The sequence below is a fragment of the Dunckerocampus dactyliophorus genome, chromosome 1 (genome assembly GCF_027744805.1).
Source record: "Dunckerocampus dactyliophorus isolate RoL2022-P2 chromosome 1, RoL_Ddac_1.1, whole genome shotgun sequence".
NCBI classification, from domain to species: Eukaryota; Metazoa; Chordata; class Actinopteri; order Syngnathiformes; family Syngnathidae; genus Dunckerocampus; species Dunckerocampus dactyliophorus.
The window spans coordinates 31,779,285-31,847,294 of NC_072819.1; the positions used below are offsets into that span (position 1 = coordinate 31,779,285).

Here is a 68,010-nt window from a genome sequence, read left to right on the forward strand (position 1 = left end):
GTTGGGCTTTATTGTTGAAATAGGTGCCTCCCATTATGTGCAATGTTAGCTGGTTCATGCTAATGAAAAATGTGTTCATGTTTCACATAAGGATTGTGGATGATGGACAAAATTCCAAAAAAAGTGCAGTTTTCCTTTAGGTGTTCTGAGACGGAAGTACAGGGTATGTCATGGACTGCCAACTGCTGCTGGCTTGGGATTTTGAGGCACATTAACTGGCCAGAGGTCCATTTCAAGGTGTGTGACATCAGACATGGCACATCAGTTTGTGGGGACATTTTGTGACAGTGCATTTGATCACCATCATGAGCGAGCGTTCCATTAGCAATGATGACGACATGAATAGACGTCCACCACCATCATTTAGTCAATTGTGGGTCAGTGGTCACACTCTCTCTTACAACTTGAACCACACAAAGATGTGAAATGACTTGTGTAACTAAAAGGCATGAAATGATGCTCATGACTAAGTGGCCTAAAATGAGGCATGGAATGCAAAAAAAAAAAAAAAAAAAGTGTAATCCCACGCAAATTGAGAACTATTAATCTGCCACTTAGTGTTAAGATTTTTGACTTTGAGTTTTTGACTGAAATGTTTTTGATTAAAATGTCAGTTATGGTTAGGTCAAATCAAGGCATTGTCCAAATGTTTAACCTAGTATGACATTTCTGGGTTGGTTACCATTTTTGAATAACAAGTTTCAAAATTCAGCCCAGTTTCCCTGCGCTCAGCTCAAGTAGCTTCAGTAATATCTATGTTGGAACATTTACTCACACGTACATAAAAGTGATCATACGATGTGCAGTGTAGCTGCGGTCCTGTTTCCTGTAAACTGTGAGTTTGGTTCCTCTTTCCCCATTTCTACAGCAGTTTAGTTGACAGGAAAGCTTCCATTGAAAGCATGACTTGGACTAATTGATCTCCAGCAGTCACTGCTGTGCATCAGAATTAGTTAGCAGGGGTTGATAGCATGATCGGCCATGCGCACTCAGGTGGTAGGTATAGTACTTGAGGGTGTATACATCAGCTCATCTAACACATAATGGAATGATCCAGCCAGGTCAAAGCAGCGCTGAAGACCCTGAGGAAAAATAATGCACATAACTGATTCTCACAAACAAAAAAAGTTATATTTGATGACATTTTTAAAGCATAATATAGCAGACTATAAGAGAAACTGGCTGAAACTGTTCAGAAATCCCGTGAATGCAGCTCATGCGAATATGGAGAGAATGAGGACATGTTGTTCCAAGGATGAACGGAGATACGTGTTTGCGAGCTGGAGATACGTGCACAATGTTGGAATTGCATTGCTGTTGATGTGTTCAAGTCAAAATAAAGTTATAAAAGTGCATCAAACTCTGTGTGACTCTGTGAGGACGCTACACTTGCCTCTGTCAGCCGTCATAATAGAGGAAGTGTGGCTTTCCATGTCGTGCATGCTTTAATTACGTAAAAGATTTTAGTGTAATTAATTCAATAATTTAGTTACCACTATCAATGCTTTATTTTTGACAGTATATTATATATGCTGGAGATGGGCATCGCTGGTCTCTGCAATATACAATATGCAGCGGTGTGAAAAAGTGTTTGCCCCCTTCCTGATTTTCATTTTTTTATTATTTATTTTTTATTTAAATGCCTAATGCTTCAGCTCAAACAAATGTAAATATGTGTGTGAATATGTGTGTGTATATATATGTATATATATATAGATAGATAGATAAATAGATAAATAGATTACTTGAAGATGATCAGTCAAGCATTGACGCAGTATACTGTATGTAGGAATGGTGTCAAGTAAACAGGTTTGTTACTGTGATTTTTGGATACTCGTCATGTTTAAACAATTGTTTTTTTTCCCCCCAATATACAAAATATACAATTTCATCATCATATCACATACTGACTTCACTTTAAATTCTGATTTCATGACCAGTATTTTTCTTTTCTCTCTGACAGGCGAGGTACAACGTGACTAAATGAACAGGCAATCCCATGGGTGACAGAATTAGTAATGGTTTCTGTCATAAGAATTGCAAATGCATTTTACTTGCATCATAAACAACAAATTGACCAATTATGTCATTGTTGACAGGGCATTGTTGCTGTTGCAATCATCTACTTTAAAATGAGCTTGTCTCTATTTCAATGTCTGAGCTGAATGGTGCAGGGTCAGGTGCAGAATTTAAATGCGTCAGATACTCGCATATTCATTTCCTTTCTCATTCACTCTCATTTCTATAACGTATCTGGAGCATCTGCCTTTGTTAAAGTTACATACAGTATATCCATCCATTCATTTTCTTCCGCTTATCCGGGTCCCGGTCAAGGCAGCAGCAGTCTCAGTAGGGTCCTCTCAATGTGAAGAAGCAGTGGCTTTTCTCTGATCTCTTCCCCGATGGCCGAGCTTCTCACTCTTTCTTAGGGTGAGTCCAGCCATCCTACGGAGGAAACTCAGTTTGGCCGCTTGTATCCGCGATCTCGTTCTTTTGGTCACGACCCAAAGAATATAATATTGGTGAGAGTGGGAACATGGCTCGACCGGTAAATTTAGAGCCTTTTGCGTCAGCTCTCTCTTCACCACGTCGGTCCGCATTACTGCAGACCCTGCGCCGATCCGCCTGTCGATCTCACACTTCAACCTTCCTTCACTCGTGAACAAGATCCCGAGATACTTGAACTCCTTCACCTGGTGCAAGACCTCACTCCCAACCCAAAAGGTGCAATACACCCTTTCCCAACTGCGAACCATGGCCAAGATTTGGAAGTACTGAGTCTTATCCCAGAAGCACACTCAGCTGCAAACATCCCAAGTACACATAGCCTGATGAGGTCATCTGGAACACATCATCTGCGAACAGCAAACACAAGAGCCTAAGGTCCCCAAACTGGACCCCCTCGACACCTAGATATTCTGTCCATAAAAGTTATGTACAGAATTTGGTGACAGAGGGCAGCCTTGGCAGAGGCCAACAGTCACCGGGAATAGGCTGAAGTTACTGCTGGCAATGCAAACCAAGCTTCTACTCCACTTGTACAGAGGCTGAATGGCATGTAGTAGCATGCCAACAACCCCGTACTCCCAGAGCACTCCCCACAGGGCACCGCGAGGGACACAGTCAAATGCTTTTTCCAAGTCCACAAAGCATATGACCAGTTGGGATAACTCCTGTGCATCCTCCAGTACCTTGCAAGGATCTAGAGCTGGTCCATTGTTCTGCGACCAGGACGAAAACCACATTGCACCTGCTAAAGCTGAGGTACCTTTCTCTCCAGCACTCTGGAATAGACTTTCCCAGGGAGGCTGAGTTGTGTGATCCCCCTATAGTTACAACACACCCTCCAGTCACCCTTTTTGAATAGGAGGACCACCACCCGGGGCTACCAAAGGTACTGTTCCTGACTTCTACGCAATGTTGAAGAGACGTGTCAACCAAGACAGTCCCTCAACATCCAGTGTCTTGACGAATTCAGGGCAAAACTCATCCACCCCCGGAGCTTTGCCATTGATGAAGTCACGAGCGGCCAAGGCCGCTATATCGGATCCCAGAGGCAGAGTCGAGTCAATCCGTGTAACAAAAGTTTATTAACAAAAAGTGTCCCACTATGAGAAAAATACAAAAACACAAAAAGGTAAAGTACAACAGAAATCCCCCGGCCGAGCCATAGGAAAAATACAACTTACACAAAAAGCTGCTAGACACGGTAATAGAAGAAAAATGGATAACGGTAACGAAAGGCGCTGCTGAAAACCAAGCAGGAGAAAAATGCTAAGGAAAAAGGGCTCTGCTGAAAACCATGCAGGCACGCAAGCTAGACAGGAAATAGGGGCACAGCTGAAAAGAGGCAGGCACAGCTAAAGCGAAAGTAACAAACCGAAACACTATTGCTGCTGGAAAAGCCAAGCAGGGAAAAAGTACTTACAAAAGGCACAGATGGACCAATTAGCAGAACAAGAGATAATAAAAAAGCAGGGTACGCAGGAGACAGGTGAGACGCAGCAAACAATCTGGCAACGACTACACAGAACAGTTAAGCATGTTCTCAGACTCTGCTTCCTGTACGCAAGGAATGTCAGTGGGACTGAGAAGGGCCTCAAAGTATTCTTTACAACTCTCGACTATGTCCTCTGTTGAGGTCAGCAGGCCTCCGTCCCCACTGCAAACAGTGTGGACCGGGCACTGCTTCCCCTTTCTGAGGCGTCAAATGTTTTGCCAGAACCTCTTTGAGACAAACGGAAAATTGTGCTCCATGGCCTCATCGAAGTCCCATAAGCCATCCATGCTCGATAAGACTCCTTCAGCTTGACGGCAGCCCTTCGGTATCCACCATCGGTTTGTGGTTTGCCACCACAACTGGCACCGACTACCATGCGGCCACAGCTTCAATCGACTGCCTCAGCAATGGCGGCACAGCATACAGATTCAACATCCTCGTCCTCCCTTGGGATGCAGGCGAAGGTATAATGAGAAAATTAGATAAATAATGAACCATTGACGTACATCAGTACTTTATCATTTCAAGCAGGTAAATTTCCAAACAAAATAGAAATAGCTAAAGTCGTACCAATCTTCAAAACTGGAAACAAACATCAATTTACTGACTACCAACTGGTGTCTTTATTGCCATAATTTTCCAAAGTCTTTAAAAAATTATTCAATAACAGGTTAGACAAATTTATAAATAACAATGAATAAGTGGAGCTGCAAGCTCCGCCTTCACTCCTCCCTCCCAACTGCAAAAAAACACATCAGGTATTGACAGCAGAGCAGCTTCTTTGTAGTTCTAAACATATTTGCTTTGCTTTTCATGGTGATTGATTTTTTTGCAAATGTTTCATGGACATCATTATCGTGATGGACCATTATGTCATTAAGCCCCGCCCCCTACCAGAACTCACCACAGTCACACCTATAATGTCAATCTAATCTCAACAGTAAACATGACAACAGTAAATATGACAAATTGGACTAATTTTAAACAAATTGGCATTTAGAGAGTTAAAATAATATAAATATTTTCATTTTTGGCATTTTTTATTAGAACCCAAGTTGACTGAGAGATATAAGCAAAAAAGGAGAAGAAATATTAACCTGTTATGTTTTTATAGCAGTTTTTGGAAGTAGACTTTTTTTGTCCTCCAGGGACCCGAAAGGGTGGGAAATTAAAGGGACCCCAGAGAGGTATATTTATTATGAATGCTACATAATTTATCAATACATTACAACCCTTAACTCCTATTGTGACACATTGTCATACTCCCGTATCATTTTCTAATGTTATTTCAATTTAGTTTTTATTTTGAAATTTGGCAAATGGTACATGTTGAATACAGGACGTGCACAACAAATGTATTAGCGTGGAACGTTAAGTTGGTAGGATTAAATAAGCTTTGCTTCTTCCTACTCCTTTTTGGACATGTGGAATTGAGAATTGTAATATGTGATGTATTTCAATGTAACCTACTGTATATGCATGTTCAAAATAAAATTAAGTCATTACCATTACCAAGCTGTGCCAGAGGTGACAGTTGAAAACTAAACGAACGAGAGACTCTACTACACATTCCCAACACACCCTCACTACCTGTTTGGGTTTACCAGGTCTGTCCAGTGTTGCACCTCCCTAGCTCGGAAAGAGGTGTGAATTGAAACCCTGTGGTATAGAATAAAGAAGACAATCCACAATGAGTTGATGTCGCTTCACTGGCAGGATTTAGTCTTCCTCTACTACCTACTTTATACCACCATCGCTACTAGCATCCTCTAGTGGACTTGCGGTATTCCAACCAAACACCACAGACTTGTGAGAATGGTGGATGGAACTCCCTGGCAGTAGCTCATAGTCCCTTATCAGCAGGATGACTTTGCTGTGGCTTCTGTTGATGAGTATGTTGAGTTCGCATGGGTAGCATGGGTATGCGTAGTCTTGCTCCTCTGAGTCGGAGATCTCTTCACTCTGATCTTGCTCTTTTGGCTTTGTTTGTTGTTTACTTGGCTGTCTCTTACGACTTTGAGCAGGGATATTCTCTTTAAGGGACAGTTTGTTAACCGGCAGCAGCAAGTTTGTATGGAACATCCAAAGTGTTTTGGAGCCTTTCCTTTCTCTTGTAGACAGGTCCGTCATCAACTCTGTCCACAACACAATGTACTACCTGCTCACAGTACGCTCTCAGCTTGCCAGGTCCGGCTCACTCGGATATGTTCCTGACTAAGTCCCTGTCTCCTGGCTGGAGAACTACACCCATGACAGCTTTGTCGTATTGTCTTTTGCCTTTAGCAGATGAGTTCTCACTTTTCCTTTCAGCAATGTCATGTGCAGCTCGCATTCTGTCCACCCAGTTTTATGCAGTAGTCTTGTGTCAGTAGTCTCTGAGTCTGAGCCCTTCGGTGAAAACAGTAAATCAACAGGTAATCGAGGAGGACGACCCCATAAGAGGAAAAACGGAGAAAAAACATCTTGTGCAGTTACAGGCGTGCACTACATGATTGAAATGGTTTTTCCATTGCCTCTTTTTTCTTCCTCTAAAGTGCGCAGCATCTGCATTTGAGTCTCTCTACCAGATTACACTGTGGGTTTTATGGCGTCGTCCGGGAGTGCCCAATACCAGCCAGCAGCTCGACCTTGCTGAATAAACTGTTCTCAAATTCCTTACAGTGGTCATGATGAATCTTATCAGGGTAACCAAAGTGATGGATAAAGTCGTGAAAAATCTTGTCAGCTGCAGTTTTCCCTGATTTATTTCGCGTTGGGTAAGCTTGAGCAATCTTGTAAAATGATCTCCAAGCACAAGTATGTACTCATAGCCTTGGCTTTGCTCTAAGTGGAGACAGTCTATGGACAAAAGTTCAAAAGGCCTGCTTGTGGAAATGTGGCCATTGGAGCTCTTTGGAGCAGATTGGGCCATTTCTGTTTGATACAGGAGCATTTCTTATTAACATAGTCTTCAATCTTCTGCTGCACATTTGACCAATAAAACCTTTCTCTAGTGAGATGGGTTACTTTTTCTGCTCCAATGCGCCAGATCATTGTCCAGTGTCTTCAGGATCAAAGGTTTCAACTTCTCTGGGACGAGAAACTGTTTGTGTCTATCAGTCCTCCTGTATAGAATTCAATTTTCCACCTCTAACTTTGTCCATTCATACAAGTCTTTTTGTCTCTGCTGTCATGTTTCGTTTCTCTTTGTCATTTGGAGTCTAGTTTCTCATTCTCAAAACAACTCCCTGAATGACCTTGTCCTCTTCTGTGCTGTTTGTATGTCTGCTGTGAGCTTAATGCTGTGCACGTTCTGCGGTGACACGTCATCTTTACAGGTCTCATCCAAATGTAGAGCTGTAACCCAAAGTACATTGTTTTCTTAAAACGGTTTGCTGCCTTGCCAAACAGCCAATACAACTTCAGCTGATGCTGTCTGTGTGGTCCCTCATACAGTCCTGTAGTCTTAAGGGGTAATGTGATAACATGTCTGCGTCTGTATTGAGTCTGCCTGGTCTGTACTTAATGTTAAAATGAAAATCGGCCAATTCTCCCACCCATCTATGACCAACCCCGTTCAGCCTGGCAGTGCTGAGAATGTGACCATGTAACATACAATTAATTATGTTCAATGTTTCAAGTTAATTAAGATAAAAGAGTGTATGTTTTTTAAGTGTGCAGGAGTGAGGGGTACATGGCTTCAGGTCAAATGTTTGAAGGGGTACGCAACTGTAAAAAGTTTGGGAACCACTGTTCTAGACCCATACCCAATAACATGTAGCTTGTTGTTCTGTCACTGACATAACACTACAACTAACCCTTCATTTGATGCATCAATGTGGAGAATGAATGGTAGGTCAAAGGTCTCTGTGGCTCCAGCCTGCACAGTCTGTCTGGCCAATCACAGAGCGTGAAGAGTGAATACATAATGAGGATTTTCTTTCATCACAATTACGGATAATGACGAGACGTACTCGTTTCATGATCTTATTCTGCAAAAATGCATTATCCATAATGGATACTCGTTGTTAACGAGAATCCGGCTCATCCCTACTGCATACACTAGCCTATGTCCCCCTCCCTTGCTCATCCAATCAGCAGTCAGAACGCAGTCTAGATGCATTCACGGACATATGGTGAGTCGGATATTTCACATTAATTTCGAAAATGCACATTTTCCCTATTTCGATGTTTAACAAAAAATCACCACACTCGGCGAAGAGATGCGCAACAAGGAGCCGCAGGTTGCCGACCCCTGACATATACAATCATCTCAGCCGTATGCTTCTGTAGTTTTCACGTTTCAGAGAGCAAGATGATCTCTTCTATAATGTTAAATCCCAACAGCAGTCCATTAACACAGTTCTGACTAACAAGAACAGCTACCTGTATAGCAACTTGACCATGTGTGGGGGTCTTAATCTCAACTAGTATTTCAGCTCACCCATCAAAAGGTACATCTGTCCTATTAGCTGCTGTTACTCTGAGTGTATCATCTGGTAGAAGGTCTTCCAGGGACAGGATCTCAATATCAGGGAGATGTCTTTGGAGCCATGATTTGGTTACTATGGTTACTTGGGCCCCACTGACCAACAGCGTATCAGTTTCTAAGCCATTCAGGTAGCAGGTACGCATACATCTTTTTCCAATCAGCTGTGGTATTCGGTTATCATATCTTTTTCTTTGCTTTATAGGTAATTAGTGTGCAGTTGTAGTCATGTCTTTGGAGCTTACTGCTTTGGTGTGGGACGCTGGCTTGGATGTGGTCACTGGTGGTCCCTCCCCAGTGACTCCTTCCCGTTTCCCGTTGGCAACCAACAGCTCAGTGTCCCTCCTTGGAGTTTACATATTAAACACCTATATTAAATAATTACACTTTTATACCAGCATCCGTCCTCGCTATCTAATCCAACTCATCACCTGATGGTGGTCAGTTGACAGCTCAGCCACTCTCTTCACCCGTGTGTCGAAAACATGCGAACGTAGGACTGGGGTGTCCTGGTGCCAGGGGCACTTATGGACATCCTTATGTTCGAACATGGTGTTTGTCATGGACAAACTGTGTTTAAGGCAGAAGTCCAATAAAATTACACTGCACGGGTTCAGATCAGCGAGACTGTTCCTCCCAAGCTTGGGCTCCTTCCCCACCAGAGAAGTGACATTCCATGTCCCAAAAACCAGATGTGGCTGCCGAAGACCAAGTCACCCAGGTGTCCACCCTTGAAAGCCACCCAACACACAATGCACTGGACTCTTATGTTTGCCCCCTGAGGTGGTGGGTCTATTGGGGGGAGATCCCTTCTTCGGGCTCGGCCTGGCCGGCTCTCGCCTGGTGGGTCCCTCCTGGATCCTAGGTATCCCATGCCCGGCTGGGGTACGGTCTCACTATCAAATATTGTAATAAATAAAGTGCACAATACTGGCGACCAGTCCAGGGTGTCCCCCGCCTCTCGCCCAAAGTCAGCCGGGATAGGCTCGAGCATACCTATTGAGGAAAAGCAGCATAGAAAATGGATGGATGGATGGAGTGCACAAAATAATTTTTCCATGACAGTTTATGTGTATGCACAGAAAAACTAAAGAAACTGTGAGGCACTTGTTAATGACACTGAAGCCCATGTAAAAATGTCAAAAATGTATTTGTTTTTCAAAACCTTTGACTTTAAAAATCATTTATTTACTCATACGATGTGCAAATCAAGCATTTATTTAAAAAAAATAACTAAATAAATTAGATATTTTTTATGTAAACACTGCAACTGAGATATCAGTAAACAGTGCCCTACTGCTATGAAATATACCAAAATGTGATTTTTGTCTTGCACGCTTTTCTCCATAAATGGAAACAGAATCAATGATACTTTATTTTAATATGCAAATTAGTTAGAAAATAAGTTCAACACACGCACGCCTTTGTCAGCCTTTCTTTTTTGGTTCACTTTCCACTGGAGCAAAAAAAAAAAAATGCTACTTCCCAGTACAGTACTGTAGTCTGGAAGGCAGCATGAGATCAGAAGATGCGGCCTCCTATTGGCAGGTGTGGTGTGATGTCATCAAAACAGGAAGCAGCCATTAGGATTGGAGTAAAAACAAATACCACTGGGATTTGTTCATTTTAAATCGCTCGGCGCTTCGTCTTAGTTTCTCTAACACGAGTACTGTAGAGGCAAATAAGGAGACTGAGATAAGGGAACACATTCAAATGTGTTTTTATGATTGTTGGACGCTAGATGTCACCCTAACATAGCCAAGAAAACCAAGGCCATTACTATTGCGCACATAATAGCCGCCACAGTATTTTGAATTCTGCAAGTTGGCTCCAGTTATCTTCATTCCTTTCAATCATCTAATGTTATTATTGTCATTTTGTTACAGTAAAGACAGCACACGAAACCACAATACTAACAAGTGTGAGTAACAATGTGAATGCACTGAACAATGAAGGACAAAATGAAAATTGCCAGTACTACGTACTACGTTTTCTTCAAAAGACATATTTGTTTGTGAGGAAAAATTGATGGATGGACGGAAAAATCCACAATTTGTTTTCACCAGACTGAAATGATTCAGCCTTTTTCTCCACCAAATGCAAGATAGTTGGCAATGGTTCAGTCAATTTCCCCAGAGCTGCATGTACTCTGACCAAAGGTTCTTTGAGTTTCCTGGAGAAAATTCCATGACAGGGCCGACTGCGTCTCCCCAGATTAGACTATCCTGTAATGACTGCTGTGACAACAAACTATAGCTTTAAGTGAGTGTAAAGTGATTCAAGAATTGACACTGATATTCACACTTTTTGGGAAAATTAGTCTTTCCTTAAGCTAACACTGTGGTATGAAAAAGTGCTTGCCTGCTTCCTGATTTCTTATTGTTTTGCATGTTTGTCATACTTAAATGTTTCGGATCATCAAACAAATTTCAATATTAGTCAATGGCAGCACAACTGAACACAATATGGAGTTTTTAAATGAAACTTTTTATTATTAAGGGAAAAAAAATCCGAACCTACATGGCCTTGTGTGAAAAAGTGAAAAAGTAAACCTAATAACGGGTTGGGCCCCTCTTTGCAGCAACAACTGCAATCAAGCATTTGTGATAACTTGCTATGAGTCTCTTACAGCACTATGTAGGAATTCTGGCCCATGCGTCTTTGCAGAATTGTTGTGCCACATTGGAGGGTTTTCCAGCATGCAACCAGCATGTCAAAATAATTCAGGTCAGGACTTTGGCTAGGCCACTCTGAAGTCTTCATTTTGTTTTTCCTCAGCCATTCAGAGGTGGACTTGCTTGTGAGTTTTGGATCATTGACCTGCTGCAGAATCCAAGGTCATTTCAGCTTGAGGTCACGAACAGATGGCTGGACATTCTCCTTCAGGATTTTTTGGCAGACAGCAGAATTCATGGTTCCATTTATCACAGCAATCTTCCAGGTCTTGAAGCAGCAAAACAGCCCAGACCATCACACTACAGCCACCATATTTTACTGTTGGTATTATATACTTTTACTGAAATGCAGAGTTACTTTTACGCCAGATGTACCAAATACTTCAACTTTTGTCTTGTCAGATCACAGAGTATTTTCCCAAAGGTCTTGGGGATCACCAAGATGTTTTATGGCAAAATTGAGACGAGCCTTAATGTTGTTTTTATTCAGCAGTGCTTTTTGTTATTGTTTTTTCCTGTTTCTTTCTTGTTTTTGGTTTTTTTTTCCATTTTGGCATTGCTTTTCCTGCTTTGTCTTTGTTGTTCCCATTTGCTTTTTGTCATTGCATTTACTTGACGGCTCAAAATGGCAGTAAAGACAAAGGCAAAAGAATGACCGTGGGCGGGTCATTCTGCAAGGGTGACTAGTCCATATCGGATCACACAATACCTGCTTAAAGTGCTTATGACCTCCCGCCCGAAGGTGGGATAGACTCCAGCTTATCCGTGACCCTAATGAGGACAAGAGGTATAGAAAATGGATGGTTGGAGGATGTTATCAGGTGTTGTATCATATATGATGTGTTTCATGTGTAGGCTTACTAAGTACAGTATGTGTGTATGTCAGGTGGTGGCTATGAACTGTGTTTTAAGGACAACAGATGGCAATTGTGGTGATGAATTTTAGATTTGGTACAATTGATTTTATATGAATAATGTAAAGTGCACCAAAAAGTATTGGCCAACCGTAGTTATCAGTGTTGTTAAAGTCTTTTTCGTCCTGCCCACTGGGGAGAATAATGAGCATTTCTCTACGTTTCTGGGAACGGCTTCTTACACGCCTCCGTGAAACAACCATTGCTGCTTCGACAACTCTCACACAGATGTTCTGATCACAAGACGGGGCGGATTCACCAGCTGTTGACGGTAAGTCCATGCTAGCGAACACACACAGAGTTAGCATTAGTGTGTTTTTATGTATAGTCGTGGTAAACACCCACTTGTAAGACAAATACAAGTTGTTCGATCCTATGTTTCCCCACAAACTCGCTGTGCAGAGAATATGATTTACTTCTGGGCATGTCAAATGTTGCCGTAGTATATTTATTTATTTATTGTTTTTCGTGCTTTTGTTGTTTTTGTCTGTACGGCTTGTCTTTGGTCAACCCGGGTTATTTTAAATGTGCTATATAAATTAAGTTTGACATGACTTAACATGACAAGTTTTCTCTGCAAAGTCTGCAAGTAGCAACGCCCAAGAAGGAAAAAAACGTGTGATTTCCCTCTTGAAATGAGCTATTGAAATGATGTCTGTAATGCTAAAATACAGTATATGATGATGAGCTCTGCTCTGTGTTGCTGGTGCAACTTGAATGCTACGATAGCTCAAACTATTCTACAACTGGTGTGATGAGTATATATAGTATTAAGACATTTGAATCAGTCTCTCCAAAACGTAGATACACGCCAATTAGGTATAATGTCTTGCTGCTGAATGATACACTTTTCTTCCTAAACCGACAACTTCGAGTTCAATTGACTGATACACGATGTACTTATTTATACGATTGGGGACGTTGTGTTACGATTGTAGTTTAGTTTATTCTAGTTTATTCTCGTTACTATTCTCTTGTTTCACTTTTTACATGCAATGCAGAATCAAGGTTCTCGCTGTGGTTTGTGGGGAGGGGAGAAGATGACATGCTATTTTGCATGTCAGCGAAATGTCCAGACAATACATTAATACCTTCAGTCCTAGGTTCCCCAAGTGGGGTAAGCGTGTTGACAATAACAACAACGTGTTATTCGCCAAAAAGGTGAATAATATCAAATTGGCTCCCATATTCCTTTCGGCTGCTAAAGGAACTTATTTACCCGGGTAGATTTTGGTGGAAACACGGCGGTATTTCAAACTACCAGGGTTAATAGGAACTTTTTTCATAAAGTTCCTGCAGTGGAAAGGGGGCTGTTGATGTAAAACATCTTCCCATAACTTCCCACTTCATGTAGGTGTAGTGGTCAGGTGTCCTAATACGTTTGTCCATATGTAGAGAAAGGGCTTTTCAAGTGACTTTTTGTTGGCTGCAGTCTTTAATAGCATACACATATTTTTATTCTAGATGCGTTTCTACTTGAAGAAGTGCCTTGGAGTGCTTGTGATCAGTGGCTCCCTGCTGGTAGTGCTTTTTAACACGTGGAGCCCTGCAGCTCTCTCAGGAGTTGACCTACGGCTTGGACACAACGTTGGAATGGAGAACATCATCAAGGAGAAACTACAAGACCTCTTGAACAACTATAATGACATTTCTTATCATATAAAGGAGGAGGTGGCATGGTGGGTTTTACATTAAACTGTTTAGTTCTGATTTGGTGTAATGCTGGTAATCAAATATTTGTTTTCTGATCCAGTCTTGTGCGAAGAAATACATGTGAATGTGTGGCTGATAAGGAGACTGTTCAGCTGCCTCTCTCCAATCTGCTCTTCCCACGTGTGAAGGCCCACAACCTGGACCAGATCTTCTTACAATCACACCCAGACCCTGAGGGTGTGAAGCGTCACAGAGCTGAAGAGTACAGCAATTTTCAGATTAGGTAAAGTCCTATTTTGACATGACATGCAACCAGGTTACTGTGCCTGCTAAACACACATGCCCTGGCATATATTAAAATAAGCACAGAATGGCACACAGAAAGTAAAGCGTTGCAATATATATTTTTTTTAATGCAGCAATCCTGCTTCCCATGAGTCCTGTGTTCACTATTCTTTCAACAGTGTTAGCATAGAAAGGAAGTACTTTCAAAGAGCGTTCATTGTTCAGCAATGTTCCTTTTTTAATGCCTAACCCACAGTATTATGTATGTGAAGGTCCTCCAGCCCTGCAGATGTGCTTATTGTGAATGAGGGCAACAGTCCCCTTCAGTATCCATCCCAGGGTGTGGCAGTGCGACCCCTCAAAACAACCATCATTCCAGGTAATGCTTTAATTTAACATGATACAACACAAACACTACTTGCACAAAAATTTTAACCAATTTGGGGTGAGCTAGACATCCCCTGAATCAGATTTTTAAAAATCTTCCCAACACATTTCATCCACTAAAGGTGTAATTTTGCACAAGTGTATCTGACTCATGCAAAGAAATGGGTTTTATACCCTATATTGCATTCTATTACCAATAATAATAATAATAATAATAATAATACATTTTATTTAGAAGTGCTTTTCTAAAACTCAAACTCACTTTACAATTGGGCAAGAAATGCAATTAATACAATGTGCAATAAAGCAAAATAAAACAGGACACATAGAGTTAAAATGAGAATAGCTAAGCAAAAAATGGGAATAAACATTAAAAGCAAGTTTGAAGAGAAGGGTTTAAGCATGAGTCTTAAAGGTGGGGGCTGTGAAAGGCATTACTCTCCGTTCAAGATTATTAAAGGCTGCTGTCAGTTGGGCCTCCTGTATAAGAAATTCAGCACCTACCTCCCTGAAATGCAGTATGTTTACATGCATAAAGAAATCAAATTATTGCATGAACTCATGTAAAACCACCTTTTTAAAAGGCATGTAAACACCTTAATTAGATTGATAGATTAGATTAAACTTTTTAAATGATCATATTTTATCATTCTCATGCCAATTGTTCTTTTTTTACTTTAGGATTGCGGCTTGTTGATAAAGCAAGATCCAACCATACGGTGAGTTTGCCATTTTTTCGCCATGACTGTATGCTGCTAAACTAAAGTGAAAGTAAGCTGTTGCTTCAAAGGTTTAATTTTCTTTCATCAAATGGCACGGCAGGTGTATTTGAAAGCAACTCTGGGGACTTTTGATGTCGTTGCCACAGTGGACATGGTCTCAGTTAAAGGAGAAGGAGAGAAACATATGATACTCTCGAGCCCTTTTCTCTCAGCTCTCAACAGGCAGCTGCAATTTGTCACCTACACAAACACTGTGTTCCATCCCAGGACAGCAGACACAGGTAACACACACATACATGCACACACACAGATTTACGCACTGATGCGCGACCCAAAAGATGTGTACAGCAATCCCTCAATTATCATGGTTAATTGGTTCCAGACCCGACCGTGATAAGTAGGATTCCGTCTTTATAAATAGAATGTTTTTGTATTATGGTTTAGAAAACGTGTTTATGACCTTCTAAATACATGTTGTAACATTAGAGTGCTCTACACATGAAATAACAGCCATATAGTCCCCTTTACGCTCGTATTACCCAATATAGTTGATATCAGAGAAAATAAGCCATTTAAGCCATTTAAGGCGTAAATCAAACCTGTGTGTGTGTGTGTGACAAGAAGTGATGTCGGGATTTCAGATTTGAGTTTTAGCTGTAATACAGGCGTTTTTATGCTAGAAAATGCTTAATTCTTAATTTGCTTAAATTCTTTGTTTTAAACCACGAAACAGCATGATTTATTATAATCTTTTTGAAAAACTGTGAGTGAAGCTACAAAATTTGAACCGTGATATGGTGAGGGATGACTGCATATCATGTTTTTATAGATCAGACTTTGGGGGCAATTGTACTGGTGCTGGCAAAATCAATTAAAAGTTGCTGTAAATCAGGGGTCGGGAACGTCTTGGCTAAGAGAGCCGTGAAAGCCACATATTTAAAATTGTATTTTTGTGAGAGCCAGATCATATTTTTTGAGCATTGAACACAACTAAATGTGTGCATTTTTAAACAAGTTCAACAATTAATAAGTCTCTGAATTTATTCTTTTTAATAACGTTATACTGAAGCTAACTAGTAATAAATAAAATACATCTTATCTTTAATGCAACTTCTGGTGCTGCATGGTTTTACACCATACTCCATATCTTTCTTTTCACCGTCCTTTTTGTAAAAATGTTTGGCTCTGCAGAATTAGCTAGCTGACTATTTGTTTAAAGGATGGAAGTTTACTTCTTGACCTCTCCATGACCCGGGTAGGCTACTGCATTATCCAGTAATGATCAAGTTTTGGTGTCTGCCCCGGAAAGTATCGGAAGGACAGCTGGCATTGGGTCTGGCCAGCCGCATTGCGATAGAAAACGGATGGATAGATTAGATTTATTGGATTAGTTGGATTAGTTTTTTTAAAAGTTTTTAAACTTTTACTTTGAACATAATTTTAACTGTAATTTCTGTAATGTTTTACTTTAAAATATTTTAAAATATTTACATAAATTTTATTGTGTTTATCAAAATGTCTGCGAGCCAGATGCAGTCATCAAAAGAGCCACATCTGGCTCCCGAGCCATAGGATCCCTACCACTGCTCTAAATAATCTTACTTCGTAATCATATAGACCATGTGCGCACAACACGGACTGATGGTCATTGAGGAGCATGTTTGGGCATTTTCTGTTTGCACTGGCAAAGGAGGACAAACAGACATGGCTATAAGAGGTATTGTTGAGCTCTGGGTTATAGTTAATGATCAACCTTTTTACTCTCATGTTAACATATAAAGAATCAAAGGACTTTGACTCACTTCAGGGCTGGTTGAACCTTGGTCACAAACAAGGGAATGACATCCAGTTACAAGCTGATACTTGTAGTCGCCGTACATTAAATGAAAACACATTTGAGTTGATTACAAGGCCATTCTTTTGCCATGCTTGTAAATCACCTCAAAAGCTGGTTTGGTTGATGCCAGTGTTTCCAGGAGGCTAGTGGGAACGTGTGGTCAAGATGGCTTCATGGAGGGCATACACTGTCTGGAACTGATGCCCATTTTCGTAAACTTCTGTAAAAGGATAGTCCTGTGTCTTAACGGACAGCCAATCGAATCCTCTGTGGCATAGCCGAGGGCATTTTTTTGTTGTTTAGCATTTGGCTATTTTTGTTCCATAACCCTCAGGATTCTTTAAGAAATTTAAAATGACTGTCTTACCGTGTCCAACCTCTAATCGAGCATCAATGGCACCACGAGAGGCCTTGCTTATGCAGCTCAACTATCCGACTGCATTCAGAGAGAGAAAGATTTTTTTTCCTTTGCCATGAAGAGGTCATTACTGTACAGTGTTGACAGAAAATGACATTGAATCCACATTTTTGCCAGGATTTTGGCTTTTAAAGGCCATGGTCTTAAACTTCTGATCAGCTGATGAACAGTCTATTTCAGTTTAATGGTTATTTGCAATAAATCCAGTATGGTTTCATGCCAAAAAAGAGTACTACAGAGGCAGTATTTGCTTTGAGGATGTTGATAGAGAAGTACAGAGAAGGTCAGACAGAGCTGCATTGTGTTTTGGTAAATTTAGAGAAAGCTTATGACACGGTGCCCAGAGAGGAACTGTGGTATTGTATGAGGAAGTCTGGAGTGGCAGAGAAGGATCTTAGAGCGGTGCAGGACATGTATGAGGACTGTAAGACAGTGGTGAGGTGTGCTGTATGTGTGACAGAGGAGTTCAAGGTGGAGGTGGGACTGCATCAGGGATCAGCTCTGAGCCCCTTCTTGTTCGCTATGGTGGACAGACTGACAGACGAGGTTAGACAGGAATCTCCATGGACTATGATGTTTGCAGATGACATTGTGATCTGCAGTGACAGCAGGGAACAGGTGGAGGAGAAGCTAGAGAGGTGGAGGTTTGCCCTGGAAAGGAGAGGAATGAAGGTTAGCCGCAGTAAGACAGCGTACATGTGTGGGAATGAGAGGGACCCAAGTGGAAGAGTGAGGTTACAGGGAGAAGAGATCAAGAGGGTGGAGGATTTTAAGTACTTAGGGTCAACAGTCCAGAGCAATGGAGAGTGTGGAAAAGAGGTGAAGAAGCATGTACAAGCAGGATGGTACGGGTGGAGAAAAGTGTCAGGTGTGATGTGTGATAGAAGAGTTTCAGCTGAAATGAAAGGAAAGGTGTACAAAACTGTGGTGAGACCAGCGATGTTGTTTGGTCTAGAGACAGTGTCAATGAGGAAAAGACAGGAGACAGAGCTGGAGGTAGCAAAGATGAAGATGCTGAGGTTCTCTCTGGGAGTGACCAGGAAGGATAGGATCAGGAATGAGTACATCAGAGGGACAGCACATGTTAGAGGTTTTGGAGATAAAGTCATGTGGTCATGCTAGATGGTTTCAAAATGATACATTCAGGAGGTGATGAATATGAAAGAGTTATCGGCCTGTTAACAGATCCAGACATATGGAAAAGTGTGTGGTTACTGGACCTTGAGCCACAGAGTTTTGCTTGCCAAAATACGAGGGCACCCTTTCAATCTAGACATCATAGAAGTATACACTGCATGAGGGAGAATACTGAAGAAAGAGATTGATGTCTTCTATGAACTCTTGGAAGAGGCGAAATCCCAGTGCAGGACAGATGAAATGATGTCTCAGTGGCAAGGTGGGCAGGAGTATCATCTGATTGAAGATAGTCAATCAATTATTAGTAAAAATATTGAAAGACAAGTCATATGTAGTATTCTGGTCACTAGGCATCAGTGATGACGCAAAACATTGATGAGACATGACATGACATTACATTACAACACCGGATGTAGTCAGCCATCGCAGAGTGAAAAAAAGTCCTCCTCTCATTCCATGTGGAAGTGGTAACTTTTTGGCTTCTTACGTTGTCCTTCCCCACTCCGTTTGAAACATTAGGACATTTTTAACGTTTTAGAATAAATAAATTGGAGGCTAAGTAGCTAGCTCGCTAGCATGCTATTCTTAAAGCCGTGGCTGTCTGTTCTGTCCCTGCAGTGATCCCGCAGCCTGCCCATTAGCAATGTGGTATAAAAAAAGAATAATAGGAGTGTAAAGGTGACTATAGGGGTGTTATTTCATGTATACAGAGCTGTAATTATGATACAAATCATATTTAGTAAGTCATTAACAAGTTTTCTATACGAAAATATTCCATCCATCCTCACTAGGGTCGCGGGCATGCAGGAGCCTATCCCAGATGACTTCGGGCGAGAGGTGGGGTGCACCCTGGACGGGTCGCCAGCCAATCGCAGGGCACATACAGCGTAGACAAACATTCACACGCACATTCATACCTATGGGCAATTTAGAGTCGCCAATTATCCTAACATGCATGTTTTTAGAGAGTGCGAGGAAACCGGAGTACCCGGAGAAAACACACGCATGCACGGGGAGAGCATGCAAACTGTACACAGAAATGGCCAACGGAGATTGGAACCCAGATCTTCCCGATCTCCTGACTGTGTGGCCAACATGCTAACCACTCAGCCACTATGCGGCCCACGAAAATATTCCAACCAATTAACCAATTAACCGCGATAAATGAGGGACTGACTGTACACAGCAAATGACTAAACACAGCCATTATTAACAAAATAGCTGTATTAACTGTATTAAAGGGACTGCCTGCCATGGTTCCGTGTCTGCCTAGAGCTAGCTGGTAGTGTTCTTATATATTTTTTGGTTTAGAAAAAATGTAAATTTTGAGTGAGTTGATATAAACTACTTGATTTGTGCACCTCCACACTGGGCTGCAGCCTGTTGCTATGCCTTTCTCACAATGGGGTTTACTCATAAGTGGGAGCACATTTCCTGGACGCGCCACATCTCTCTGCAGAACTCCCATTGCAAAACTGTAAAGATGGTAGCCACAAAGACGTGCAAAGGGCCTTTTAAGTTATTCAAACAATGAGTGCTTGTCAAATGAAATCCAGAAACTGGTTTTATAGTCGTTCTTCTTCCTCCACAGTTCAGTTTGCAAATGAAGGTCATCAGTCATTTTTCACCATAAAAATTGGACATGCCGCCATCCCAAGGCTTTACAACTCTGGGTATCCAAAAGGTTTTTGAGCATTTATATACAGTATTCTTTACTATTCTATACTATAATAATGATTGGTCTATTTTAATGTGATCTTTTTCATAACTGAAGTATTTTTGTGTGTTTTTATTTCCTCTCAAGAGACCAATATTAGTGCTCTTGTTACCATTGTGACAAAGACTTTTCTACGCTATGATAAACTCCAAGATCTCATCATCAGCATAAGGCAATATTATCCAGCGATCACCATAGTGATAGCTGATGATAATGAGCACCCACAGCAGGTGATTGGACCTCACATTGAACATTACATTATGCCATTTGGAAAGGTAAATATTTATCACAGTACATATTTATCATAGTAACATATCATGCTGAATTAACACAGCCCTTCAATGTTGTTATTTGATTGTCCTTTCAGGGTTGGTTTGCTGGGAGAAATCTGGCAGTGTCTCAGGTGACCACCAAATATGTCCTTTGGGTGGATGATGATTTTATCTTCACTGCAGATACCAAGCTGGAAAAGATGGTGGACATCCTGGAGCAGACCAGTCTGGATGTGGTGAGTTGACTGAGGTGAAATGTGTCAGCATGCTACATGTCCGTCTGCAATGCACACTGTGCAATGCAAAGATTACTCAAGAGGACTTTTTTTCCAGAAACATGAAATTCCAGCATAATCATGGTTTGTAGCATGCTTTACTGCAGATGAACCATATAGTTTTGCCAAAAAAGCATCTCTAGTCACTTAGTGTAGCTGCGTGTTTTCTCCAGGAACTCCGGTTTCCTCCCACATTCCACATTTTATATTGTCCATAGGTATGAATGTGAGTGTGAATAGTGCCCTGCGTTTACCTGGTGATCAGTCTAGGGGTGTACCCCGCCTCTCGCCCGAAGGCAGCTTGGATAGGCCCCAGCAAATCCCTGAAACCCTAATGAGGATGAGCGGCATAGAAAATGGATGAATGGATGTCTCCAACATCCTTCGCTTGTTTCTTTTTTTAATATTACTGAAATACACACATAATATACAAGTATAATAGAAAACATCAGGATCAAATGTTTACATAAGTAAAATCATGTTAAAATATTATTATCAAGCCGTCTCGGTCGTCGGTACTGGAGGGTACTTGGGAGTTTGCCCAACCAGTCTACATGTGCTTTGTAGACATGGAAAAGGCATTCGACCGTGTCCCTTGCGGTGTACTGTGGGGGGTGCTGCAGGAGTACGGGATAGGTGGCGCGCTACTACATGCCATTCGGTCCTTGTACGACCGGAGCAGGAGCCTGGTTCGCATTGCCAGCAGTAAGCCCAGCCTGTTTCTGGTGAACGTTGGCCTCCGCCAAGGCTGCCCTTTGTCACCGATTCTGTTCATAATTTTCATGGACAGAATTTGTAGACGCAGCCAAGGCATCGAGGGAGTCCAGTTCAGTGGCCTTAGGATCTCGTCTCTGCTATTTGCAGACGATGTGGTCCTAATGGCCTCATCGGGCTGTGACCTTCAGCGTTTACTGGGGAGGTTTGCAGCTGAGTGTGAAGCTTCTGGGATGAGACTCGGCACCTCCAAATCCGAGGCCACGGTTCTCAGTCGGAAAAGGTTGGATTTCACTCTCCGGGTTGGGAATGAGGTCCTGCCCCAGGTGGAGGAGTTCAAGTATCTCGGGATGTTTTTCACGAGCCAGGGAAGGTTGGAGCGTGATGTCGAGGTCAGGTGGATGGGCGCAGCGTCTGCAGTAATGCGGTCGCTGTACCGGACCGTCGTGGTGAAGAGAGAACTGAGCCACAAGGCAAAGCTCTCAATTTTATGGGCCTATGTTTGGATTATTTGCATATAGTAGTCCAGTTTTTTGTTTAGTAACCTCGAGCCTTGAAGGAAATAATAAAGACATAATTATACAATGTAACTAAACTTACACACTGAGAAGAAACTAGTAAAAATCAACAAAAATGTAACTCCTCTCTCTTAAAAAGTGTAATACACATTTTAGCAGCCTCAATATTAGCATAGACGTTGAGTTCTGGTGTGTTCACTACACTGCCGTCTTGGTTCCTCTTCAGTTGTGTTTCTTGTGTCAGGCTGACCAACGACTGATCCTTTCATTTAATTCCTATAGGTTGGGGGTGCAGTTCGAGAGGTTACAGGTTGGACTGCAACCTTTCGTCACACCATTTCGGTGGAAGAGGGGGGAGAAGACGGGGACTGTATACATGTCAGGCGTGGCTACCACCACGATATTGAGGGATTTGCCAATTGTGTGGTCACTGATGCTGTCATCAACTTCTTCTTGGGGAGAACAGACAAAGTGCAGCAGGTCGGCTTTAACCCCCGCCTGGCTCGCCGTGGCCACATGGGTAAGTAGCGCTACAATTTGACTAATATATACACTCCTGGCCACAACATTAATACACCTGTAGTTCACCAGTCCAAAGAGACTAGACTGACTATACTAAGATGGTATTTCTTTCCTTGAAAAAAGAAGTCTGAAAAAGACATGTAATCTTATATTTGGGGTCTAGATATTTATAGCAAACCGATGCCAAAAGACTTCTCCACAAGTGAGTCAAAGCATTTCTTCCTGTCACTCACACCCACACGCCAGTGACTTCAAGAAATGCATCTGCCTCACAGAACCCCACTGGAAAAAAAGTGTCTCAAAGTCAAATTAGCAAAAAACAGAGGAGGAGTTCTGGTGCTAATTTTAAAGGGATAGTTCGGATGTTTTGACATGAAGTTGTATGACATCCCCATCAACATTGTAGTCCAATAACAGCAACTTACACCCCCACTTGGTCTCCTAAGTCCAGTTCTGGTCACATTTCTGTGATGAAGAACGTAGTTCCACTTAGTTGCTGGGGACAATTAAGTAAAGAGTTTGGCTTCTCAAAACAATATGCGCTCAAAAGATGAATACAGTTACATCACAAAAATGCCTTCTCAAAAAAATCAGTCCTCACAAAACGCTCTGTGTTATATGTGTCTCCCGCCGTATCCCTGCGCACTGTCGTGCATTCATGTGAATGTGACGAAGACGCTCGCATCTTCTTCCGCTGTGGAACACATACGTAAACAAGATGGCACTCTGTCGCGGAAGAAGACGCTGATGGGGATGTCATACAACTTCATGTCAAAAAATACCAACTATCCCTTTAAGATCATGATGATCAACAAAGCAGACGATTTTTTGTTGAAGCTACCAGTTGTTATTTCACTTATATTGGAAACATGATATCAATTTGTTTTTTCTTTGATTTGTCTTTTTCTAAAATATTCAGGGTCATCTTTTAGTTGGGTCAATGTGGTAGTACAAAAATCCACCCAAAGGAACATTGCCAGAGAGGTGTTGATTTAGTATTATGGTTATCATTGCCCACAAGAATAATACAAAATTCAGACATCAGCCTTGTTACTCCAAGAACAGTCTCGGGTGGAAAGGTCGAGCTTTTCAATGCGTGCAGCCCAGAAGCTCGATTGTGCAGGTGCACCAAATGCAGTGTTCAGCGAGTGTGTTTGATATCGCTGTAATGACACAGCTGCTTTAGAATGAAAACAGGGACAGAAAACCTTTTGAAAAGAGCAAGGTAAGGTTTTTCAGAACAAAAATGTTCTTTTGCTCCACAGAGTTCTTTATTGACGCCCTTGGGTCCCTTCACATTGGCTCCTGCAGTGATGTCATTATAAACCACGCATCAAAGATCAAGCTGCCATGGAGTGATGGAACAGACTCACAAAAGGCCTATGAAAAGTTCCGATACTCCCAGAGCAGTGTTGAAAATCATATTCATCATGAAATCATGTACTTCAAGGACAGGTTCAAATGCATGACCACTCAGTGAAGTCTGGGCTCCTCTTTGATGTCTTCAGTTGAAGATTGCAGGGTGACTATCTTCTATTTTTTCATTGTCTAAAACACATTTTCTCGTGAAAGGCAGTATTTATATGTAAACATGCACTATTTACTCTCAACCGTTTAGCTCTTTCTGTACCATGGTACTGGCTCGTTGGAGTTACAGGCCTTCTGGAGCCACTAACTATTACTATGGTGCCCCCTTGTGGTTGATATTGGTGTGAAGTATTTCATTGCAGTGGAACCTCCAGCGCCGTCCACCGCAATCTCCATGACTAAGGACTTCCAGAAATATATTTCAAAACAATTACATTCATGTCTATGAGAATATAAGTCATTCATTCCCAAAACAAGCGTCGCCCTCGGAGGACCTTTATTCATTGTAGAGGGAAAGTAATATTTTATCATTTTCAACTGTCATACATGATCTGAAATTAAGGTCAAAAGTGTTTTTTTTAACCAACTATATCTTAATATCTTTTTTGTTACCATCTTTGTACATTAGACCAATATGCTAATCTTGACTAATATTTCCAATGACATTAGAGCTATATTATTTAACATAACCAAAATGATTATTTACGCTTTATTTTACTTTAAAAAAAAGCAATTTTATTTTGTCAAATGCGCAATTGACCTTTATTTAAGTTATTTCATCTGTCTTAGATTTAGTTTTTGTAGTGTGTAAGTATACAATTAAGTAACCTGAATAATAAGACAAAATGAACCACAATAAAATAAAATTACTTAACATTTGATGATGACGGCAAAGCGATTATGGAAGTGAGAAGTGTTGATTGCTGAAGGCTAACTTCATGCATCTCACTTTTTGGCAGTAACTCTACTAAAAGTATCTAAGTATAAGTTCACCTCTGTACAATTAACTCACCATTAATTAGTGCACAGCAAGGAGAGGGAGGTTGATTGTGTGTGTGGGAGGTAAGTCTCTTCAAAGTAATGCAGTAGTAAACCTTCCACTCTTTTATGAGTGATGTTGACTTATTGTCATATAGCCATACAATATTGGACTGAGCAGCCAGGATGAGGTTTTCCCACATTGCGTTAAGTTCCATTGTGATGCGTTCAAGGTTCTGTGGTCATCATTACACTTTTTCTTTTTGCCATCATTGGTACCCTTTTGTGGTTTCATAAAAAAAAAAACACAAAGAAAAAGCAAAAGACACTTGTGCATGCATGCAGAGATTCATTTTTGCTACCGAAAATTGAGAAGCCTTTGGTGGTTCCACTGTTAGCTTAGCGTGACATACCCGTTGTTCCTCTGCATCACTATTGAGTTTTCTCATCTTAACGCCTCCATAAACTTAACACTACAACATACGTCCACAGATAAAGGGAAGCAATTGCTAACGTGACGAAATAATTATAAGGGATTTTTGTGGAAATTTAAAAAAAAAAAAGATTTATGAGCCTCAAGTGCCATTAAGCACAGGGGCGTGAACTACTTCCTACCTCTTTAGTTAGCGTTCCTACAGCAATTTAATAGAGTGGGCCTTACTGGGAGGCAGCTCAAATTTGTAGAAAGATGCATGTTTTATTCTACACCTGCTCTTGACAATGAGCAACAATGAAAATATACTGCTGGACAATCAGCTAGGTGGCCTAAAATGCCCCTTTTATGACTGTAAACTTTAGCACCAGCTCTTGAATATCAACATGTCCAAACTCTCACAGTTGCAATTGTGGCATTTTCTGACAACTGCTCATTGGCAGAGTCAGTATTGACCTCCCATCTTGACTATATACAGAATGTACTCATCCAGGTTTTTGTGATCTCATCTCTCCTCGTTTCATTGTATTTTAATCATGCCCAAAGCACAAAAGCCCAAAAATGCACTCATGAGCTTGCAGCTTCTACTCTCTGATCATCTTAATTAATGAGCCATATTTGACAGAAGGGATGTGTAATGCAAGTTGTTGTACTGCACTGCTATAATCCTCCTAATATTATCACCACACAGTCTGCTAAAATCACCAGCATATGTATTGTTTGCCTGAAAGGGATACTTCTGATGTTTGGTTTTTTTCCAGAGTTGTAGCATCGAACTTACAAAAGTTTTCTGCCAAAGAAAAGTACCGACACTCCTGTTTTATTTAAGTGTTATGAGGAGTCACATATATGTGTGTGTGTGTCTGTGTCATTTCCTGACATTGTTTTATAGCTCTTTGTTTGGTTGTATCAACCAGTTATCAAATACAAAATTGATCCAACTGTCATGTATTGATTGTGCATGATTGAGGCCCATGAGTTTCACTTGTCTATAATGTTTTTAAGGTCTGTGTCTGATTATGTCAATGTAATTTGATTCCAGCTACTGACTACTGTACTGTAATGGTGAGTCTGGTAAGTCATGTGACAATGATGAAAATGATGCCCTTTCAAAATGCCGCCACTAGATGGAGACATTTTACACAAGTCAGTTGCAAAAATGTAACGTATTGACTGAAATGTGTGTGGATAGGTAGATGTGATATTTGTTTCTGGTTGTTTTGAATCGGCCTTGTTTTTATTGTTATAAAAGGTATTATAACACTGGTGATAATGACTTTATTTATATTAAGTTGCTTTTCATGTTTTCTAATGGAAGTAAACTATTGGTGCTGAACAGAAATGACACTTGCGTTTGCATAGTAGATGCTCGTCCTCCTGCAAATATGTTTTACATGATGGTGGCCATGTTTTTCAACCAATCTTGCACACATTGTACAAAAATGTGCTTGTTTGTGCCCTAAAAGGGTCTACGCTACCAAATTATGTGGCGCTTCGGCACACCCTACAGTTACAGTGGTTTATTTGTAAAGTTGAAATTAAATATAGGTCGGTGTGTATGTACTGTATGTGTCTGGCTGGTATAGAGTTGGCCAGACTGAGCCTTGTGTACCGTCATTTAATAGGAGTGCTGTACTTCCTGCCAATTAGCGTAACACTCCTCGAGCTTTAATGTGAAAACCCAAAGGGTACAGTGTCTAGAGGCTTCTTTGAAATATGCACAGGAAAATAACTTGTCTATATAACATCAAGCAAGAAAATAATTAGATTGTTGTCTTTTCTGTGCTGGTTTCAAACTTGCACTGCATGTGGTTTTATCAGGTTAAGGTAATGGGGTAGATGAGAAGAAGTCTCTTATGGCCATCAGAGAGCAACAGAGTGATAGGTAAGGTTTTAGGTCCACAGGGTTAATATTTTTGTTCAGGGCTTTGTGGATATTGTGGTAGAATAGTCTTAGTTTTCATTATTTAAAGCCTGTGTTTCATAAGTTTTCATCCTGTCTCAATGCAGCGGTCTCCAGTAGCCCAGAGAACACAGACTGTACTCATCTTCACATTTCAGCCCAGCGTGCCTCACATTCCGACCTTTACCTAACTGTAATGAAATGTAACAAACAGCACACGCCAATCTCTTGTTTTAATAAAGTCTAGACTCAAAACTTTGATATAAATATATTTAATATTAAAACAGCCACTGGGACAGCTGCAGACTAATACCAAAAAGTATTGCATGGCATGTCCTGTACACATGTAAAAGATATAAATATGCAAAGTATTTGAAACTGTTCAGTGCACTTTTCAGTATATTTATCTCAGTATTACAATCAAATATTCTCTAAAAAATTCCAGCATATATGACATGATGCTTACATCAAAAAGGGGTAACGCTATAAAGCCTCGATAATGCTACAACAGGCCACTGCGTCTTGGAAACACAAGTACACATTACACCCTCCGACAAATACCCAAATGTTATGTTATTTGGTCCCAAACACTCGGTTGATGACTTCTCATCACTGTGCATCTGTCTCACACCCAAACAGTCGTGGTGTTTTCAGGATGTTTTTCCTATAACAAAGAATAATAGCGTTATCATTTATCACAAGCCTTTTAAATTAAATATTGTCTGTCGTACCGTCTGCTGCTGGATGTACATGACGGCATCGTGTACAGTGACAAAAATATGTTGAGGCTTCATGTGGTTCATGAGGCCGCTTGATGTCAGGATCTTTAAAACACTTTCTGAGGGAATAGAGATCGCAAGTGATTCTGTAGCATCTAGGCCAGGGGTCACCAAGGTTTTTCCTTGTGAGAGCTACTTTTACAAAATGAAAATGGCCAAGAGCTACTCATTTTTGTAACATTTATTTTCAGAGCTTATTTTGAACCCAAACAAAGCGAATATTGCTTGTTTTACCAGAACATTAACAAAATGCTGGTGTCCACAACTCACATTTTGTATTTCAGAATGCATTTCTTTCTACTGTTCTTTCATTATTAAGTGAAAACCTGAATGAAAAGCAGGCTTGCGGGCACCTCATGTGGTCGTGGGGGGCTACCTGGTGCCCGCGGGCACCACGTTGGTGACCCCTGATCTATGCAGATCAACACACACATTGTACTAACAAAACATGCTATGAATAAAATAATATTTATAATACATTGAATCAATAAGTAGCCCATAAATGATAATAATAACATTACATTAATGTTAAACATTCAATGGGCTTACCATTGCAGTTGGATAAATACATGTGAACCCCAACTTTCTGGCATTCAATGCACATCTGCAAAAAGAACCCCCCAAAAAACAGGTGGCATTAGTCAGAGTATACAACTGTAATTCGTATAGCTCTGCATCTCACAAACAGGAGTACACCCTGCACATTTCAGCAAGTATTTTGTTAAAGCTTCTCAAGGGACAATACCATAGAAATGAAACATGATATAACTTATGAGTAGTAAGGGTATAGCTTCTATAGCAGTATATATTTACAGTCCTCTGAAAAGTCAACACACAGCCATTGTTGTCTACTGTATGTAGTTGGCAGCACAAATGACTACACCTCACAGTGCACATGTCCAAATTGTGTTCAAAGTGTTAATATTTAGTGTGAGCACCGTTGTTATCTAACACTGCACTAATCGGCTTGGAGGTGTGTTTGGGCTCCTTATCATGTTGGAAAACTGCCATGCAGCCCAGTTTCCCAAGGAAGGAGCTCATGGTCTGCTTCAGAATGTCATAGTATATGTTGGAATTCATGTTTCTCTCAATGCACTGCAGCTCCCCAGTGTCGGCAGCACTCATGCAGTCCCAGAACACCACCATGCTTGACTGTAGGCAAAACGCAATAATCTTGGTTCTCACTTGTGTTGCCAGTAGGGGTGTAAATTTCTTTGTAATAGAGGATTTGATTTGAATCTAGATACACAGGTTACAATACGATACATTTTAAAAACAGAACGATTCGATATGACTCGATGCAGTGTACACCCGATACGATTCGATTAGATTCTATGGTTAATGTGTTTTGATGTTGATATTATTTTTACATTATAAAATAAAGACGCCAATTATATGAAAGTGGCATTCTTACAGTATTTTCTAATGTGTAAAAGAGCACATCATATCCCCAAGCATGCTGCAATGCACTGGCAAAAATAAAGTCAACAGAATAACATGTCAAATGTTTACAGTATATTGTTTAGACATAAACGAAAAAAAGACTTGCTGAATGAGCATCTTTTTCTTTGATGGGATCAATATTTTGCATTCTATATTTTATATCTACTGTATATGTTTATACTGGTTAAATTTGGATTTGGAACATTTAAGTTTTAACATGTCTTAATGTTGCTAGAAATGGACGTGGAGCCACCAAACTAAGATTTGTTGTATACTGTGTGCAACGACAACATTAATCATCTATCTATATAAAACATACCAATGAAAAAACACAAGTCTTAACCTTCAGTCCAATTAATAATACAAAATAAATCAATAGTGCAAATAATGGCACATCTCTTCCAAGCAAAGGTAAGTAAATAGAAGTATTTGTCACATGAGTGCAAGGAAAATGCTGTTTTAGCTTAGAAAAGTAAACAATCCTATACGCCAAATGTCATAACAATGTTAATCGTACAACATTTTAGACCGAGCATAGTGCTGTCAACACTCCAGGAGCAACATTTCAAAGTAATCATGTTACAAAGCAGAAAAGTTACCATACTCGCCTCTGCTGGTCTGGCTGGTCAAGGTCTGCACTCTTCTTGAAATGAATGCAAAGATGTTCCAAACGTCTGCGCTCAAACGGCGGCTAGCTAGAGGGTGCACTGGCCCTGGCTAGCTAGCCGGCGTGGTTTGCCGGCCGACCAGGCCCTCATGCTGTTTAGAAGGCACTGTCAACCGATTGTTTTTCCTCACGATACCCAGTACGTGTCTCCACAATCGATTCATCTAAAGATTTATGGCCGACTATTATCGATACAGGAGTCTTTTACCGGTGCATCGGAATCGTTCGCTCCTCAAACAGACATCCGGTCGCATTGGTTAATCGTTCACATCCCTGGTTGCCAGCTATTTAGATAATAATGGCTGTGTGTTGAGACATTTTCGGTGGATAGTTAATCTATAGTGCCTGACTACTCACAAACAGTTAGGGATATGCACAACTGTTATGTTAGAGAACAGCAAGTTGTGCGTGAAGTGCTCAGACTAAGTTCACCTGTAAAGGTTATACAGTAACACATTTTAAGTTAATCCTGAAATGTATCTGAAATACCCCTAACTTGTGAGTAGTAAATGTCTAAGTTTAATTTGTATAGTACTACCCCTTGAGAAGATCTACTATCAAAAAATGGCTGCTGAAATGCGAGGGGGGTACTCCCTTTTGTGAGCTATTGTAGCTTTTGTACACTAACCTGAGTAAAGAGTCTTGCTCCGGCAACATCAACAAATATCACACTGCTGCAGTCAATCAGAACTGCCTGGACGTCGCTCTCAGATGCTTCTGCAGACATGGAAAGACAGTCATCAGTGAACAGTTTCCAGCTGAATCATCTCTGCCATAACAAGAGAATGTAATCAAAACATTACAAATAGTAATTGAAATGTTTCGAAACAGACATTCAACATGACAACATACAGTACGCAGTCCATTAAGTACACCTGCGAAGTGCTGTATTAAAAGTTTGGATTTAATATGCCGTAAATGTTTTATTAAAGTGCAGATTTCCTTGACACGGCTCATGTATTGGATCTTATTTGACTGAACAGACTGTAATGAATCGCTTGGTGTCATTTTTATCTTGGGTGGACAACTGCATGCAAAAGCTGCACGTCACAAACTTACCAGATTTAAAGAACTCATTTTCTGAAGGAAAAGATGCATTTGCTATGCCTCTTTCCTGAAGAATACAAACAATTTATATTATTTGAACAATATGTTTGACTTTGGTCTTTTAATGAGTGCAGCAATCGTACCACCGTGTTGACACTGGTCTGTCTTTCACGCTTCTCCAGAGCTTTTCTGGCCTTTTCTCGGCTGCGGATCTTCTCTGGCGTCAGGCCCAACAACCTGCTCATCTCCTCCCTGAAGAAGCTACGGTTTCCATAGTAAATAGGCCCATTGTATGTCAAGATCTTCATCCCAGGCACCTCATAGCACTGGAAGGAACACAAGACCACATCTACATTTGAAAATAATCATTCCGTCTTCACATTGATGCTATGTGAAGTCATTGCTGCTGATTGGAAATGTTTGTTTGCATTTATGTTTAATCATCCTCTCACCTGACTGTGATTCTCCACAGGTCTGTAAATTTCTGTGTTACTGGCCCGGCCAAGCACAGAACATCCAGCCCTGATGAAGGAACCAGACATCACATGACCACTGACATCAGCCACATCATTAGGTATTTCTAAACAATTTCAGAAGTCCTGAGGTCTATCAACTTCTGCATTTCTAAATACCACTTGAATGTCACTCAGTATTATTGTCTTTGAATGCAGCATATTTTAATGTTTTGGGGTTTTTTTTGCTCTTGCGCAACTGCTCTACAAAGTTTGGTCTGAATCAGTTGCACAGTTTTTGCATCAAACCACTAACTAATCGACAAAAGGCAATAACAAAAAAAGCCATACCTTGTGTGGAGGTATTGATTTAACAATAATTGTATTATTATGGTTGTAGTTGTGCAGTTTTCAAGACAGCTGATGTATTGAATCTCATCAGATTGCTTTCGACCTAACCTGAGTGCCAAACCCTTTTATGTGCTTTAAATAATTCAAATATTGATGATGAAATGTTTTGTACGTTTATTGTAATAATATTAGAGTTTTTGCTTTGCATTTGTGTTTCAGAAGGCTGCTAGCAGGATTTATGTGGTTGAAATAAAAAAAAAAATAACACGTACCTTTGTGTGCGACAGATGACAGTCATCATTGAGAACACCACCCCGATGGCTAAGCCGAGATCCACGTTGAGAACAACCACAGACAGCCAGGTTACCACCCAAACCATCTGCACAAATGAAAATATCAGTAAACATGCCGGAAGTGGGTGTTCTACTGGAATAATGCTAATGTTAATGTAATGCTAATGTACAGAGGTTTCTGGAAGCGTGTTTAGCAGTCAGCTGACCACAGCTTGGATATAAAGTTAAAAAAAAGTCCAATTAGTTGTGCTTTTGGGATCAGTTGTTGATGGAATGATAACTGGGGAATTAATTAGCCACCTTCATACCCTCCGCACATTGCAGTCTTATTGCGCCTGGGAATAACATTCCTAAATAGATTCAATAACTTATAGTCCATCACCCTTCCAAAGCCTTACAAAGTCAATCTTGCTGATTCTCCACAGTTCTGGTAAGTCCCGGAACTGCAGGAACATCTGCCTGAGGCTGGTCACGTTGATGCATGCTAGGACTGCCTAGGGACAAACATACCCTGAGGTGAGTGGACTTTCTCTCTCTGTCTTTGTCTTCTCTTCATTCACCTATGACACTGCACATGCAGTAAATTAATAAACACACCTTAGGTAGGAAGTGGAACAACGGTCCAATCAGCAGCAGAACAATTAGAACAACTAGACTGGTGAATAGGCCAGAGAACTGCAGCAACAAAACACACAGATATGATGCATCACTCGCAAGAAACAATAGCTTCCTTGCTTTTTAGACAGAACATGACAAAAGTGGCATATCGCTGTACCTGCACTGCAAGCCGGTATGTAGAGCGAAAGGGCTCACGCTACAGTAAAGTCAGAGGTCCCTTATTATGCAACATGTACTTTTTAATGATGTTCTAATCATAACATATGTCCCAAGAGCCTGTTTATGAATGCTACACATAAGAGGGAGCTGTAAATTTGATCATTTTGTTTGTCTTCAGTGAATAGCTTAACATAGAATGATGTTGCTGTTAAAATGTGTCCGTAATGTTAGAACTGTTAGCTATGCTACTGTTGCTAATGTTTGTGTTGTTCTGTCCCACTTCTTAATGTTACGTTGTTGCATAACATCTCATGGCATCTGTAACACTGGACAAATACAGAGATACATCAAACAGTAATCCCTCGTTTATCGCAGTTAATTGGTTTCAGACCAAACTGAATTTCCGCAGAGTATTATTAATACCTCCATCGGGTAAGTGTCTATTGGTGTGATTATACGATATGTCTTGTCCTCCAAAAACTATTTGTGTGCTGTTGTTTAATGAACATTACCAATGAGCCAGGGGCCATTGAAATTGTCTAATGGCTGCCCTGGTCAATAGCACTCATCATAGACATATTAAAAAATGTACAGTTAATCCATGTGATCGGTATCGAGCGATCTCACTCATGGATGATCGGTATCGGCAGCATAAAACCCTGATGGGATTATAGCAGTCATATTAGATATTGCACATTTTGTTGATGGAGTGAAATCAGAGAAATCTTTTTAATATGGTATAACCTACCTGTGTGAACCCCCCTGCACTCTCCAGTATGTTTGTGGTGGCCAGAGTGGCTGAACTTGGGAAGCACGTGAAAAAGGAGGACACTGTGTTGGAAATACCATGAGCCAGCAGCTCCTGAAATAAAATAAAATGAACTGACTTTTCAGCTAGCAGCTGCAACATTTCTGGGCTTTACCTGATTCGGATGTATGGAATAGCCATGCTTATCAGCATAGATCATTGCCAGTGAGACAGACACAGCATAGCCAACGAATGTAATGGCGACAGTGTCTCCAGCAATGTTGGGTAACGTGTGCAGGGCAGGTAGCCTCGGCCTTGGGAATCTGAGAATAGGAAAGTAAAACATTAATCAGGCTTGCTACGGCTGAATGTATTTTTTGTGTTACTTCTAAAGAATTACCCTGCTGGAATGTGGCCAACAATTTCAATCTCATAGATGGAATCCAGACAGAAGGCATAGGCAACCCCAGTGGCGATGATCACCTAAAGAGGAAATATAAGCAATATATGGAGGACATCTTTTGAGGCGATTCATTGGAATCATAGCAATGTTATTGCTATTTTGACTGTAATCTTGCAGAAGGAAAAGTCCAATACAATGGCATTTTTATGAAGAAAAAAAATCAACACAAATAACACACAAACCTATGCGGTAGGCTACATACAAAAAAGTGAAAGTGCATTCCTTAAGAAAAATAACATGAAGGCGCTCTGCCAAGCCTAAAGGACAATTATGAAATGAACACACTATTCACACCAAACCCAAACGTACCACAAAAGGAAAATAATGATACAGATATGAGGTACTGTTGACTCACGGCTGATTTTACTTTGTGCTCAATGACAAATTAATTGAGAGCAACCAGTAACAATAGAAAATAAATTCTTCTATCCATATTTTTATTCAGATGTGTACCAAAATAGTATTGGTTATTGCTATGCATGCTCCACATATCCACAAAGTAATACAGACATCAGTGGTGTAGTTTTTGCATAATCCCGAGAACTAACTAGCTGACAATCATAGCACTCAACTCAGAGATAAACATGACCTCTGACTTGCATGCTTTCATTATAAACATTGTTATAATTAAAACTGCAATTTCCTGATTGTGTTTGTGCACAGCTTAGATGACTCCAACTCACTGTTAGGATCTCCACTGGAATGGGTGTACGCAAGCGCTGCCGGTAGTGTGTGTTGATCTCTTTCACCGGGACCAGAACAGCCAAACACACCAAGGAGATCAGCACCTCTGCCATGTTAGTCTGAGGCAGGTTCTCCATCACGGACGCTAAAGTCTGAACACAAAAGCTGCTGAACAGACATTCATATATGGTACTTCTACAGCCATTCCTTGCCCTTAATGACCATCACAGTCATTGTAATGGCTCTGCCCACCTTGAAGAGGGAGAAAGTGCCTGTGTAACGAGGAAGGTGCAGCCCCAGCATGCTTTGCAGCTGTGAAACGGTGACATGGAAGGCAGCAGCACTGGTGAAAGCCTTAACAATTGGCTCTGACAGATAGGTGGAGAGGAAGCCCAGCTGAAGACCAAACATGCAGAGCTGGAGGACAGAAGGAATAATTGGATTGTGATCAGTATTAGAGTCAAGTCAGGTGAAACTGTTGATGATCGTGTATTTTGTTGGTCCACACACTTCTTTGCCGTCTTACCATAATAATTCCGGACAGAAGTGCTACAGCTGAGGCCACCCCAATTCTATGGAGCTCAAAGTCAGACACTTCTGATGAGCTGGAGTTCATCTCCAGCGGAGTGGGAACCAGCTGCTCCACCACTGAGCCAGTCATTAAACTCACCACAGCAAATGTACCTGAGAGAAGACCATGAATCTCAGTGACAGTGGCAAATGATGTCTAATGCAATAACTTCAAGCGTTGTGGCCCATCAAGGAAATACTACAGTAACAGAAATGAGCCCTACCTGTGGATACGTGGCGCCCGGTGCCAAAAATCATATAAAGGACTACGGGGAAGAAGGACGTGTAGAGACCAAATATTGGTGCCACAGATGTGAGTAGTGCAAAGGCCATTCCTGTTGAAAGGAGAATAAAGTGTACAATTCAAGGAATACCTGCATGAATAATCTCAGATGTGACCATGACTATCATCACATTGGCTGTAGAGGCCCACAAATAACCATTTTAAAACAATAAAAACAAATATAATACTAACACAAACAGAACCAGGACTACAAATGATAGATACGTTTAAATTGATATTGAATTAAAGTAAGTATACACATCAATAGTACGAGTGTTGTTGATCTAACTATAAAATATGATACACTGATAATCGTTCAACCCTCATAAATTCTATTCATTTGCAAATTTTATAAACTTATAGTAGTTTGCATTTTGCAACAGTCAGTATTTTTTTATTTGCCCATCTACTGAAAGTTTGTACATTTTGCAAATAAATGTAATTTACAATTAGGTGTTGAATAATTCAGAGTGCAACTGTATATAAATACAAATATGATATTACATTCAACAAAATACAAAGTAGCATGGAAATATACCCAAATGAATAATAATAATAATAATAACTATAATTCTATAAATATCTATAGATGATGTAGATGATCATTATATTACCGTATATCACAATGTTTTAATTTTCCTTCAAATAATTTTGTAAAAATATAATCAATAAATACATTGTACAATTATTTAATTACACTGATTAGACTAATATCTTATTATACAATTATAATAATGCTATTATATATAAATACAATATACCTAATAATAGCTACCTAATAATACATGATACTTAATGATATTTTTTTTATAATACCGTAATAATAATTCATGATACTACTAATGCTATGGTAGTAGTGGTAGTGTGTGAGATACATAATAATAGGTGCCTATCAAGTCCTCGCGTAAGACTTCTCACTGACCTTGTGGGATGTGAAGGACGCCCACTGTCAGTCCTGCAATTGTATCTCCTAAAATGCATTTCTTGAAGCGGTATCTGGGCAGCCAGTTGAAAATAGGAACTCTCTCCCGCAACTGGTGAAGGCAGGCCCTCTGAGAACACCTGCACCTCACTGCCAACTTGTCACGGAGCCTCAGGCTTGCACTCGTGTTGTCCTCCTCGGAGCCATATGCCTGTTTGAAGCGGTCCTCGGTGAAGATGCTCCTGTACACGGCCACGGAGGCGCTCATTGTTGTCCGGGGAGTAATGGCAAATGTCAGACGACCACTCTAATATTAGAGTGGGCAAACGCGTAGACAGCTTGAGGACTTGTATAGCAAATTCTGCTGGGGCAGCCTCTCCACTTGCCCTTCAGCCAACAACAAGCTGAACTTCAATGAACTGTTTGACTTAACTTTTCTCAAAAGTGGAAACACGCAAAGGTGAGTTAGAACAGGTTGTCATCAGGAGGGCTGTGGAAGTCCTCTGGGTCCTCGTGCTCAAAGGGTTCATTGTTGCATTTATTTAACTGCTTTAATTAAATGGAGATGTGTGTCTTTTTATCCAAACCAAAAAACAAAACAAAAAAAGAGATTTTCAAGCAAAAAATTATTTGCAAGCAAAAAAAAAACTATTTGTAAACAAAAATAAACTTATTTGAAAACAAACAGAATTTGAAAAAATAAATAAATAACAAAGACCAGTCCAGTGTGTACCCCGCCTCTCGCCCGAAGTCAGCTGGGATAGACTCCAGCATACCCACGACCCTAGTGAGGATAAGCGGCATAGAAGATGGATGGATGGGAATAAATAACATGGAGCTTTTATTTTTCAGCCCTAAGTCTTTCTTTCAAGTTGTTAGACTTGGTGAATTTAACTTATGTCTTATTCATAGTATTACAATGGGATTGTATTGTGGATGTTTTTAGTTGGCACGGCTTGCAAGGGGAATGTTTTGAGTGTGACAGTACAAAAAGAACTACCTGCTGCAATGGGCAAATACACAACTTTAACCTTCCACTCTTAATATATTAATAACATTAATAATATATTAAGTATAAGTGATGGACTAGGGTGAACCAAATATACGTAACTGTGGAATAGTTTATTATTTAGAAGATCATAGAATGCCTTTTATTGTCATTATACACATTTACAATGATATTTCAAGCAGGAAATATGAAAAATGAAAATTATATACATATTTACAAGAGAACCAAGTAATAGTTTAGGAAAGGTAAAGGGATGTGCCAATACACTCCTGATCAAAATCTTAAGACCAGTTGAAAAATTGCTAGAATTTGCATTTTGCACATTTGTGTCACGTTTGGTTGTTGCTGTCGAAAGCTTGACCCCCGGTATGCAGAGAAGAGGCGGTGGAGTGCAAATAAAAGTATTTTAATTGCACAGGTGCAGGAACTCACAAGAGAACAAGAACAAAACCAAAAGCTCTGTGGAAAAATAATACGAAAGTAGTATAAACAGGTAAGTCAATTCTTTTAGGTGACAGCACCGGTAAGGAGACGAGGTCCATCAACAATAACAATGAACCAGCACCGGTTCATTGTTATTATTATTGGCCTTTTAACCACCACAAATGTTAATTGACCGCAGCTGCGCGGCCACCAGGTGTGAAGCAGCTGCCTCTTCCTCCCCGGAGAAGGCACAGCCCGCCAAAATAAGAGCGCAGGACAGGAGGCGCTCGCTCCCGTCCAGCAGAGCGTCACAGTATCCTCCCCCCCCCCCACAAAACGGATACCAGATGTTCCTAATGTTCAAGAAATCCAGGCTGGGTGGAGGGAGGATCGGCAGAGGGTCGCCGGGCTTGCACGCCCCCCACCACGGGACGAACGGCGAAGCCGGACCGGCCTCCCCACCGCCGGCGAGAAGGTGTCCGGTGGCGACGCTGGGTCGCCCAACAGTTCGGCCGGCGAGCTTGGCACTCAAGGAAACTCCGTGAAAGACGAATGGAGTGGCCGTGTCTGCGGCGAGGGAGTGAAAGGCGGCCGGAGCGGCCGGGTCTGGGTGACGGCTTGCTCTCGAACGACGGGAGAGTAAGTGCTGCGGCGGACGAAGGCTTGCTCTCGGTCAGAGGAGGAGGAAGAGCCGCGGCGGACGAAGGCTTGCTCTCGGCCGATGGAAGGACTGCGGCGGACGAAGGCTTGCTCTCGCCCGACAGAAGAGCTGCGGTGAGTGTTGGCTTGCTCTCGGCCGAGGGAAGGATTGCAGCGGACGAAGGCTTGCTCTCGGCCGACAGAAGAGTTGCAGCGAGTGGCGGCTTGCACTCGGCCGGAGGAGGACGAGACGGAGTCGCGGTGGACGAAGGCTTGCTCTCGGCCGGAGGACCAGCTGTGGAGTACGAAGGCTTACTCTCGGCGGCAGGTGGAGCCAGAGGTGATCCAACCTCGGCCCCACATGGAAGGATAGCGGGCAGTGGAGGTGACCTGACCTCGGTCTGGCGAAGTGTCGTCCCTGCGACCCGCTCCGGAAGCAGCTGTGCGGCTGAGAGCGCACAGCCGACTATTTATCCAGATCCTTGATGTCTTTGACATCAAGCACTCTGGCCTCTCATCCTCCATTTAGCTTGATGAAAATTTTGTAGTTGGCACGCCAAGTACCTTGGATCCTTCCCTGCTTCCTTAGATTAAGTGCTTTCTCTGTGATTTCAGCGTTGTGTTTTGTCAGATGCTTATTCATGTCCCTGTTTCATTAGTGCGGTTTTGAATTTCTCGTGAGCGAACTCGACGATGATGACGGGTGTAGTGCTGTTCCTGCCATTCAGTGGGATGCAAGTGTTGATGGTTTGGATGTCTATGTCCACCCCCTTCGATTGTAGAAAATTAACAACTTGTTGTTCCGGAGAAGCGACATCCATTTCATTTGGTTCAGCCTTATTCTCAAGTGCCCTGTCATAAAACGTGGGTTTAATCCAAAACCCCGTCACGATCACATCATTCATTCGTGTGTTCTAATCCATGTAATTAATAGTGATCTTCAGTGGCTCAATGATTTTCTCCTTTTCTTCATTATGTTGTTTGAGAGTGGCCCTCAGTGCTGTATTACTCGCCTGTAATTCCTTGTTCTCCACTCTCAGACTTTGAACTTCATTCTTCAAAACATCAACCTCCTGGTTTATGGAGCCGACGTATTGTTCCATTTAATTCAGCCTCTGTTCAATGTGGTCCAGCCTCTGTACTTTCAGTAGTATTTGTTCCAAAGTGTCTTTTTTATCATCTTTGACGACTGCGTCGTCAATTTCTCCTGTAGTGATTCAGCATGCTTAGTCAGTTCGTGCTTCAAACTGCTTAAGTGCTCACCGGCGGGCCTCGACGGCAGCGGTGCCAGTGTAAATGCCGCACCTTCTTTCATCCTGGGATCGAGTCCAGGGTAGATCGCCTCGAGCTGCATGAGCTGATATCAGATCCTCTTCTCCTCTCTTCTCTCTTTGGCATTGTTGCTGTTACTAAGCAACAACCTTATATCGGTTAGCCTGTTAGCTTGCCTTCCAACAAGCTTGCCTTCGGTGTGTAATATTTGTTGTTGCGGTGAGTTTGTGTCTCTCACCAGTCTGAGTTTTACTGACAAGAGACGAGTAAAAATAGACACGCATGTACATGGAAACATATGAGGTGGGAAAAATTATAGAGTTCATCTTCATTTATTGTGTTATTAATTAATTTATTATCACGAGACACCTTTTTTCTGAATGAGAAATATTGTCACGTTTTTGACGGTTAGCGCCCACCATGCAGTGCCTAACCAGAGCAGACAGCACCGCTGCGGCACTGCTGGACAATTTCCGGTCCACTCAGGAACACTTGGGCAACATCAGCAGTAAAGTCAAGCCTTTAAAATACAAGACACAAATTTCTCTCCATACTTGTTGAGGTAAAAATTGACATTATATACAAAATAAGAATAATCATAAAGGGAGAAGTCCAGCTCCCTCGGTCCTCAGCTTTCTAAAATTGTGGCTCCCTGAACAATTTAGGTGTATAGTCTGGAACATATGTCAATCCAAAGGTTTTTGTTGTTGCACCTGAGAGAAGGTCTCCCGTCTCACAATCTAGTTCCCTCCAGTGGTGTTTGATGGGGTTGATATTAGGGCTTCTCGAATTGTTCCCACATACTAGGAAGTATACACTTGTCCAAAATGACATTGGTGGAATTAAAAGACCTACTGTAGATTAAGAGGTCTTCTTTGAGTGTTGTTACTACAGCAGAACAGTCACAACCTAGGTTCACATCTAGGTGGGTGAGTGGGAAGTTGTTGCCTTGGACCTCAAACTGGCATCTTTCAAGCAATGAACCCCAATATTTCTCACTTCCCAAGAGCTCCGCGGTAGGTACCAGTTTAGAGGAGCCATGAAATGCATATCACCGTGAACTGGCCAAAGAGATCAAAGTGGTCATGTTGGTGGAGCTGAGGTGTAACCTCAAACCACATCTGTTAGCGAGGAGTTCATTTCCGAGAAGGATGGATGTCTCTAATAGGTGGGTGTTTAAACTGTGTAGCCATAGGGAAAGAGTCTGGTACCCATGAGACCTTTGTGAAACTTAATCACACATGGCAGGCTGGTTCACGGATCAAACTACAACTTGACTCTGATCAGAGGTTGTGAATGCGCTGATTTGGCTTGCTGTTCTTTTTGCAACAACTTCTATATGTCATGTGATGATTATAGGTTGGCTATTCAGAGGTCATCATCTGGTGTGTTCAGAACAACATGAAGTTGGTGATGTGTTAGAAAGAGACTAAAAAGTGTATAACACTGGAGAGTTGCTTGATAACACTGCCAATGACAGACCTCTATTACATGACATAATTTATGTTATGAACATTATACCATTTCCTATTTAAATGGTGAGTCATCTCCAGAGTGTGGTAATCATCCCACATAGAACGCCAATGCAGGGGGACAATCACATGATTTCATCCTGAAATGAAATGAAAAATAACTTCCACACTTATACAGTCATCCCTCGCAATATCGCAGTTCGATTCTCGCACTTGCGTTTTTTTCAAAAATTAATTAATTAATCAATGATTGTTGTTTCGTGGGTAACTATGGCATATTAGTCAAAAATATTGAAAGACAAAGGTATGTGGAGTTTTTTGGCCACCAAGTGTCGGCAATGTTCCATTATTGAGACATGACATTAGATTACTGTCACACTGCATGGAGACAGCCATGGTATGTCCTACATGACAGAGTGAAGAGTTCTCCTCCCATTCAGTGTGGAAGTGGTAAGTTTTCGGCTTCTTTTTTGGGCTTCTTGTCCTTCTCCACTCCATTTTAAACCCTTTCTTAAGTTTAGAATACAGCAAATAAATTGGAGTTAGCTCACTAGCTTGCTAATATTTAAAGCCATCGCCTAATCCCATAAGAATAATAGGAGTGTAAAGTTGGCTGTAAGGGTGTTATGTCATGTCTTCAGGGCTCTAGTAATGGTACATTGTATTTAGAAAGTCATGAAAATATTCATTTTATTTATATTGAATCCTACTTCGCAGAAATTCACTTCTCACGGTCGAGTGTGGAACCAATTAACCACAATAAATGCGGGATGACTGACCGTATTGTGGAAAGAAAACACTGGAAAAGACACTGAGTAGAGGGATTCGGGGCGAGTGCTGATAAGAGCCCCAGCAATGTGACAGAGGGCCCTCTCTCATTAATGTCTTATTCAAATGAACAGACACACATGTGGAAGGCTGTATTTGTACCTGTTTTCATTTTCCTAGAATGCCTTGTGTGTCTTGCGGTGTAGAGATGCACTGATATAAGGGACTTCCTTTCAATTTTAGGAATGTGAGCCATTGTGTTGATCAGCACCGGAGGATTTATGAACATACCAACGGGTTGTGGTGTGTTTGCGAGCTGTTTAAACAAGATATTAATCAGTGGTAAAAGGAACAATGCGCTGAATGGAAAAGGATATGGAGTGCAAACCCCAAACAAGACCATAATATACATGCTCCGTCATAACACAGACAACGCTTGACATGTATAATAAAATGGCAATGTTAATGTGAATACCTGAGTCAAGTATGTACTTCTCACTGACCTAAATCCATTTGACTAGCTTAAGGGAGTACAACACATTTGGTAAGTACTGTAGGTGTGAAACAAACTCTGCAGAGCTATGGATTACCCCAGCCACTAAGGCCTCAAAATAGACCTTCACTTACTGCTCTTTTGTGGCTTTTGCTGCCTTCACTTTTCGTAAAAAAGAACATGCTTTGTTAACCTTGAAATCAGGTCAGAAACTTTGCCATTGGATAATATTCCATGTCTTTGCCTTCAAAACGTCTTGAGTTGCTTTCATATGTTGAGGGTCATTCTCCACCTGCACTGTGAAGCACCGTCTTACCAGTTTATTGCATTACTATGATCAGAGAATATAGCCCGATACACCTCACCATTAATTTTCTTACTTCTATCAGCATTCACATCATCAATAAACACCAGTGAGCAATGTTTCCCCTAAAATTTTAAAGTGTCTAAGCAGACACACAAACGACCTGAGCATTCCTGACACCTCTGTGAGTGCCATCAGACGTGTACTGTGTACTGTAGTATCGCACCTGTCCAAAACCTGAGAACTTGAGGTAGTCCACCTTCGATTCTGTCGTATTTTGTATTTGTGTGGCTTCAAAAGGACGGGAAGGCGTATTTGACAATGTAACCTCGGGTAAAACAGGCCGTGGAACTATCTCATCCAACGATCTCAATCTTTTACAAAAGTTTATAATTTAATTTTCCATTTCTTTTCTTGTTTACCATTTATCTTGTTAATTATCTATACTTTAATTTCCTTAATTGACTTTCACTTTGTTTTGCACCAGCCTGTTCAAGCACTATTTCATCCTATAAATTTACTTAAAATTGATGCCATATTTGTTGTCTATGTTTACTTTGTCTAAATAAAAAATGTAAATAAAACAATCTTAACCAACCTTACAGTCCCTTGGTTATGGTTCTGGTTTAATTTATTTCGAACTAACATACAGATTACATTGATTGGTTCATGTTACAATTCACAGTTCCACATGTCCGAAAAGGAGTAGGAAGAAGCAGAGCTTATTTAATCCTACCTCCTCTTTGTATCACATCAATTGCTAATACATACATATATATATAAATATATACTGTATATATATATATGATGTAGATTTTACCGTTGGTGCTTTGTTGCTTTGTTGGTCCAAGTGCTCTGTATCTTTCCCTGCTTCCTCATGTCTCGTGCTTTCTTGGCAATGTCGGTATTGCGTTTTGTCAGCTGCTCATTCATGTAGTAGACGTTTGTGCCTCTCAGCTTTTTTCCCTGTTTCAGCAGTGCAGTTTTGAATGATAAAGGTTGAATTTTTATTTGAACATGCATACAAGTTACCGTGGAATACATCACATAATTCAGTTCACAGGGTTAGGGTTAGGAAACGATATGTCCATACTTATTTTTGTGGATTCCTGTCTTGTTTGTGAATGCAGACGCTTAATTTCTAGCTGTATTCATGATACGGTACGCTCTTGTGTCACATTCCTCTCCTTCCCCAAGGCTTGTAAAATCAATTTATTTCTCTTGCGAATATCTTCAATGTCGTCATCCGACAGCCTTATTGACCCTATCTCTGATTTTGAGTCTGTAATTCCACAGGCGGTGTCATTTTGCTTCGTATTTGACATTGCTGCTAGGCAATCGCTTTGAACTTCAGCAGTTAGCCAGTTAGCTTCACCTGCTAGCAGCTATCAACATTTGTAAAGTTTATTTCAAGGAATCTGTACCTCTCGCCCATTCAAGTTAATGTTGAGGGAGTCAGTAAGCAGTACTGAGCTTGTGTTCGTCAAGTGTAGTCAGGAAAGCACCAAAATAGTTGAAATTACCAGTATCTTCAACAGAGCTCCTGCCATGTAAAAAGAAAAAAAACAATACAATACAAACTGAGCATAACACTTCCCGTATCTGGTATTTCTGACCATCAAAGTAAAAGCACGGCAGAAACGCCACACATTCATTCCACACTTTTCACTCCGAAAACTGTCCTGCTACTTTGGCTTTGCAACATTTTTTTTTTTTTTAGAGCAGCCCTTTCTCATTCAAAGAAGAAGAATTTTCCCCCAGTTTCACCTCTTCTTCTGTTCGCACATACTCGACCCTTTTTTTGACTTTGTCTTGGTGAATGGATGTGGCACTATCCGTTCGTTTCGCCATAATACAGGGTTAGCAAGCAGCATTAATCCTCTTAACTCCGCTGCCCCATTTGCTATATGCTAACCTGCAAAACAGCGGCATATACTACCTAATGTGCTGTTAATGAATTGATTGGCTGCGTAAGTAAATATGTGTGAATAGGATCTTATCATTTGTTGGACAGTGTTGATCATTGTTATGTTGTCAATGCTTGTTGTCGCCTGCCACTCACAGCGTGAAAAATGGTACAGAAAAAATTGTTACGTGTTTATTTCATTTACAAATCAGGTTAGGTTTTATATTGTGCGCTGCATAGATTTGCCGTGCGCTGAGAACGCGGGAGATGTGCGTGATTGTGCACATGTGCAGCTCAGAGGGAACATGTTCCAGTGAGCATGTTCCATTAGCAGTTATACATCCCCATAACGTAATACTGCCCCCACCGTGTTTAACACATGATGTGGTATGCTTTGGATCATGAGCTGTTTCTTTTCTTAATGGCAAACATATTTTACTGATAGGGCTACAACGGTTTTGAGAGAGTCATAGAAAAACACAAGGCAAATGTTGCTACGCTTGCCAAATGACTTCACGATTGAACTTTCTCCTTGCTGCATAAAGTTAATCACATTCTATATCTCATCCTCCCCGTCTCCTTCATGCTGCGTGTATACTGAGATTTCCATTCTTCTCATCCAAGGAGAGGCTCCAGTCCTGTTGTTCCTGGAATTGTTCTTTATCTGCTTTATGGGATGCTTGTCCCAACCTCCCATGTCATGTTGGAAATGACCTTGTCTATGAGGCTGTGTGCTGGCAGCAAAACCTCTCCTTGTGTCCCCGTCTCCTTACCTCTCCCATCCCTTTCCGCTGGTTGCTCCTATCTGTCTATCAGTCCCTCACCTCATGCTGCTGAGACATTTGCATTGTTTGACTTCATGAGTCTTGTCTCTTGCCAAAAAAAAAAAAAACGCAAAAAAACATCTTCCTGTCTCCTCATGAATTTGCTGCAATTTGTCAGTCACACCGTACAAAGTTTCTTTCGGGGTTAAGAGCTGAGCACATTCGTCTAACAGCCCTTTGATGTACAATGAAAAGACTATTGAGCTTGTCACCGTCCATTATTTTTGCAATACAATAATCAAAGAAAATGCATTTGATTGATAAGAATTTCAGATAATTATTCTGTTTTTCAACTTTAGCATTCACACTTTCAGGGGTACAATAGCCTGTACTGATAGGTACTGATGGTCTTGGTCATTTAGCACACCCCATAACTGTAAATTATATTTGTGGTGGCCCCCAAGGGCTAAGCTCTTAATCGTTTGGAAGACATGCTAGTATATATGTAACACAGATATCCTCCAGGTTTTATCATCATTGGACAAAAGATCAATGTCTTATGGGCAATTTTTTTGCTATCTCCCACCTGTGCCGTGTGCCTGGTTGATGTTTTTCTACCAATCTGTCTCAAATTTTAAAGGCACATGCTTTCCAGTCAAAGGTGTGCAGCAGTTTTGTGGCGATTCAGCTAAACACACACAAAAGTTGCGGTAGGCGTTTTGTAGAGCAGCTTCATCTGTGTGAGAAATTTCAAGTCAAACCTAAACTTTGGGGCTTAGGAACAGCACCCTCATTTCATCAGTGTATTTGGCATAAAAATAATAGCACAGGTGACTCAGTAGGTGTGCATGTTCTGTCACATTTTTCAGGAGTAGAAGAGTGAACTGACACAATACTCTATATTACAAAATACTCCATATCAAGTCACATGACTATGCAAACGTAGATTTACTCCTGTAAACCTATGCAAACCCTTGAAAAGGTGCTTTATTTTATTTTTGGTGCGACAATGTTCCTGAAGTGGTATCCTGCTTCTGTACTCTTGACACTTTTAAGATTGGGACCAGAGTGTACCAGTACAGTTTTAGCCCTGGAAAATGTCCAGATAACTACAGATACTAGTGTTGACTGTGTTGCTTTTTTGTGTACTGTGTACTTTTGTCACTTGCATTCCCTCTGTCTGCCATCCTACCAAGTGTTCTGCTCCTCTACTTGAATGTACCACTATGTAGACAAGCTGGTTATGTGATGTGTCACTTCCGAGTCCATTCAACAGCATTGTGCACTTGAAGTACACAGCATTGACACAGCCTTGAACCGCATTGTGAGACCCACCACTGCATTGTCTGCTCTGCTCCACTCAACAGTGCTGACAACTTAAGATTCACTTTCAACTGCCGCACTTCAGCACAACAAAGGGACAACTACATATTATTCCTTCATAGCTAGTGTAATTATGTACATTATACAGTAAGAAAACGATTTATTCTGTCTGTGCAGCTTTTCAGAAAGACGGACGTATGCATGAACCAAACTCAAGGAGAGTGAGAGGATTTTGTGCTGAACCACTAGTATAATGGCTCCAGTATTTTGTCATGTGTGTGAGACTCAGATAGAGTGGCTCCTTGAGAACCACTAGTGCAGCCACGCTTACCTCACACAGAGGTCAGGGCAGTGTTCATTCCATCCAACTAAACATGCACATTAAAATGCTGTTTAAAAAATGTCAGTCCCATCAGACATATACCGTATGTCGCAAAATTGAGTAGACCCCTCACATATATATCTTTTCACGGGACAACGCTAAAGAAACAACACTTAAATATAATATAAAGTAGTCAGTGTACAGCTTGGATAAATTTATGGTCCGTTCAAAATAACTCAACACACAGCCATTAATGTCCAAACCGCTGACAATAAAAGTGAGTACACCCCTCATGGAACTGTCCAAATTGTGCCCAAAGTGTCAATATTTTGTGTGAATACCATTGTTTTCCGACACTACCTATTTCTGTGTGGACAGTTATGTCAAATACTCTAAAGACCCATTTTGTGACACAGGCAGCTAGCTTAAAAATTTCTTGGTTGTGTAGTTTACACCTGATGTTTGGCCAGACACTCCAGAGAGCCGTAGATGTCTATACTTCACTCATTCAATACCAAAAACGTACTTATACATTTTTATAAACCCAAACGCCCGATCCAAGAACGTATTTTTTTACGCTTTCTTTTTTGCGCGAGAGGCTAAAGGAGGTGCTGATGCGACTCCTCACCTTGTTTATGTTGTAGTATAGTTGTTTAGGTATTTAAGCTGTCACAAAAGCAAAAAATATTTGCGTCAAAGTGAAAGTTATGCTTGAATTTTATCTTTTCGCTTGTTTTCGCTCGTTTTCTCCCTTTTGTAGTCGGCAACTGATATTTTCCTCAAATTTACCTTCTATTGCTGATTACTAAAGAACGGATTTTTTTTTTCTGATGAAAGACGGGAGTCTAATCTTTCATTTGGTAGGTTCAATGTTTATACAGCCATAGAACACAATATTCTGTGTCCCTTGAAAGATCAGTCAAAATCGTCTAAAATGGCCGGTCCTGAAGGGGTTGTCTTTTGAAAAATTGCTGGGATTTAATGAGTTAATAAAATGATATAAGGGCTTGACCAATGATGTAATAACAATCTCACGCATTTGATAAGAATGCAATTCAGTAAGGATATTATTATTGTTGAACAGAGACAACTAAAACACAGAGGTGTTGACGTAGGGCCCAGAAAGCTGGTTGTGACTTTGATACTACTTGTATATCATCACTGTTCTGCTCCAGCATGGAAGGGAGGCTGCTGCATCACTGGACACCCTCCACTGCACGTACCATGCTGGGTGGAGAACATGGTGACGTGGACTCGGAACTGCGCTCGTGATCACTGCCAGGCTCTCCTTCCAGCCTGCACAATGCCATCACTCATGCGCAAACAAATGAGGCCATACAACAAAGAAATGTACTTTATATTGCACTGAAATTAAAAACCGATGCTGTACTACAGTAATGTAGTTGTATATCTCACATCTCATCTGTTGGCCATGATTGGAAGACTTTTTGTGGCTGTTCATTGTTTATTCATATAAAAAACAGATTCTAGACGACATGAAAAAAACATATAGGGCCACGCCTGGGCTTGTCCAACCTAACTGACCCAAAAAACCTATTTTTATACAAATTGTCTTGAACTTGAATTAGGTTAGAGCAGGGGTCACCAACGTTTTTCCTTGTGAGAGCTACTTTTACAAAATGAAAATGGCCAAGAGCTACTCATTTTTGTACCATTTTCAGAGCTTATTTTAAACCCAAACAAAGCGAATATGCTTGTTTTACCAGAACATTAACAAAATGCTGGTGTCCACAACTCACATTTTGTATTTCATAATGCATTTCTTTCTACTGTTCTTTCATTATTAACTGAAAACCTGAATGAAAAGCAGGCTTGCGGGCACCTCATGTGGTCGTGGGGGGCTACCTGGTGCCCGCGGGCACCTCTTTGGTGACCCCTGGATAAGATGAATGTTTTGGAGTAATACCAACACATGGGAAACAAGTTGTCCACTAAATTATTTTTAGTGCTTTGCTGATTGGTTGGGAGGAATCACAGGGTTCTATTATATCATCATGAGGAAAGCAAGGTTCATTTTTGCAGGCAGTCAACCATGTTACAGATATGGTTCCTCGCCCAATCGTTAAGCATCTTGTTTGTTTTAGCCGATTTTCAAAGAAATCCCAAAATATATATGCACATGTTGTGATATTTACGATGCATTTTACTTTTTTGTCAAATCCTATAAAATTGTGAGGGTTTCGATAGACCACACTATGGTTCCACTTATTGCAACAGGGACATGTGACTGGGCCTTCTCTTACCTCACCATCACCTTTCCCTTGCTACTTCTTAAATACAGCATCAAAGAGCGGCTCCAGCTGGGTGGCCAATAGCTTCTCATTTCCTCTCAGTCTCTGCAGCCATTCAACAGTGGCGTGCTCTGTCAGGGCTGAGCGGACCCCAGGGAGTCCACCCACAAGCCTCGACTAGGCGCTCACCACTGCTTCCTGCTCATTTTAAGAGAGCCCTCAGAATGGAGCGCCATTGTCCTGCCTGTTATCTGATGGCTCCGCTCAACAGGCAGACAAAGCCTTGCCCCCCCCCCCCCCCCCCCCCCCCCCCCCCTCCCCTCCCAACATACACACACCCACTTCACTGGCTGTGTTGGAGCACTCTATAGCGCTAATAAAAAGAACAAACACTGATGGATGCAAAAAAGTAAAAACAAAAAAAACATTACTTTTTCAAAGCCAAAATGAATGAATGAATGCATAGGCATTAAACTCTAAAGTTGGAACCCATAAGTCACATTGACCAGACATTTCTCACACAGCTCAATGCTCTCTGCAAAACATCCAATGTAACTATGGGTGTCTTAGGTTGAATCCCAATTCTACCACTTAGCCCGGTGGTCCCCAACCCCCGGGCCGCGGCCGTGAGTCATTTGGTACCAGGCCGCACAGAATAAAAAACTAATTTCCATTATTTCATTTTTGTATGTTTTATTTTGAAAAGTGGCTGGATTTTGTCTGTTACATCCGTCTCACTTGACACATGTCCATTGTGCTTGTGCTAACTTTATCTCATGCCGCACAGATAGACTACTACTGTATTTTTACCATTTTTCTTTCACCTCATATCTGGTCTCAAAGGCTGATACTATGTGGGAATGCATAAAGGTAAGTTTTGATGACTTATTGAGTGCTAATGTGCACATTTGTCTCAAGTTAATTCATGCTAGCACACTGCCTTTTTCCACACACATCAAACAGCGATGTAATAATCTTTGCCTGGAACTTGAACTGGTGGATGGTGGGTCGGCATTCATTTTGTGCTTTTAATTTGATGTTATTCATGTCTTAGTTTTACACAATACATAATAAATAAGATACATTAGATTCCATTCCTCCTCTGACCAGGATGTGCCAAATATACATATGAAATAGAAATAACAAACTAAACTTTATGAACATCAGCAAATGTATAAACCGTACCAAGCATTATTTCAAGGTTTAAAAATCTCCCTGTTTTCAAGTCGTTTCAAGTCCAAAGAATAGCTTGAAATGGTACAAAGGTAAGTGGTGAAGTGTCCACAATTTAAAGCTTTTTAAACCTGTGCTGCAAAAATGGAGATCATCAAGCCTTCGCAGTTGGTGCAACAAATTCCTCCAGGTGTTCCAAGTTCTGGAGTACTTAGTACCTCCTCTGTCTGCATAAAAACAGTGTTCAGGACACACTGTGGTACTATACCCTCGTGAACATCAGTTGAACAGCTACAAAAATGGGAAGATAATGGTTTAATTTTTATTTTATACGTGCATACAAGTTACAATGGAATACATCACATACTTCAATTTGCAGTTCCACATGTCCAAAAGGAGTAGGAAGAAGCAACGCTTATTTAATCCTAACACTCGTCCATTTCACATCAATTGCAATACATTTCTTCACTTCCTGTATTCCTATGTAGTCTTTAACAGTTGATACGTGGGAAAACGATACAATGGAAAAAATGATAAGGTAATGTAGCAATGTAGTAATATAATTGTCATGTTTTTTCTTCAATCATAAGAAATAATAATCACATAATTAGTATAATAGTAAATAAATACTCAGTTTAAATAGACATAACTGAACCTAACCTAACCTAACCTGAATAACAGGTGAGTACTGACAATGAACTCACAAGAATGAAGAGTAATGAGTGTTGTAGTGATTAGACAGAGTTTTGTACAAAGTGGTTCAAAACTCTTCTTCCTTGTATTTTGCAAACATCAACTGTTTGTGGTGTTTCTTGAAATCGCTCATCTTGCTGCTTTGTTTGAGTTCCGTTCCATAATTTGCTTGCACATACTGAACTGCTGTGGGTTTTTAGCGTTGTTCTCGCGTATACTGTAAGTGTTTTAAGTTTAGTTTTCCCCTGAGGTCATATTTCTCCTCTCTTGTAGAAAAGTATTGTATGACATTTTTGGGTAGCAGGTTATTGTTTGCTTTATGCATCATTTTAGCTGTTTGAAAATTTACTATATCAGCGAATTTTAATGTTTGTGATTTTAGAAATAGAGGATTTGTATGTTCTCTATATGTGGCGTTATGGATTATCCTAACTGATCTTTTTCGCAGTACACTTAGCGAATTAAGATTACTTTTATAGTTATTACCGCATTTCCTCTGTGACTTTTCTTTATTAGCTCTTGTGTGCTTTCTCCAGGACAAAAAGCAGTAGTATCATCTGTAAATAATAATAGCTTTAGGTCTTTTGTCACTTTACAAAATATACAAGTTGAACAGTTTTGATCCCACTATTGACCCCTGGGGTACTCCACACATAGTATTTAAACTTGCAAGTGTGTATTCTCCTAGCTTCACATATTGCTTCCTGTTCGCTAAGCAGCTTTGAGCCAATTCAAAACTAACCCCCTGATCCACTACCTTTTTCATTTTGTAATTAAATTGTTGTGATTAATTGTATCGAAATCTTTTGTCAGATCCATAAATACTGCAGCAGCACACGTTCTGTGGTCTATAGTGTTAATTTTTCCTCTGTAATTTTTTTAAGTGCCATGGAGGTTGAAATGTTAGCTCTGTGTCCATATTGGCTGTCCGTGAGTAATTCATTCTTACTCATAAATTTGTCCAACCTGTTTTTAAATAGCTTTTTGATAATTTTGGACAACTGTGGTAATAAGGAGACGCGTCAGTAGTTTGTAAATTGATGTTTGTCTCCGTTTCTGAAAATTGAAAGTACTTTAGCTATTTTCATTTTGTTTGGAAATGTACCAGTCTGGAATGATAAGTTACTGATGTATATCAGCGGTTCTACTAACTCGTTGATGACCGTTTTTTTAAATCAATGATTTCCTTTTTTGTCACATTAGTGAGGAACATGGAATTACAGTTCCTGTCAATAGTTTCATTCCATTCCTGCCCTGACCAGAATTTTGGAATCTCTTCTTCCAGTTTTTGTCCAATATTTACAAAGTAGTTATTAAACTTCTCCACTACCTCATTCATATCATAATCTGCTTTCTTAGTACATTTCCTTATAATACTGTTTAGGATGCCCCAAGTTGCTCTAATGTTATTTTTATTCTTGTCTAATAACTGACTATAATATTCTTTCTTACACACTCTCAAGATTTTTTTCAACTTATTTTTATGTATAAAAATAAAAAATATAATAATATAATAATAATAATAATAATATATGTCTTAAACGTTTTTTCTGCTTCTTTAGTTTGTTTAATGATACATTTCCTATATAATTTATTTTATCTTATTTTTCATCAGCATTTTTCAGTCCTGTTGTCATCCATGGCTGATCTTTTTTTTTTTTTTTTTTTTTTGCTTCTTGGACATTTCTCTCAAGGGACAGTACAGTAGTTATCATAGAGCTTCATGTAAGTGTTTAGTGTTAAGTGTTCATATGCTTCATCCACATCGTTTCCACTGTACACATCTTTGTTCTTGTAGATATTTCTTAAAAGCGTTGACTCTGTCCTCTATGCGTAGTCTTTGGAAAGTCTTTTTGTCCTCCATCTTTCTTTTATTGTAGTTTTCATTGTAAATTGTAAATACTGGAAGACAGACCATCTTAGCACTTCAAAATGTAGGCTTTTCCTGCAGGGGAATTGGAGTGTTCTAAAACTTTTGACCGGTATTGTAGATTCTCCTCGCTAGGGAGTGATATCAAAATACAACTTACAATTAACAGGCTCATGTGCTCGCTGTCTAATCATTGTCTAATAATTTATGAAATGCGGTAGATTGCAGTGAATTTAGATATCGGTGTTAGCTGGCTAGCTATAAGTAGCGACAACCGACAATTCAAAACATAGCGAATATTTACATGGAGTAGCAAATGATTAAATATCTAATAAATCATGAGTCTCCGCTGTGCCGCTTGAGTGTTGTATCCGCGTAAACTCCGTCTACCCCTTCATTTCAAGTCTGGTCCCCGACCACACTTGGTTTCTAGGGCTGTACACCCCTTAGCACCTATCCCTTTACCCTTGATTTGAGGTGAATTGAGACACCACTTGATTCTCGTGAACGCGCAAAACCTAGGGGTAAGGGCTAACATAAAGGGTAGGGGTAGAATTGGGATTCCGCTTTCGAATTATCCACTATTCAACGATCCGATTCGGAGGAATCTGATTCAATTATCAACCTTGCCATCAAAATTGTATAAAAATATCATGTCATCAAGATTCTACCATTCTCATTCTGGCTACATGGGGTTGCTACGTCTGCTGCTGCTGAGAATACATTTTTAAATAGCATGTCTGTTTTTGTTATACATAGTCTGATTTGATGCAAAATCTGCATAATTTGTGTTCATAAAGAACTGAAAATGACCTGTGTGTTTAACTTTTAAACAGAAGACCTATGCAGCTGCTTTACTGCACATGAATAAAATCACTTGCTGCAGTTGCAAAATCTAAAGGAGCTGAGGTGAACGCAAGGATGATCTTCCGCATCGCAGACTTATTGGCTCATAATGGCTACTAAAAAAAACCCAACACCCATAGTGTGAAAGTATTTTGAAACGGTTGTAGATGATTGTACTCAACATTCTTTGGAAGACATGGCTTTTTTCCTGTGACTCTACAAGTTCACATCACGGATACTTCTCATTAAACATCAGTGTAATACTCTATAATGATAGAATTACATACTGTATCATTTATACAAACCCAACATTTCTGCATATGTTTAGTGACATATACTGTAAAACGACAAAACCCATATAGAAAAACATTCGGTAGATGTACTTTTGCTGCAAGAATGACTTACAGTTCAATTTTACAAGTGGCTTCCCAACTTTTTCCAGTAAATTTAACATGGTACCAACGCCCTCTTGTGGAGAAATGCAGTACTGTATAGCGAACGCAATACAATATAGCCCCCCTGTTTCATGTTACTGATGGAGCGTCACGCACACACTTACTGTTTCCTAATAGAGACAGCATTGTGTGTGCTGTATCAAAGGGGGACTTGGCAAAAGAGCTGCATAATGTCAAGACTGGATCCACAAGCTTCTTATATTTCACGGACCTCGGACTTGCTGGGACAGACTGCAACATACTACTGGAGTGACTAAGAATGAAAAGCAGTCAGACTTATCTGATCCACTGGTGATAACAAGTACATTTGATCTGATCAACATGTAAAGTGGGCATTCTGTGGCCTTTGTTGACACCACAGCAGTGGTTAGCAAGTGGAAAAGACTGTAAACATACAAGGCAAAAAAATGAAATCAATTGCCCGACTTGGCCAGTAAAACCTCAACTTGTGACAAAGAGAAGGCAGAATGACCCACACTGACACATCAGTGTCAATGTAGATTAAAACACACCTCATCGAGGAAAAGTAACATTTATAGAAGAACTGAGGAACACTCTTAACTGAAACTGATTCAGCGTCTTGATCTCCCCTACTTTTTCTTCCTCTTTTATGAAGATCAAGCAATGGCAAAAAGTTGAATAAATCTGGCTCTTTGATCTACATACACACACACACACACGCACACACACACACACACACACAAGTGAGAGTTCATTTCCATTTTTGATTCCCCCCCCCTTCCTTTCTGTAAGAGTGCCAGCATCAAGATTTACCTTGGTGTGCAAATGTGCTGGAATAGGTTAAAAGGAAAGCTCGCTACTTTCTCAAAGCACAAGTGCAGATGTTATGAAGTTAATTAAAAATTTAGCGATTCGTTTCTCCCAGTCCCAATTTAGGCTGCATCAAATAGAAGAAAACAGACGGAAAAATGACTTGTGAGAGAAGTCCATGCATGTGGTCTGGTTTTTTTACATGTGTGGCCACAGCCACACCAAGGAAGAACTGTAAAATGTAGCATAAAAACTTTTTCACATATTTTATCAGGCACTAAATCTATACACTGAACTTCTTATATGGACGAATTATCTTCACAAAGATAATAATGCTCAGTTTCTGTGGATGTTTATTGTTGTTTGGTATTTTGCAGTGGTAAGGAAGTGCCTTCCTTCACACTTTTTCTAATATTTTGGTCATACAGTATCCCTACATGAGCGTGACAAAATATTCCAGATATCTCCGTATGATGTAGTGCACTGCAAACTCCATCAAAAGTGAGCATTATTATCTTTATACAAGCTCTTGTATTGGATTAGATGGTGCATGTGTCCCTAATGTTGTGACCAGTGAGCACGTGTTAACTGTTTATGCCCTCATTACTCCAAATATGTCAAGCTCTAAATATAATATTACAAGGAGATTGACTGGAAGTTATTTGTTTTTGACATTTGTTGACACACCCTGTTTGATGTAGGAGATAACAGTGAGATTTTAAGGCCCCCCCCCGCAAACATCTCCACCAACAAGTCGCCGGCTTCATCTGTGTTTCTGAAAATTGCGTCAGTGTGTTGACACGGGCAACAAACCTTCTTACCAACTCTTCCATCTCCTCCCAAATATTCATGCCATCAGAAAGAAAGGATGTCAAGTCTCAAGATGCGGCCCACCCCCTCCTCCCTCTATGTGTGGTGGGTAGCAGTGGGGAGATTGGTGGCGGGGGGGATCGCATCTGCACAGGTGTTGCAGCTGCATTCGTACATAATCCCTCTCTGTGCAGCCACTGCTCTGTTCTAGCTTCCCCCTGCCCAGTGGGACCACCCCCTCCCTTCCACTGAGCGATATTACAAGCAGCAGCCTTGCGCCTCTGATCTGCATGCGCCCGGCTCGCTCATGGTCCTAGGTGAATAGCGCTTGACTTGTTCAATTTGTTTAGAAGGCTCATTCGGCGCTTTGAAGCCACGCATTTTAGCATAAATCATAACCTGTCTCCTTTCGCACAACTGCTTTGAAATGCAACATCTGCTTTTGAATTCCCCCCTGCTTTACAATTAGTTCAGCAACATTAATAGATTGACTCCCCATCATTTTTCTTGATGAGGAGCCGCTTTAAGGCTTGAGATGCAGGTTTTCAAGGTCCAAGGGTGAGATTTGGGTCACCACGGTGACAGCCTCCTTTAATTCCTCCTATGTTCTGTCAATCGTCACACTCATCAAATTGGTAACCTACTTAGAAAGTGTCATGGTTGTGGGCCGTATTAGCGGGCCTTGTGTTGTTTACTCTTTCATCACACTCTTCAGGTTGCCTGTTTGTTGGTTTGTTTTGCAAAGCACAGCCTTCTGTTCAGCTGCGGAATCAAAGTCCCAGAGAGCAGCCACACTGTGACACCCAAAAGCTCGACCTGTCACTCTCCATTTGTCTGAATGACATTGATGCGCGGCCTGGTGGAAGTAGAACACACAGGATCCAGGTGCTCATACAACTGCTGGTGATGCTGCTTTGTATAAGCTCTCTTTTAAAGTTTGCCTGATGAAGTTTCTAATCTTAAACTAATGGCAAAACATTGTGAGGTGTATCAGTGTGAGATGTGTAGGAATATGTAAGTTCAAGCTCTCAGAACATCAGCATTAAGAATTCTTTTTGCAGGTTGAAGAGGAAAATAACAATTCCTCCAAATGGAAGTATTTGATCAGTAGTCATCAATTAAACTTACTGAGGTGCAAATGTGCACCACAAGGATTAGATGAAAGAGTCTCTGTGTCATTTGCTCCCCGCCCTCAGTGGAGCTCGGTTGGGTTCACATCACACACACACACACGCATGCACACACACACACACACACACAAACAGCAGGCTGATCCGTTGCATGGCGCTGACAAGATGACACTTCCCCTTACATTACGCAGCCTGAGCTGACGGAGGGGCTTAACACATAGTGGCATCACAGGCCGGCATTTACAAATAAATCTAGTGCTGTGCTGGCTGGCTGGGTGGCACTCCTCCGCCTATGTAGCCCTTGTAGCTCCGCGCCCGCTTTGCATGCCTGATTTCAGCTGGAGTTGTGCCATGAGAAACTGTCAGCATGCCCAATTTAGACCCCCCTACACAGATGGCATGTGGGGGGTTATGTGCAATATTTATGACATTCCAAGTTTGGCCTCCTATCTTCATGTTCAATACAGTGGAACCTCTCGGTTTTCGTCATGAATCCATTCCAAAGGGTCTGTCTACAGTAAAACCTAAATGTATGAAAACTAAAACAAATTTTCCATAGGAAACAATGTAAATCCATTTAGTGCATTCTAGAAAATGTCTTCAAAAATGTTAACACAAAACACGTCTTTGTCTCCATGGTGGGTTATTTTGCAGATGTGATCAATCAAAAAGATTTGTGGTATAACTGTGTTAGTTAGTAGAGAACTACAGAGCCAACTGCTGATGACATCATAGAAGGGCGACTGAGCTGGGGGACAATGACTTCTGGGCTAACGCTCACGTTTCGTAACCGTTAGTAAAATTTGAACTTTTTGGAAGGTGTGTGTCCTATTACATCTGGCGTAAAAGTAACATCACATTTCAGAAAAAGAACGTTATACCAACAGTCAAATATGGTGGTGGTAGTATCATGGTCTGGGGCTGTTTTGCTGCTTCAGGGCACAGGTCGGTGGTGGTAGCGGCCCTCACAAAGTCTGTGTTGGTAAATGTTGATGTATATTACATTACCCAGAGGGCTTAGCACTCTAAGGGAAAACCAGAAGTATGATATTGTTTAAACTACAAGTGAGTAGGGGTGTTGTACTAACAAAGAGCTGCACAACACTCTTCCAGGTTTGTTAAATCAGCAACCAACATAATGAAGTCTGCCATGATTAGTGATGGAAAACAAGAACGCGCTCTCTATGCTGTTGTTGTTGACGGAAGTAGCGTTAGTTGCTAAAGGCTCTGTGAAATCAGTGCAACAAGGAAAGCTGTTCCTTTAATGCTTAAAATGACCAAAATATGGCACCATACTGTAAGTATTACACGTTATCATGAATGTGCCTGTTACTACATGGTTAAAACGATAAAAAGTTGCTGGAGGTTTTTGGAAGTTTTTTTTAGAGGGCTTTATAGGTGAAATAGGTGAATCTCATTACGTGCATTATTCACTGTCTCATGCTAGCAGTTTTCCCACTATTTACAACGCACAGAAAAGGGAAAGACATACAGTATGTTCTTTTCTCACACAGCGATTGTGTGTAATGTGCAAAATTACACTCTACTGGGGGTGGAAGCAACAAATCCTTATACACCTTATAAACATTAATATATAAACATTTTTTTTAAATGTTACCTGTTACAACAACAAAATTCAACAAACACAAGTGCAGCATGCCTTTGTTGGCCTGCTCTGAAATAATTTAAACGCTGAGCTCTGTAAGCCTTTTTGAGTGGTTCCCGTATTTGTGTAAAATGAAAACAAAATGTAGCCGAGTTTAATATAAAAAAGCCCATCAGAGTTCACATATCTGCATATCAGTGTTGTTTGCTGAATACCGTTTCGGCCTGTGCTGAATTGTCATCAATGACCAGTCTATTGGTCCTGTCCTTGTCTGTCTTTGCAGAGAGGCATTCTTTCATTTTCTGAATCATTTCTTGTTTATTTTTTAATTCGGAGAACAGATGCTCTGATATTTTTATGAACTAATCTTTTGTGTATTCTCCATCTGTGAACGGCTTCCCCCTCCTTGCGATCTCATGTGCAGCCAGTTGTCAACTTGGCCATTTTCTCACAAAATCTGGTGACGTTCCAAACGTATTTTCTCAAAAACGACTAACCACAAATGTAAGGACTTTTGGGAGACTTTTCTGGTATTTGGAGATGTAAAAGTGAGGTCCGCGCCGACTCCAAGCAGTCACAATGGGTGAGTGCACAGTCAGCTCCTGCAGCACACTATTTCCCCGCTGTGGGATAAATAAAGTACAAATACAAATACACTATCTGCCTCTCTCGCAGTCCCCACCTCTGCAATTGTCGTGTCACGGGCTCCGATCACACAGCTACTGCGCGCTTCTCGTCATAAAACATATTGCTATGCTCTCGTTAATTACATTGTTTTATTTTACTGCGCAGTAACTTGCTTCAGACTCAACTCCAAACTCTCTCACCTTTTTTTTATCTCCAATGACACTCACTACATACACTAGCCTACCTCCCCTTCCCTTGCTCATCCAATCAGCAGTCAGAACGCAGTCTAGATGCATTCACGGACTTGCGGTGAGTCGGATAGTTCCGATTCTTTTTGAATATGCACATTTTACCTACTTTGGTGTTAAAAAAATCACGGCGCTCAGTGAAGGAAGCCGCAACAAGGAGGCAAAGGGCCGCATGCGGCTCCGGAGCCGCAGGTTGCCAACCCTTCTCTAAAGTGTTCACGAACACACTTGGTGCTCATCAGTAATGAGTCCCAAATTCCATATTTTGGCAGCCAGATCCCAACAGACGCTCCTCCTGTCCCAACGTCAGCACTGATGTCAAATGTGGTTTCCTGGAAAACCCTCATCAGTCTTTTACTTCAAAATGATCTACATTTAAAAAACAATGCTTCTTTCAATGAGCTATACATGTAGCATTTTTTTTCTTTTTTGATTCTTTTAATTTTCTTTCTCTATTTGTACATGTACATTGTAGTCCACATAAATGTGGCCTTGGTCGTGATATAAAAATGAATGAATACATTCCATTTCCAGCTTGAATCCATGTAAGCACAGACATTACGACTGTGACAGGTGCTCCCATCTCCGACAGTCAAAGAACAAAGCTATAAGATCAATTGGCAGGGCTCCCTGGATGCTACAATACCCACATTAACTTGATGGCTGTAAATGATATTGTCAAGCGTTACAGCTAATTATTTACCTTTGTTCATCTTTGTCTAAATGTGTTCGGAGACGCTTTATGATTGATAATGCTGTTGTTTCTTCCCCCCCCCCTTTTGTCTCTGTTTACTTTTTTATTATTCATTTCATGTGGCAATGCACAGACAAGCAATTGCAGGGATTTCATCTTTTTAGGGAATTTACACAGCAACCGCTATGAATAAACAATTATTTTTTTTTCTTGGTAAATCGTTTGCCATCAATTTTGAATGTCATACTTGGGAAATGGATGAACAGGGAGGATTCATGCTTAGGAAAGCAGCGACAGTCGAATTCTGATTATGTATTTAAGTAAGTATTAAAGATTTACATTATTATGAATTCAACTAATCACACAATGTAAATATTTCATAGTTGCCAAATGATATAATATATCATTTTGTACTATGTTTAATAGCATAATACGCTTGTACGCTCCACTGCTCTCCAGGTATGCCTTTACTTTTATTTTGCTGGTTTCAGTTTTGAGTTCCGTCTCTGCATGTAGCCTGACGCATACCTCCAAAAAAATCCGGCGACGCAAACCGTTCAGTCTGTGACTGGTCGGCTTGTAGTACATTATTCAGAGGGTGGACAGACGGCCTGCATGAATGGCTTCTCCTCCGATTTTGGATTAACATTGGACATAAAAATAAACGCATCAATTAGTTTGCGCTGCAAAAAAACACCCCTTCTCTTTTTAATTACCATTGTTTGCTCGCCACGAAGCTAATAGTCGACAAAAGACGTTGAGGTATGAGGTTTTTTGGAAGTTTTTGTTTTTATTGAACCGTTGACATACATTGTTTTCGAATCAAAATCATTGCACAGTAATGACGCTCAAAAGAAGTAGGCGGAAGCAATAGGCTTATGTACACCTACCACATGTTGTTATCGACATTCACGCAGTTTAGAGGCACATTTATTGAGCTCAAAAGATATGTTTATAATTCCTCCTTTAAAAAGAGTAGACCTTGTAGAGGGAGGACCTCAAAGGGGGGAGCAAAAATGGGAAAAATAGAGGCAAAGGCATAATGTAATTAGAAAAGGTTATGTTGATATTAATAACTAATAATAACTAAGTCTTTAATATGTCACTTTTTTTTTTGCCTTTTTACGAAATAAAAAATAAAATAGAAATATAACAGTGACGATGATCCCCCCCATGAAAATGGATGGATGGAAGCTGTTAAAATAGTTGTTTTTTATTTTAAACTTGTGTTGGTGCTTGTATATCTTTTGACTGTTACGTTAGGCTGAATCCCAATTTTACCCTTTAGCGCTTCCCCTTCGTCTTACCCCTTAAAACCTAGGGCCAAGGGGAAGAAGCCATTCCTTCCATAAAGTAAGGCGCATACATTTGTACATGATTACAATGTTATATAGCCTACTTAAAAACACCTTTTTTTTCAAATAAAAGACACATTTTTACAAACTGTGAAATTTATTGCTCAATAACAAAGAACTCTAATAAATAACAGCTTACAACTAACACTATAACATTGATAACATTAGAAATGTATCAAATATACATACGAAATAGAAATAACAATACAACAAACTTCATGCACCAAACTTCAGACTATAGAGCGGGGGAGCCACACGCTGTGGCCGACAAAGGGCGCTTTAGTCGGACACAAATTGGCACTCTCTCGGCCAGTTCAGTAATGTAGCGAGCCATTTTAAAATACAACTTGCAATTAACAGGCTAATGTGGTCGCTATCTTTATCTAGTCATTGTCTAATCATTTATGAAATGCAGGAGATTGCAGTGAAGTTACTGGTGTGAGCCGGGTAGTTAACAAACATTTATATGTTTCTTTCGGTATCCGTGCTTTCGTCTTCTCAGCAGGTGCTGAGAATTAGCATAGCAATAGAATTGGGATTCAGCCTTACTGTATGATGATTTTAGCATTCTTTGTAAGATGACACCATGAGTCAGACTGTTAAATTAAGTAATGACTTTAAGTAATGAGTTTTTTCATACCTCAAGGCCCACCTGGTCCTCACGGACTTGTGAGCACCACAATATGCCATTTTGTGAAGTGGACATGTGCGGCTTATAGTCCAGTGCGGCTTATATATGTACAAATCGTTTTTTCGCTCTAAATTTAGTTAAAACACCGGTGCGCCTATCCCAGCTGACAAGAGGTGGGGTACAGCATGGACAGCCAATCATAGGGCACATATAAACAAACAGCCACTCACACTCACATTCACACATATAGACAATTTAGAAGCTCCAATTAGCCTAACATGCATATTTTTGGAATGTGGGAGGAAGCCGGAGTTCCCGGCACGGGAAGAATATGCAAACTCCACACGGAGCTATAATCCCAGACCTCCTGACTGTGCAACCAACATGCCACGTGTGGGATGCAGAAAACAATGCAAAATAATCATAAATGATGAATGTTAATGCAGGCCTCCCGTACATCCTGGCAAGGTTGAATTTGAAAGTGTTTCTCATCTTCTTTATCGAAGTGCTGGTACTCGCAACGTTCTTTAGCTCCATGGTTGAGTGTTTAGCAGTCATACCCAATAAAAAAACGCACAGACAGCGAGTCATTGACGCACAGGGTGTTTCTTTGGGCACTCGATGTCTCGAAGCGATACAGTACAAGGCAAACAGATTGTTTGTTAAGTGCAATATTGTACGAAAACTGAGGCAAAATTTTGACAAAAACCAAATCATACAAAAACTGGGATGTATGAAATATGAGGTCTGATTGCATTTGATTCTGGTTTGATTTACCAAGTGGTAATGTTGCAGCCCACTGGTGTAATGGCAAGAAGTCTTTTCTTTGACCTGAAATACTGTAGTTTGCTACCTTTTGAGTGTTGGTGGGGCTAAAAGTTAAATTTATCTAATGTGCAATTATCAGGCAGCCTCAGCCTTAAAAATGTTGGTCTAATCTAATATAAGGATTAGTGTGTCTGGACATCGTGGATCCTTGCCATCCCACTGCTGACTCTTTTTCCACACCCCTCCAAGTATTTAATGGACATATTTCATCAAGATAAAATGTCACACGTCCTAAAAGTACTAAATGTATTTGTGCATGAAATCATTTCCCAGGCAGCTGCCTTTGCAAGTTAATAGACTACAAGTGTACTCGCACAACTTTGCTCCTTTTCACATCAAACGTGCTATTTTATAGGCTGAAGCCTTCAGACACGTGTCGTATCCTGTCGAGATGATGAAATGATTATGAAGTAGCATGAAAGTGACATGCGCCAGATGGACCGTGTTCATCTTTATCACAGTCGAGCTCCTTCTACCACTTCCCCTTTGATAAAACATGAAACATATGCTCTGCTCACACTTTCAAGCTTCAGGATGTTGATTTTTTTTGGATCTGTTTCAAAAAGTTGTCTTTGTGACAGAAAATTCCTTACACATTTCCACCACATTAGGCTTATCACCTACAATACCACAAAGTCAAATGTGAACTATATCGCAGGTCCAGGACAGAACAGAAGAGCAGAAGCACAAAGGTGAAGCAGGCAGCATATCTTCAATACGTTTCTTTTTGCAGTGTTCTCCCCTACTCACTTTCCTTTCGTCTTCCGTCTCTGGGAGTATGGGTGCATGTCAAGTGATTGTTGAATTGAAATATTGATGCCGAGTATCAAAGCGTGGCGTAGCACTCCTGTGTTTCCAGAACTAACCACGAAGCGCTTTGATCAGATACTCCTGTGATCTGACTTCTGAAGTTGTTAAGAGTGCTGGAAAACAAAATGAAAACAAACTTCAAGTGCTCTTGGTATTGATAAAAGTTTCCTTTGACAAGTGGAGATGGGAGCTGTCTGCTTGCCCCAGACTGGAGATTTTGGAGGGGGAATTTCCTACATGCTAATGGACAAGAGATGAGGGAGTTGTTTCATAGTGCTTCTCTCATATGGCAAGCGACAGAGCGAAGAGGTGCTGAACGCCACAGGAATCCTCCAGTGGCATTGAGGTATTCAGGCGGATATTACTCATAAATACAATACAAATGTTGCAGTTTTGTGGCGCTGGCATAGCGTGGGTTGCTGGCATCCGAGATGAGTATTTACACCAGCTCACTCGTCAACATAGCATTGCACCAGGCCTACTGGCGAGCCTTTTTTACCCGAAAGGGCCACCTGTGTTACAACTGACATACACATTTGGCCAATCAGAGGCCTAAAAAGCCACATTCTCTTGCTTCCTTTCGTCAATACATGTACATGATACTGTATGTACATCAGGGTGACCATATTTTCATAACCAAAAACTAGGACACTCGAGCTGGCAATGAGATACTCAAATGATACTTCAAGTGTATTCAAAGACGCCTTATAATTTCAATACATTTAAGGTATGCCTCCGCTGTATGGATAGAAAATTACAAAATACTATCTATGTATAACCAAAGACACAAATTCCAAAGGATGTAACCAATATACTGTATATGTGAAAAATGTGCCCTCGCAAGAACTTTGGAATTTTAACTACTTGACGTCCTCAATTTTATGAGACTTCAACTCAGCAAGCATCAGAGGATTAAACAAGCAAATGTTTTGTTTTTTTTCTTTGGCTTAATTCAAAAAGCCGAGTGCCCTAATGCAGCTCAAATTAATGGCCCAATGAAAAACGATAAAAAACGGGACATTTTCATCACTTTCGAAACAAAAAAAAACAGGAAGGTCAAGACAGAACATGAAAACAGGACGTTTGGTCACCCAAATGTACATTATGTTTAAAATCAGCGATCATTCACAAGCAGCCTGTCTTCGGGTGAATCCTCTCCCTGCCTGTTTGGAGGCGAGAGACAAAGAAAACAGACACACATGAACATGGCAACATATTGAGGCTGGGAAAATGATGGCGTTAATTTTCATTATTTATCATAGTCCAAGGCCTAGTGCCCATGAAAATGTTTTATTTTTCTGAACGAGAAATCTTTAGTCTCGCTAGATCTTATGACATCCCTAGAAAATCTCCATATTTGTGTGGCTGTGGCATAAATGTAATTTCTTTGTGCCACTCTGGCCGTTTGCATACACACATATAAACATCTGTCGCCGAAATTTTAAAAATGACTGCAATTCCAGTGTGTAAGACCCCATAGCTGACTACATCCATGACAGACAGAGACTCAAACAGATAAGGGAGAGGAGAACAGGACAACCGACAATAAGGCACCTGTTGCAACCCTGACATGATCATATTATGAATACTTCTGCTACTATTTATTTTTGTTTGTTCTCATTTTTGTAGGTGTCCCAATACTTTAGTCCATATGATATTTTTCATATGGTTGGACTTCAAATGTGTACGGCACATAATTACAGCAAATCGCATTGTGAGCTAATTTAATGTGCTTTGACAAGATTTGATCATATTAGCGGATAGCTGGGGGACCCTTAGTGGTTATGCAAAATGTAATTAATCAATTATTCATTGATGGTTTGAGTTGTTTTTGGAGATGTACAGTATTGCTCTGTTGCTGTTTGACAAACTGGAGCAAAAATTATGGATTTTTCTTTCCTCTTCTTCGAAAGAAATAGACATTTGGCAGAATACTACACAAGACAGAAAATAATTAGGAGCAGAGGGACTTTACTGATGAGAGAATGGTTTCAATCATAATTAGGCAGGTGGCATGGCAGGTTTTCCAGGACGTAAATCCAGAGCATGCAGCCTACAAAAAGCTTGTTCAAGCTCAATGTCTGTCCAGCATATGTCTCGAACACACACACGCACTCCAAAGAGACAGTTTTATCTCAATAGGAAGCAGTAAACAGACTCCTGAATGAGGTATCAAATTGTTGCACTGTAAAGCCCAGCTGTTGATGTTGCTCCTCATCCCCATGAAATGGACTGTCATGCTAATTATGGCCCAGCTTGCCCTGTCCTGGAGCTCAATGGTTCAGGGTGCAGGAGAACACTTAGCTTTTACATGCTGTCTGTCCCATCCATTAGGACACATTTGTCACATGAGGGCCGTTGAGTCAGCGGCATGCTGTAAAATTGGCTCTTTTTTGTCTTTCTTTTTGATATGGCCACCAGCACAAAGGCCGCTCTCCAGTGTGGCTCTCCTCCTTTTCTAGTGCAGATGGTCAAGACAGCTGGGACAATTTAGTGATCAGGCTTTTAAACTGCCCTCCAGGCATGATAAAAACAGCTTGACCGGCCACTCGAATATTCAGTGCCCTCCTCTTAGCTGAAGAGTTATCCCGAGAAAAACTTGACAGTGATGACAACATATCCCAGACTGGAATGGATGGATAGATTTTGGAACATTTCTGGTTTTGAATAAATATTTTTGACACAATATGGACCCTGGAGGCTGAGCTATTTTAGCAATCTAGTTTGCTTCAAATTCGTTTCTGACACATTTTAAATTACTAATATACATATCAACGTGTGTTTTAAATGGAAACTCTGTGCCGCTTTTTATGTGTCATAAAACTACCGCTTAAAATTGACTGCACCAACTATTGTGGTACATTGCTGTGTTGTATCAAGAGGAGTCAAACTATGTGACGATTCAAATGAAAGTGCATCACACCTCAGATGTGCACAGAAGGTATAAAAACAGTATTAGAATGATAATCAAATTCTATGGAATTGCTACTATGAACATTTTTCGGGATGCTGTGATTATATTTACTCAAAAAAAAAAGCAGAACAAATTATTTTATAAATTAATGAAGTATAAATCAAATAATGAAATCAATTAAATCTAATCAAATAAATATATATATGTATATATATTTTAAATTTTTATGTAATTGCTACTATGAACAATGGCATTTTTCGGGATGCTGTGATTATATTTACTCTAAAAAAGGCAGAACAAATTATTTGATCAATTAATGAAGTATAAATCAATTAATGAAATCAATTAAATCTGATTAAATAAATATATATATATATATATATATATATATTTTTTTTAATTTTCATGTAATTACTACTATGAGCTGCGGTATTTTTTTAGGCATGCTGCAATTATATGTACCTTTAAAAGGGTCTGACAAAATAAATTATTAATGACTAAGTATCAACTAATTAGGGGGGGGCTCCGATCGATCGGCCACCGATCAGTATCAGCCGGTTTCTGTGAAAAAAAAATCACGTGATCGGCATATGCCAATAAATGCCTGTCAACGCCGATCACAAAAGCCTGTGGCTAGCAGTACAGTATTGCAGCCCACAGTGATCCCTGCGCGCATTTGGTGTCTTGCCCTAACTCCCGTCTTGGGGGGTGTCCTCCTCCCACTTTCCTTCACACTGCGCAGGCGTACCAAACCGAAAACAATCATGTCTGCCGTGTGGAATGTAACTGCCAACACATGCCACGAAAACTATTTTGCGGGGGCTAGCATGTTAAAAAGATTTAATTTAATACAGCATTTGAAGAACAAACACCTGACGGAGTCAAATATCAAATAAGTCAAGTAGTAAGTAAAATATCAAATATGTT

The 68,010-nt window shown here is 40.5% G+C and overlaps 3 protein-coding genes across 4 annotated transcripts in view; 2 read left to right on the forward strand and 1 right to left on the reverse strand.

The window, feature by feature from the left end:
* Window positions 1–1,347, forward strand: part of tac3a (tachykinin precursor 3a) — a 7,264-nt gene extending 5,917 nt beyond the window's left edge. Inside the window, exon 9 of the mRNA XM_054781811.1 lies at window positions 1–1,347. This exon is cut by the window's left edge and continues 898 nt beyond it. The gene's annotated coding sequence lies outside the window, so the exon portion shown is untranslated.
* A 10,598-nt stretch (window positions 1,348–11,945) lies between these two features.
* b4galnt1a (beta-1,4-N-acetyl-galactosaminyl transferase 1a) lies at window positions 11,946–26,966 on the forward strand. Its single transcript, XM_054797131.1, has 11 exons — window positions 11,946–12,328; window positions 13,522–13,736; window positions 13,811–13,993; window positions 14,268–14,374; window positions 15,064–15,101; window positions 15,205–15,385; window positions 20,088–20,180; window positions 20,301–20,488; window positions 20,581–20,721; window positions 22,275–22,512; window positions 23,780–26,966. Exons 2-11 carry the CDS (start codon window positions 13,522–13,524, stop codon window positions 23,992–23,994), a joined length of 1,599 nt encoding a protein of 532 aa, XP_054653106.1. The 5' UTR covers window positions 11,946–12,328; the 3' UTR covers window positions 23,995–26,966.
* A 465-nt stretch (window positions 26,967–27,431) lies between these two features.
* Window positions 27,432–37,118, reverse strand: slc26a10 (solute carrier family 26 member 10). 2 transcript variants are annotated; one of them, XM_054783029.1, is made up of 18 exons: window positions 36,676–37,118; window positions 35,695–35,805; window positions 35,427–35,584; window positions 35,153–35,317; window positions 34,900–35,052; window positions 34,154–34,236; window positions 33,929–34,076; window positions 33,754–33,867; window positions 32,826–32,903; window positions 32,627–32,722; window positions 32,208–32,314; window positions 31,585–31,654; window positions 31,276–31,458; window positions 31,145–31,199; window positions 30,714–30,802; window positions 28,525–28,579; window positions 27,928–28,034; window positions 27,432–27,860 (listed from the first exon to the last, which is right to left on the reverse strand). In XM_054783029.1, the coding sequence occupies exons 1-18, from the start codon at window positions 36,941–36,943 to the stop codon at window positions 27,822–27,824; spliced, it is 2,079 nt and encodes a 692-aa protein (XP_054639004.1). In that variant the 5' UTR covers window positions 36,944–37,118; the 3' UTR covers window positions 27,432–27,821. The 2 variants fall into 2 exon arrangements, 1 of the variants encoding a protein (XP_054639004.1); XR_008572116.1 differs by lacking the exons at window positions 27,432–27,860; window positions 31,145–31,199 and having other exon boundaries at window positions 27,969–28,034.
* Between the last annotated feature and the right edge of the window lie 30,892 nt (window positions 37,119–68,010).

Coding starts and splice junctions, on each gene's coding strand:
- slc26a10 (XM_054783029.1), bottom strand. CDS start 36,943: ATGAGCGCCTCCGTGGCCGTGTACAGGAGCATCTTCACCGAGGACCGC. Junction 34,237..34,899: donor TTCCAGTGGAGATCCTAACA/GTGAGTTGGAGT, acceptor TTTCCTCTTTAG/GTGATCATCGCCACTGGGGT. Junction 31,200..31,275: donor AGACCAGTGTCAACACGGTG/GTACGATTGCTG, acceptor TGTATTCTTCAG/GAAAGAGGCATAGCAAATGC.
- b4galnt1a (XM_054797131.1), top strand. CDS start 13,522: ATGCGTTTCTACTTGAAGAAGTGCCTTGGAGTGCTTGTGATCAGTGGC. Junction 20,181..20,300: donor CAACTCTGGGTATCCAAAAG/GTTTTTGAGCAT, acceptor TTTCCTCTCAAG/AGACCAATATTAGTGCTCTT. Junction 22,513..23,779: donor GGCTCGCCGTGGCCACATGG/GTAAGTAGCGCT, acceptor TTTGCTCCACAG/AGTTCTTTATTGACGCCCTT.